This window comes from Megalobrama amblycephala, linkage group LG1, assembly GCF_018812025.1.
Source record: "Megalobrama amblycephala isolate DHTTF-2021 linkage group LG1, ASM1881202v1, whole genome shotgun sequence".
In the NCBI taxonomy this organism is placed as follows: Eukaryota; Metazoa; Chordata; class Actinopteri; order Cypriniformes; family Xenocyprididae; genus Megalobrama; species Megalobrama amblycephala.
In genome coordinates this window covers 64,722,399-64,794,487 of record NC_063044.1, presented here as the reverse complement: position 1 = coordinate 64,794,487, position 72,089 = coordinate 64,722,399, and the positions used below count along the sequence as shown (strand labels likewise).

The 72,089-nt window shown below is 38.8% G+C and overlaps 1 pseudogene; it reads right to left on the bottom strand.

The window, feature by feature from the left end:
* Window positions 1–22,555: 22,555 nt before the first annotated feature.
* LOC125272757 lies at window positions 22,556–55,061 on the bottom strand (annotated as a pseudogene).
* Window positions 55,062–72,089: the final 17,028 nt, after the last annotated feature.

Here is a 72,089-nt window from a genome sequence, read left to right as displayed (position 1 = left end):
AATGAAGTATTATTAGCCCTTTTAAATATTCTTTAGCATTTCTCCCTTGTGCTTGGGAGTTTGTTGTCATTTTCTCCGAGCTCATATATTAATATTTATTATTCTGTATAATGAGTGTGCTGTAGGTCTGTGTTTCATTGGTTGTTCTCTCCCTCTTCCCCCCTCTACACTCCCACTTTTCCAGAGCTTTACACGCCCATTTTTACAAAGATTTTCCAGCTCAGAGGTGTGAACGACCAGGCTAAAAGGGGGGGGGGGGGGGGGGGGGTTTCATGACCCTTTAAGATGTTTATGATTTAGAATGTATGTAAAACTGACATCTTAAAGACGTCTTTCAGATGTTTGTAAACAGCAGATGCATTCCAGATTAAGTGATCTTTAACATCTTGCAGACATATGTATGCTATCTGGGACATACATCTCAGAGACGTATATTTGATGTGTGTGTTTACATCTGGAAGACATATTTTTTAGAGAGTTTGGTTTGCTCATCTGCAATACACCCATAGAACGTTTCCTTTCAGATGTCAAATAGACGTTTAGAACATGTCTTTAAGAAGTGATATTTAACAGACATCTTGCAGATGTACATGTGCTATCTGGGAAAGGGAACATTTACATTTTTGGTACATCATTGTCGTGTACATCATTGTCATTTTTTACACAAAGTTTTTACCAAATTAATTTTGAGAGAATAGAATAGAATAATATGGTTGATTAATATATTTAGGCATTCTAAAAACAGGGCACCCAAGTTAAAAAGAAGTTCAACTTTAAAATCACCCCCTGAAATCAAAATTTAAATTTTTTGGTTTAAGTATGAATATGTTAGCCTTAAGGTTATGAATAAGCTGGTGTGTTCCAAAACAAAATTTGCATTTAGGAGATAAGTATGCAAAACTTACAGTCTCTCACTTCTGCTAAAATGGACTGCAGACTTAAACTTCTCATCAAATCTTCTGTCCAATCAAATGCTCTCTAGAATCTGCAGTCCCGCCCCCTGCAACACTACAAACAGACTCTGAAGCTGTGGCTGAAATCAGTCATTTCTTCACACATTTACTAGTTTCTATATGGTGAATGACACATAGTGCACTATGATTCAGAAAATGTAAATATACTTTCCACTGATGCAAATGAAGTCCATTTTCATGTTAGTGTCCTTTTTGCCGCAGCACAAGCACAGTCTGCTCTGGTCCAGAGACACAAGAGCGCAGAGAATTTATATATAAATAAAAAAAATATTTATTTATTTATGGTTTATTTGATAGGGACAGATAGCACCAACATAGATCATTATAGCAAAACAATCTGATGTCTGTATCACAGTGTATATAGCCGTAGCTAATTTGCAACACCTGTCCCTAGAAGGGCTTTTAACAGTCAAAATAACAATAAAATAAAATAAAATAAAAAAAGAAACAACAGTAAACACAATAAAATATCCAGAAACCAGTTCATACAATAATATAATGCTCAAATAATAAAACTCTATATCTTCCAAGCATACATAGTATAGTTACAGTATTAAAAATTAGTACAAGTCTTAGGTCTGGAAGAAAACATTTTAAAGTCAGGGATAGTTTTAATGTCAGATGGTAATAAATTCCAGAGCTTAGAGCTCCTAACAGAGAATTCTGTCTGACCAAAGCTAATCCTGCAGTATGGAATATATGTGCGAGTCGGCACAGAAAACGTTCCGATTGGAATTCTACAAACAATGCTATATTTTAAAGCAATATATGGAGATGAAAAGGTTAGAGATTGTGAGGAAAATTAGGTTTTAAGAGCTCAATGGCTCTGGCCGAACTGTGATCTAGGCGAAATATATTGGCTATTTTGAAAAAAGGAGAGGAGCTTCTAGATATATCCCGCCCTGTCTTCCTGTTTCATTGGAAATTACATCAACACAGTGAATATAGCTGCACCTTTAAAGGGTTAGTTCTGAATTATCTGAAATACGTCTATAGGACGTTTGCTGTCTAATTTCAAATAGGACGTTTAGAAATGTCTTTAAAGGGTCATGAAACCCCAGAACACATTTTTTTGAGCTGTGAACAGATATGTATAGGCTGCACATCATTGAAAACACTGAAGGTTCTCATTAATTTTATTTATAATTTGAAATTAGTTATTTTTGCATTTTTCAGAGCGATTTCTGTCGTCTGGTTTGAAAAGCAAAGTTGGAGCAACGTCACAAGATCTGACATCATCATGTATCACCGGCAAGATCCGGAGTGCTGGTTGGCTCCAAGTATGGGCTGGTCGAACATGCTGACGTCAACAGTTTCTACATTTATTCATGACTTAAAGCATATTCAATCTAATCACTGTGACAAGTATTCTCTGGACAAGAATACTTTTTGTGTGGGAAAAAAAAAACTATTTAAAAAAATATATATATATATGTATGGGCCGATTTCAAAACGCTTCAGAGGTTTTTTTTGTTTTGTTTTGTTTGGGTTTTTTTTTTACATTTTTTAATAATCACTCTTGTAGGGTCACTACGGAGCCCCAGATCATGCGCATGATTTATAAATCGAGGGAATGAAATAGTAAATCGTGTGCACGTTTTAGTAATTCATGTGCAGGATTTAGTAATTCGAGGGAACAAATTAATAAGCTGTGCGCACAATTTAGTAAATCGAGGGAACGAATTAGTAAATCGTGCACACAATTAATTTTTTTTTCTTGCATGTCATGTGCGGGGCTCCGTAGGTCACATGTCATGAAGATCACTGATTTCCCAGCATTTTTTGAACACTGATGAAAAGTTGATGACACAATGGAAGAAGACAGTTAAGTAGTTAAATAAGTTAATATTTTCTAACTTTTATAATTTCTTTTTTATGTTGTTGTTACCTTTGTCTGTCTGCGTTGATGCTGTCATTGAGCAAGAGAGAGTAGTTGTCGTGTGTGTGTATTACTTTATCATAGAAGTACTGGGATAAAAGTTTATAGTTCGCATATAAACACTGATGTCTACGATCAAAAAAAAGTAGTGAATGTGAATGATGTCTAGATGTTTTTCAATAAATTATGGCCATGGCATCTGAGGAATAATTCTCATTCCCTTTCAGTCGGTCACGTTCGACGTACGTCAGTAGTGACCGACGAATTGGGATATCGCTAGAGAGCCCTATCAGCTTCGAGTGAACTAAAACAAGCCAATGGAACTGGCGTGCGATATTTGCATAATGCGCATCGGAGGCGACAGGTGTATATAAATAGGAAGCAGATGCAATCGCACTCTGTCTTTCGCTTCGGAGCCAGCAGTTGGTGTCCAGCTTCAGACTTCACAAGAGTGAAACTAAACAGCCTTGGAGATTCAGCGTCTGTTTGTGTTGGCGTTAAGGCACAACAGCGAGGTCGCGAGCTTCCCGGGGAGCCTGAGCTAAGCTCTCAACTGCTGTTTTAACAGCAACTGAATTCCCATATAAAACGCAGTTGTATGTTGCGATTTGGGCCGGTTCCTCCCGGTGTGTTCGGGGAGTGGTGTACCCGAACACATCGCGTCACTCCCTGTGTGCTTCAGCACGAGAGAGCTGACTCTTCCCCTTCTCAAAGAGCTTCGCAGACAGACACTGCGTCTTTTTCAAGACGTCATTCTGTCTGTGCGTTTCTGGAGGCGGTCGTTTCCTATCCTCATTGACGGCCACAATCACTTTCTCTCATGTCTGCTTAGCGTGCTGAGACTGTGTTTGTGGGTGGTTCATATTCTCTTATGAGAATATGCCCACGTCGGCGCATTGTTTGTCTCGCCTTTCTCGTAAGGGCTTGAGCGTTCAGCGCGCCGTGTGCCGTCGAGCTGCCGGCTGACAGCGCGCGTTGCCATGGCAAACCCTGTCTGGCGCTCTAGATGCACGGTCGAGACTCGAGCGCCTTTAATGAGGTGGAGTCCCCTCACTTATTCCCCGATCTAGTTTATTTTTCTGAATCAGAAAAATACTACTTTGGTTAATAAGCCTGGGTGACCAGAGGATCACAGTGGGGCAATACCCGCCGAGTCATTCTCCGTGGGCCCCCCACTCCTCTAGTGCATCGCAAACATGCTGTGACTATGTCTGTGGGTGGTTCATGTTTAGTACAACATGGCCACGTCGGCGCCCAGTGCGCCGTGTGTCGTCCAGTTGGACGGCCACGTTCACTGTCCAGCATGGCTGGTAGCTTCTGCTTGGATTGCTGGTCCTTCTCATGAGGGACCTAGCGCCTTAGTCTGGGCTCCAGCAGAGGATCAGATGTCGACTGCTACATTGGAGAGAGTATTGTTGGGCTCTGAACATGAAGATGATGCTGAGCGTCCCACAGTTGTGATGTGCTCATGCTGAATCAGATTCAGACTTGACAACCATGCTTTCCCGGGCCCCTGGGGGCATTGTGCGACGCATACTCGCCTTGCCCCGCCCCTGTCTTTAGCCCGGACGTGCATGGAAAAACTTGGCAGTTTGTAGCCTCTTTGGTATCAAATATGGTACGCCAAAGGGGCCATAATCTGCATTACAAGTTTTTTCTCTCTCACTACTTTAGGGTGGGGTGGCAGTGCTACGGGCACACCACCTCTGCCCTGCATGGGTCTTGGCCCCTGGCAAGTCTGTGGTACGCCAAAGCACTCATTGCATGTGGGTAGTTCTGAGTCAGGGTTGAGCTACGCATGATCCAGGTCATAGCGCAGGCCCCTGGCCAGACAATGTCCACTGTGGTGGTCCGGAAACACCCCTGGCTAGTCTTGCTGGGATGTGTCGTTGTCAAAGTACACTTTCTCGACGCACTCATCTCACAAGCTGGCCTAAAACCCAGCCCGCTCCCCCCGCAGCCAACCCAGTTGGTTAGCAGGAGGCGGTCCTGGGGATATGGCGACCTGAAGCTGAAGTAAACAGTTCTTTCCCCGGAGGAGGGCCGGGTGGAGAATTCTGGTCTGTTCCGCCGCTGGCTCTCCGGAGTCCAGCGGCACCCACGAACTGTTATCTGATCCTCCAGGTCCCAAGAGGGTGTGGCTGGTAGTGTGCAAGGCCCCGCCTTGCCGCTCTCAGCCCTCTCTCACTTCACCATCCAGGTTCCAGTGTGGTGGTTCAGGCCGCACCCCATGTGCCGTCTCCCATTCACACTGCTACCTCGCAGAGTCTGACCACACTCCGGGCCGCTTCCATGCCGTCCGAGTCGGGTCCCCGTACTCTGCTGGCGGCTGTCAGCGTGCGAGGCCCTGCCTTGTCACGCGCAGTCCCCCTCACATCGCCAGCAGGTGGCAGTGTGATGGTGCAGGCCGCGCCCCGTGCGCCGTCTCCCATACGCACTGCTGCCTCGCAGAGTCTGACCACACTCCGGGCTGCTTCCATGCCGTCCGAGTCGGGTCCCCGTACTCTGCCTCGCTGCCCCACCCCGGTGCGTCTGTGGTGCCTTTGGTCCCGCTGGCTCGGTGTCTGGAAGCGTGGATAACGCTCCCCAGCCCGTCCAGCTGGCTCATTCGTACCATCAGACTCGGCTATGCGATTCAGTTCGCCCGGCGTCCCCTGGTTTTCAGGGGTGTCCACTACACTCAGGTGTCACTGGACAATGCACCTGTTCTCCAGGTGGAGATTGCTGTCCTCCTGGCGAAGGATGCAATCAAGCCGGTCCCTCCAGCCGATATGAAGTCGGGGTTTTACAGCCCCTACTTCATTGTACCAAAAAGGGCGGTGGGCTACGGCCAATCCTGGATCTGCGCGTCCTGAGCCGGTACCTTCACAAGTTGCCGTTCAAGATGCTCACACAGAAGCGCATTTTCGAATGCGTCCGTCCCCAGGATTGGTTTGCAGCGATCGACCTGAAGGACGCGTACTTTCATGTCTCGATTCTGCCTCCCCTCAGACCCTTCCTACGGTTTGCGTTCGAGGGTCGAGCATATCAGTACAAAGTCCTACCCTTCGGGCTGGCCCTGTCACCCCACGTCTTCAAGAAGGTTGCGGAAGCGGCCATTGTTCTCCTCAAGGAACAAGGCGTTCGTATTCTCAACTATCTCGACGACTGGTTGATCCTGGCCAGCTCGCGAGAGCAGTTGTGCGAACACAGGGACATGGTTCTAGCTCACCTCAGCCGGTTGGGTCTTCGGGTCAACTGGGACAAGAGCAAACTCACCCCCGGGCAGAGGATCTCTTATCTCGGTCTCAAGCTAGACTCGGTCGCCCGGACTGCGCGCCTCACCGAGGAGCGCGTCCAGTCGGTGTTGACCTGCCTGAGTACGCTCAAGCGCAGGACAGTGGCCCCACTGAAACTTTTTCAGAGGCTCCTGGGTCATATGGCATCTGCAGCCGCGGTCACGCCGCTCAGATTGCTCCATATGAGGCCGCTTCAACACTGGCTCCGCGGCCGGGTCCGTGTCCCCGTGACACCGAGCTGCCGTCGCACCCTCATCCGGTGGTCGGACCCCTCGTTCCTGCGGGCAGGAGTGCCCCTGGAACAGGTGTCCAGGCACGCTGTGGTCTCCACAGATGCCTCTGCCACCGGATGGGGGGCCACGTACAACGGGCATGCAGTGTCGGGTCTGTGGACGGGGCCTCAACTGCATTGGCATATCAATTGCCTGGAGTTGCTAGCAGTATGTCTTGCACTGGGCCGCTTCAAGAAGCTGCTGTCAGACAAGCACGTGCTGGTCCGCTCGGACAGCACTACATCAACCATCAAGGTGGTCTACATTCCCGTCGCATGTCGCAACTCGCCCGCCATCTCGTTATGGAGTCAGAAGCATCTGAGGTCGCTTCGTGCCATTCATGTCCCAGGTGCGCTCAACCGTGCAGCCGACGAGGTGTCACGGCAGCCTCCACTTGCGGGCGAGTGGCGGCTCCATCCCCAGGTGGTCCAGCTGATCTGGCAGCACTTCGGCGAGGCCCAGGTAGACCTGTTTGCCTCCCCAGAAACTGCCTACTGCCAGTGGTTCTATTCCCTGACCGGCGGCACGCTCGGCACGGATGCCCTGGCACACAGCTGGCCCCTGGGTCTGCGCAAATATGCGTTTCCCCCAGTGAGCCTTCTCGCACAGCTCCTGTGCAAGGTCAGGGAGGACGAGGAGCAGGTCTTGTTAGTGGCTCCGTATTGGCCCACTCGGACCTGGTTTTCGGACCTGATGCTCCTCACGACAGCCCCTCCTTGGCCGATTCCTCTGAGGAAGGACCTCCTGACTCAGAGACGGGGCACCCTATGGCACCCGCGTCCCGACCTGTGGAACCTCCACGTGTGGTCCCTGGACGGGATGCGGAGGTTCTGAGTGATCTCCCGCAAGCGGTCGTAGACACCATCACTTCCGCTAGAGCTCCTTCCACAAGGAGCCTCTATGCGCTGAAGTGGAACCTGTTCGTTGAATGGTGCTCCTCTCGCTGAGAGGACCCCCGATCATGCTCGGTCAGATCTGTGCCTTCCTTCCTGCAAGAGGGCTTGGAGCGAAGGCTGTCTCCCTCCACCCTCAAGGTGTATGTCGCCGCTATCGCTGCACATCACCATGCAGTTGAGGGTAAGTCCCTGGGGAAACACGATCTGATCGTCAGGTTCCTGAGGGGGGCGAGGAGACTGAATCCTTCTCGCCCTTCCTCCATACCCTCTTGGGATCTGACCCTGGTTCTTACATCTCTCCGGGGTCATCCCTTCGAGCCTCTGCAGTCAGTCGAGTTAAAAGTACTGTCTCTCTAGACCGTCCTCCTGGTTGCACTGGCTTCGCTTAAGAGGGTAGGGGATCTGCACGCATTTTCGGTCGACGAATCGTGCCTAGAATTCGGGCCCGGTGACTCTCACGTCATCCTGAGACCCCGGCCCGGATATGTGCCCAAGGTTCCTACCACTCCCTTCTGAGATCAGGTAGTGAACCTGCAAGCACTGCCCTCGGAGGAGGCAGACCCAGCCCTAGCTTTGCTCTGTCCCGTCCGCGCTCTGCCCCGTCCGCGCTCTGCGTGTGTACGTGGACAGAACGTGAAGCTTCAGGACCTCAGATCAGCTCTTCGTCTGTTACGGAGGCCAGCAGAAGGGAAAGGCTGTCTCCAAGCAGAGGATGGCCCACTGGATAGTGGATGCCATCGCCTTGGCGTACGATTCCCAAGGCGTGCCTTGTCCGCTTGGGTTGAGAGCCCACTCCACCAGAGGAGTGGCCTCTTCCTGGGCGTTGGCTCATGGTGCCTCGCTGACAGATATTGTAGAGCTGCGGGCTGGGCGACACCTAACACGTTCGCTAGATTCTATAGCCTACGTGTAGAGCCGGTATCTTCCCGTGTACTCGCTTCCACTAGCCGGTAGACGCTTTGAACCCGCTCTAAGTGTCGGCTTGCAATGCCATTCCCACCCCTGGGCCGGATACGTGCATCTATTGACTCCAGTCGTGTTCCCCACTTGGCGAACCCTGTCGAGTTCCTCCGCCTCCCCCTTCGGCTCGGAAGGGGTTTCGTAACTGTGGCGCTTTATTTGGGATCCCAATTCGTCAGTCACTACTGACGTACTTCGAACATGACCGACTGAAAGGGAACGTCTCGGTTACGTATGTAACCCTCGTTCCCTGAAGGAGGGAACGGAGACGTACGTCCCGTCGCCACAGTTTCTGTACCCTCGCTGTTGTGCGGACACCAGTTGTCTCCTCAGCGAAAAACAGAGTGCGATTCCATCTGCTTCCTATTTATATACACCTGTCGGAGGCGGTGCGCATTATGCAAATATCGCACGCCAATTCCATTGGCTTGTTTTAGTTCTCTCGAAGCTGATAGGGCTCTCTAGCGATATCCCAATTCGTCAGTCACTACTGACGTACGTCTCCGTTCCCTCCTTCAGGGAACGAGGGTTACATACGTAACCGAGACGTTTTTCTCAGTTATTTTGCTTTATTTCCAGATTCAATCATAGGATCGTTCTTATGGACTAAATCATGTACGCACATGCGCACTCTTCAAAAACGGTGCTTAAAATCTCTTGACAAACTAAAATATGTAAATGACATTTGTATATACTCGAAATAAAAGATATAAATTGTACTTAATGTCAGCTTGCTTATTTTGTTTAAGATAACGATTTATCAAGTTCACATTTTATAAAAACAAGAAACTATGCTTCTAACCACAGCTCGGGAGCTGTCGTTCCAACCACACAAGTTTGTGATGTTGTTTGCGAATGTTCGTTTGAACTATGGTTTCGGGAAACACCAAATCGTTGAACTATGTTAGTAAAGACGGAACTTGCGATTTTAGTTGGCTAACTGCTTTTGGGAAACGTACCCCAGTAATGAAACAAGTGATGTATTTATAAGTGAGTCATTGAATCATTCAAACATAATAATTCATTCAAATCATTTAAACATAGCCTGCGCAATTAATATTTCATCAGAACCTCTAATAAATTACATATTATTTTGTTAAGTTGGAGTTCAGAATCATGGGAGAAGCTAATTTTATTGTGGGGGTGGGTAGAAGGACTGTTAAATTAAAAATGAAGATTATTATTGCTGTCTTTTTTTGTCAATTCAGTTTTATTTCTATAGGTTTTGTAACATTCTAAAAGCTCTTTATTCCACAGATAGTATGGTAAGTACATGCAACAATACAAGAATAATAAAACATTGCATTGATATAAAAAGGAAACTTACTTTCGATACTTAAAGTACTTCTGTACTTTTACTTAAGTAAAAAAAAACTGTCTTTACAACTTTCACTTCTAACGGAGTAATATTTGACCAGTAGTATCTGTACTTTCACTCAAGTAATAAAGTTGTGTACTTTGTCCACCTCTGCAAATTTACAATAAGGTCCCATTAGGTAATGTTTGTTAATGATATTGTAAAAATACTGTTCATTGTTATTTCATGTCAGCTCAGGTCCATTAAATAATATTAACAGATACAACTTTTAACTTTTAATGATACATTAGTAAACAGCAAATGATTAACAAATGCTACTGCGACCTGCCGCTGCCAGAGAGAGCACCAACCCCTGCTGAAAAATAGTGTAAACAAATGTTTAAAAATAAATCGCCTATTAAGTCTTTAAGTAGCCTGTTAAGTATTAAGTATTTGATGCTGTAATGAACAACATAGCTAATACAAAAATCTGAATGGCTGTTTGAAAGATAGTACAGCAGACAAAATCTAAAAAGATTTTTGACAAAATCTAAAAAAAAAAAACTATAATTAATATATATATATATATATATATATATACACAGGTGCTGGTCATATAATTAGAATATCATCAAAAAGTTGATTTATTTCACTAATTCCATTCAGAATGTGAAATTTGTATATTATATTCATTCATTACACACAGACTGATATATTTCAAATGTTTATTTCTTTTAATTTTGATGATTATAACTGACAACTAAGGACAATCCCAAATTCAGTATCTCAGAAAATTAGAATATTGTGAAAAGGTTCAATATTGAAGACACCTGGTGCCACACTCTAATCAGCTAATTAACTCAAAACACCTGAAAAGGCCTTTAAATGGTCTCTCAGTCTAGTTCTGTAGGCTACACAATCATGGGAAGACTGCTGACTTGACAGCTGTCCAAAAGACGACCATTGACACCTTGCACAAGGAGGGCAAGACACAAAAGGTCATTGCAAAAGAGGCTGGCTGTTCACAGAGCTCTGTGTCCAAGCACATTAATAGAGAGGCAAAGGGAAGGAAAAGATGTGGTAGAAAAAAGTGTACAAGCAATAGGGATAACCGCACCCTGGAGAGGATTGTGAAACAAAACCCATTTAAAAATGTGGGGGAGATTCACAAAGAGTGGACTGCAGCTGGAGTCAGTGCTTCAAGAACCACTACGCACAGACGTATGCAAGACATGGGTTTCAGCTGTCGCATTCCTTGTGTCAAGTCACTCTTGAACAACAGACAGAGTCAGAAGCGTCTTGCCTGTGCTAAAGACAAAAAGGACTGGACTGCTGTTGAGTGGTCCAAAGTTATGTTCTCTGATGAAAGTAAATTTTGCATTTCCTTTGGAAATCAGGGTCCCAGAGTCTGGAGGAAGAGAGGAGAGGCACACAATCCACGTTGCTTGAGGTCCAGTGTAAAGTTTCCACCGTCAGTGATGGTTTGGGGTGCCATGTCATCTGCTGGTGTTGGTCCACTGTGTTTTCTGAGGTCCAAGGTCAACGCAGCCGTATACCAGGAAGTTTTAGAGCACTTCATGCTTCCTGCTGCTGACCAACTTTATGGAGATGCAGATTTAATTTTCCAACAGGACTTGGCACCTGCACACAGTGCCAAAGCCAGTACCTGGTTTAAAGGACCATGGTATCCCTGTTCTTAACTGGCCAGCAAACTCGCCTGACCTTAACCCCATAGAAAAACTACGGGGTATTGTGAAGAGGAAGATGCGACATGCCAGACCCAACAATGCAGAAGAGCTGAAGGCCACTATCAGAGCAACCTGGGCTCTCATAACACCTGAGCAGTGCCACAGACTGATCGACTCCATGCCATGCCAGGCAAAAGGAGCCCCAACTTATTATTGAGTGCTGTACATGCTCATACTTTTCATGTTCATACTTTTCAGTTGGCCAAAATTTCTAAAAATCCTTTCTTTGTATTGGTCTTAACTAATATTCTAATTTTCTGAGATAATGAATTTGGGATTTTCCTTAGTTGTCAGTTATAATCATCAAAATTAAAAGAAATAAATATTTGAAATGTATCAGTCTGTGTGTAATGAATGAATATAATATACAAGTTTCACTTTTTGAATGGAATTAGTGAAATAAATCAACTTTTTGATGATATTCTAATTATATGACCAGCACCTATATGTATATGTATCTGTGTGTATATATAATAAAATATAATTCCAATCTTTGTTATCAACATCATGAAGTGAATTAAATATTGCATTACATCATGTTTTCCCAGCCTGGGGTTGGTGATTAAGTTTGAGTTTAATGAAAAGCTATTTATTAAATCATGAAAATGTAAAGTTAAAATAAATAATTATAAAATAAAATCAAAACACTTAAGATTAAATATTTGTTTACCTGTTGGGGAAAAATTTGTGAATTCCTGCATTGTGTAAATATAAAATGTAAATATATGTATATGTAAATATACATATGAAGTATTTTAAATATGAAGTATTTTAAAATGTAATATAATCTAATTACAAGTACTCAATTTTTGGAAATTGATTACGTAATTCCAGATTATCCAGATTTCTTTTTCAAATACATGCTGTTCTCAGGGATGGGCAAAAATACATCAAAATGTATTTTAAAATAAAATACAAAATACCTTAATTTTAAATGTATCAAAATAAACTACAAAATACAGCAGCCAAACCATGTATCAAAATAAACTACTGTATTTTTGTATTTTGAAAATACTACAAAATACTTTTACAAGGGAGCATGAAATTTCTTTGCAAACCTTTCATCAGCTGGCCCATTTGATCTATCCCTTCACCATTACACTGACTTGATTAAGTAAACAATGTTTGATAGCAACAGTTTTTCTTTGCCCGAGTCATGCAATAAATCTGACATATGCAACCAGTTAAAGGCACAAATATGCAGGATTTTTAGATTAAAATATTCAAAAACCACTAAAACAATGTTATATTTTTTTGTTGACTTGTGTACTTACATTATCCCAAATGTTCCCAAGAAATTCTAAATAAGCAAGAGAAATAAGCTATTTTAACCAGGACACACACCGTGTCCTTGTGTCGCCTATCAATGACATCATTACCCTCGATTTCCCATTTTATTTTGTCAAAAACCATGGAAACATCAAAGACACTTTAGTACTGTATATTATGAGTTTTATTAGACAGGGAAGCAACAGTTTGGATACATTCATTGACAGAAAACTCATCATGTTATATCGCTTAACACATTAAGGGCCAGATTTACTAAACGGGGCAAATTACCGTGAGAGTGCAATTCCACAGATGTGTTGATGGGACTGGCAAGTTTTGCACGTGATCTGCTGACATGCAAATATAGGCCAACATAGTTTGGCAAACGATATGTTCGGATAAGGTCTTACTTTGGCATTTCAAAGAAATTAATAAACCTTCTACGCGCTCTCTGTTCTCTGCGGTGTCTCCTCCTAACAGCAACAATTGCAGCCATGTCACAAAATGTGTTCAGACATGCTTTTTTAGGGCATTAAATAATGGTGTAAATACCAATTGACGAGCGCAAACATTAGTAAATCGCATTGTGTGATTCATTTAAATACTCTCCTCCCATAAGTTTTGGATCTGAAAGGGAAACTCCTAAAAATGCATATGCAATAAGGTCAGCTGCAAACACAACTCGGTCCATGCGTTTTCAGCGCTAATTTTATACTGCGTGTCTTTAGTAAATCCCGACAGTAGTTTTTTAACATCAAAAGAGGCTGTTAGTAAATCTGGCCCTAAGTCTTTTTGTTTGAATCTCGTTTTCTTGATTTATCGTGAGTACCATGTTTTACCATGACTAATATTGATCTAGCTTACTGCAGTGTGCCTCATAGTAGCACTATACCAACTTTCAACACACAAATGTATCTAATATGATAAGCAGCGCTGCTTTACCCTATGTGCACATGACCGGAAGAAGTGGAAGCGGTGACTATGGCATAATAAAAGATCCGCTGCTGTCGAGCTGTGTGTCGCACTCGTCTCTCATTAGTAATCGCTCCAGTGGGTTTGTTACTGCTGTCATAGCACTCGGTTCTGCCCTGCTTCATACTACAGTAACGTTAATAATCTCTCCATAAACATGATTTCTGCCTAAGTCCTGTCCCAATTCTTTTCCACCGGCTATAGACGACAAGACAAAACATCCCATGATTCCGTGAAATCAAGGTATCATCGAGGTTTGCCTTTGTTTTGAATTAGCGATATTTAGAGGCAAAAATTTACATATTGTGGCTTTAACAGAACAAATATTCACATATCCTTGTGATCTCCCAGATGAAGGTTAGTTTTAAAGTAACCAAAAGTATAATGTTTGCAAATGACTCATAATTGTATCCTAATTTAGTTACTTGGTGTTTGGTAATGAAGGGCATACTTTGCATCAGCAACACTGACTCAATGACAAACAAGTCATTCATAAGAAGACAACTGATGGCACTTGTATTCATAGCAACTAGTTTTTAACCAATTAATCGTTTGATTGTTAATCATAAATATAGGGGGTTGCTGCTCTGTAATGTTTTCAAGAACATTATGTAAATTAGTATACTATTTATCCTAGGCTACCAAAATGAACACCAAAACTTAACATGAACTCTCTGCAAACTATAGAGTAGGCACCAATTTTATGATGTCATCATGTCGACTTCTTACAAAGTATTTTACAGTATTTTAAAAATACAAAAATACAAAACACTAAAGTATTTTGATACAAAATACAAAGCCATTTTCATCAACCCTATCAAATACAAATTACAAAATACTATTTTGTATTTGAAATACGTATTTGAAATACATGTATCATAAATACTGCCCATCCCTGGCTGTTCTTTTGAAATTTATATCATGAAAGAATTCTGAAAAACTGCATCACAGTTCCTACAAAATACTAAGCAGCACAACCGTTTTTAACTGTGAAAATAAGAAATGTTTATTGAGCAGCAAATCAGCATATTAGAATAATTTCTGAATGATCAAGTGACGCTGAAGCTGGAGAAGATGCTGAAAATTCAGATTTGCATCACAGAATAATGCATTTTAAAATATATGAAACTAGAAAGGTTTTAATTTGTAATACTATTTGAACTAGTGGTTTTCAGATTTTTGATCAAATAAATGCCGCCTCTGTGAGCATAAGAGACTTTTCAAAAACATTTTAATTTTGTTACAAAGTCAACTGGTACTCTGAACTATTCATGATTCCCTCAGCTTGGTGCCACCACCATGTTTCTCCATGGGTATGGTGTTCTTTTGCCGATGTTCATTGTTATTTTTCATTGTGCCAATGTTGCACACACAGAAGAGGCGGAGACTTCTGGTGGCACATATATTGTTTTATTGCTGTAAAAACACATAAACAGAGATAGGAATTAGTTATTTTCAACTGTTTATCAGTGACTGCCAGAGTGGCTTCTTCATATATAAATGAAGCTCTATGTCCTGAAACTCACTTTGCACAATCTTATGACACTACATCAAAAGAAAATAAGAATATATTGCTGTATACTGTCTGTAACACATTAACATTTCCATTACATCAGACAGACAATAATACTCAATACTCAATAAACATACACAAACGGTGTATAAGCACTTAGTTTCCTTTTTAGTATGCTATGTCTCTCTGTGTGCTCTGTTATAAACGATCTGTATCAGCAATTTATTTATTCCTAACCCATGACAGGTTTACAGAACACAAACGTAACAATAAACAAATATAAACTCTTTCATAACCAATTATTACAATTATATTGTAATACTAACAACATTAAGCAATATGATTATGTTGCTGTAATATCTCGCGGCCTCCACCAGCCCAGCGGAGTCGGCCGCCTCCCAGCCGCGATTGCGCAATCCATCGCGCGGGCGCCGCCGGCCGCATCTCAACCGTTAAATTTATCGAATTAATATACAAATTCATCAAACTAACACATATAACTAACGTATAACATTTTATGAACACAAACTGTGATGCCACATCACTCATCTTACCTGTAAAAACACATAAACAGAGATAGGAATTAGTTATTTTCAACTGTTTATCAGTGACTGCCAGAGTGGCTTCTTCATATATAAATTAAGCTCTATGTCCTGCGGCTCACGATCGCCCTCTAGCGTCACCCGCCAGCGTCTACAGGTCTACGTGATGTTCAAGTTGGCATCATTGCACAATACTATATACAAATATATTTTGATATACATTTAACACAAGAACCATATTTTACAAATGACAACTAATAATATTAATGATAAGCAATACATACATAACTACTTGAGTTCATACCACTACACCAAACATACCTTTTACAGTTTTGGCCAAAAGGTTCAATCTTGGTCTCATCAGACCATAACACATTTTTCCACATGGTTTTGGGAGACTGAATATATGTTTTTGGAAAATAGAGCTGGATGGGTTTTTTTTAGTCAATATAGGCTTGCATTTTGCCACCCTGCCCCACAGCCCAGAGAGATGGAGAATACGGGAGATAGTTGTCACATGTAGGAGGCAACCAGTACTTGCCTGAAAGAGCTGCAACTCTTTTAATATGTTGCTAGGTTTCTTAACAGCCTCCCTGACCTAGTTTTCTCTTTGTCTTCTAATAATGTCACTGTTGTGCCATACTTGATCCATTTGTTGATGACCGTCTTTGCTGTGATTCCATGGTATATCTAATGCCTTGGGAAAAAAAATTGTAGCCCTCACCTGAGCACTACCTTTCAACAATGAGATTACGCTGATGCTTCATGAGCTCTTTGTGGCCCGTGACTCTTCTAGCAGCACGCAACCAAGAAGAATCAGAAAAATCTTACAAAAACAGCTGAGATTTATTTTGAATCACTTCAGGTGAAAACAGTCATGCACTATTTCACATGAGCATGGTTAGTTAATTCTGAACATAGCCAATTACGGAAGGGTGTGCACACTTATACAGTTTGGTTATTTTTATCTTTTTTTCTTTGAAATGTGTCACTTTGGTTTTCAGTGGCGCTACATAGGTTATATTTTTTACATTAAAGGGTTAGTTCACCCAAAAATGAAAATTCTGTCATTTATTACTCACCCTCATGCTGTTCCACACCCGTAAGACCTTCGTTAATCTTCGGAACACAAATTAAGGTATTTTTGTTGAAATCCGATGGCTCCATGAGGCCTGCATAGGGAGCAATGACATTTCCTCTCTCAAGATCCATTAATGTACTAAAAACATATTTAAATCAGTTCATGTGAGTACAGTGGTTCAATATTAATATTATAAAGCGATGAGAATATTTTTGGTGCGCCACAAAAAATAAAAAATAAAAAAAAATAACGAATTATATAGTGAAGGCCGATTTCAAAACACTGCTTCAGGAAGCTTCGGAGCATAACGAATCAGCGTGACAAATCAGCTGTTCGGAGCGCCAAAGTCACGTGATTTCAGCAGTTTGGCGGTTTGACACGCGATCCGAATCATGATTCGACATGCTGATTCATAATGCTCCGAAGCTTCCTGAAGCAGTGTTTTGAAATCAGCCATCACTAAAGTCGTTATTTTGTTTTTTTGGTGCACCAAAAATATTCTCGTCGTTTTATAATATTAATATTGAACCACTGTACTTATATGAACTGATTTAAACATGTTTTTAGTACATTGATGGATCTTGAGAGAGGAAATGTCATTGCTGGCTATGGAGGCCTCACTGAGTCATCGGATTTCAACAAAAATATCTTAATTTCTGTTCCGAAGATTAACGAAGGTCTTACGGGTGTGGAACGGCATTAGGGTAAGTAATAAATGACAGAATTTTCATTTTTGGGTGAACTAACCCTTTAAGGATGCAAAAGTCCTGATATGATTTATCATAGTTTCATTTTTTACATCACAAAAACCAGCTGTTTTAACAGCTTCCAGAAATACTTGATTCTTTTGGGTCAATCAATTGTCAAATATTTCTGAATAATGACAAACCTAACTTAACTACAATACTGTGGTCATGCGTTGTCTTTCCACAGTCTGCAGAAGTAACTCAACTCAGACTCAAATACAGTTACCCCATCACCCCTTTGTATTTTTGTCTTTGTTCCCCACAGGTAGCAGAAGTCTTCTAGGTTGTGGGCACATTTTGACCCCGTCGAAGCCTTTCGCGTCAAAAGCAACGCAGCCCTGCGTTTCAACAAAGCACACGCTCAGCTACATGGCCGTGCACACTTTGGCAGTTTGAAAAGCCGTTTCCAGTGCCTCCGTGACATCGGCCCCATTCAGTCACCTGAGTTGGTGGCATGCACCATCAAAGCCTGCTGTGTCCTGCACAACATCTGCAAGAAGTTCTCTGTGCCGTTACCCTTGGATTTTAGCACAGAACCGCTCCATCCACCATCAGAGGTGGTGAACATCCTGGCAGAGCAGCCATTTGACTACATGGAAGACACTAAAGAGGAGATGATAGAAATGTTTTTTAATACTGCCGAAGATGGAAACGAATGAGATGTGACCAGCTGTGTGAAAGAACAGTTATGATAGCAAGAAGCCAGAAACCCTTAGTTTAAACCATGTACTGAATTCTATGAATGAAGTGAACACAGACAAATGCATGCTGTAATACTAGTTGATTCTTCATATACATAAGCTTTATTCAGCTAATCAATAATTGACAAGTTAATGCTAATACACTAATATTCGTTAACATGTGATATGAATAAAAACAAAATGTTTGTTTATGGAAGGCCATAAACCAAGCTGACACAATAATACAAGTCTGTTACAAAAAAAAATAATAATAATAATAATATTGCAGTGGTACCATAATTCAGTGATGTTATCTGTAATATCATGGTTCTTTGACAGAGCATCCTACTAATTAATTACCTTATTTATGTATACCAAAAAAGTGTCATGGAATTGCCATGGTCATGTCCAAAAAAATAATTATAGTACCATGTCCAAAGAAAGATGTTAATACCTGGTAATTTAATAATTTGTGAGGTAATTATGTCTGGAATCATATCACATTGTGCCTGGTTAGGACACGTTTACACGACACCACTTTCAACTAAAAAAAAGGGACACTTTTTATCCATTTGGGCCTTTCATTTATTTGCACGACAATGCATTTTGGTGGCCTGAAAACTTTAAAATGTGTTTCAAATTATACCATTATAGTTTCTGTGTAAACTACAGAAATGTGAACTTGGTGACATCATGCACATGTGTATTATGTGTTCATTCTGTAGGCGTGTACTGTTTGTTTATGAAGGGACATCACCAACTACTTGCCTGGCATGCAAAATAAAGTGTTTTTAAAAATTTCTGCAGATCCGTGTGAACAGGGATTGGTTTGACAATGCTGTCGTTCTGTACGCAAAACTTTTCAAAACTGCGAAGAAAAAATAATTTGTTTGTAGTACATTGTTGTCGTGTAAACGTACCCTTAGTCCATGACTTTTGCTTTGAGTATATTTAAGAATATAGTATTCTTAATTAGGACAGCTCAGTATTTGTACAATATTAACAGCAGATTGATTTAAATGTTAAGTGCTTAAATTTCAGTTCTTACTAAAGTGACTTGCAGTGCAAAAAAAAAAAAAAAATCACATTACTGGCAAACACCAAAACCCATAACTCGCATGATTTACCAAAGCACAACGTGTTCCCAGACAAACATCCTTTGGTGGTTCCAGAACAATGTTCCCATCAAACAACTCCATCGCTCTAAACTTTCATGGGCAAAATACAGTCATTTCAATACATGATCTGGAATTTTCCGTGCACATTTTGCAATGGGTTCAAGTTGGTCACATGAATTTGCAGCGTAAATTAACATACATTTTATGCCTAATTTGAAAGTGACTTAAATATGACTGAAATGGCTGACCGCTCCTTAACCCTAAAATCTGGTGTTTTTTTCTTTCTTTCTGTGGAATACAAGCGTATTAAGAAATTGAAGAATGAAGAATCTTTGGTAACACTTTACTTGAAGGGGTGTGCATAAGACTGACATGACACCTTCATAATCATGACATGACACGTGTCATGAATATGAAGGAGGTTTTATGAATGTTTATGACAACTGTCATTAAGTGTCATTCGCTCAATTATGTCATTTTTAATGCAAAGATGACATTGTTTGAGATGTCCGAGTTATGACAACTTGACATAAACCAATACATCGTAACCTGTCAGTGTGTTTGTCATGACAACTTGACATCATTTAGCTTTATCGGTTAACATTACATTAAACTGTCATGTCGTTGGTTTTGACATGAGGCCATTATAATAGTGTCATAAATATGTATCTTGAGCTCAAGTACAGTGGTACAAATTGAACTTGTCATTAAAATGTCATTAAGTGACAATACTCTGACAAATAATTTTATAACAGCGTCATGACTATTTTTCATTTCATGTTTTTTTTTGTTTTTGTTTTTTGTTTTTTTAAGTTTCCCCCAACAGAAGGTCAGATAATAGACAATTTCAAATTTCGTAAAAAAGATGACACTGTTATAAAATAATGGTAACACTTTATTTTAGGGTCTTTTAACTAGTTGCTTATTACTATTAGCATTCATATGGCTAAAATATTGACTGTTTATTAGTACTTATAAAGCACATATTAATGCCTTATTCTGCATGATCTTATTCTACATTCTTAATCCTACCCAATACCTAAACCTAACAATTAACTAAGCAGTAAATTAAGAGTTTATTGAGGGAAAAGTCATAGTTAATCGTTTATATATGTGTTCCCTATACTGAAGTGTTACCAAAATAATGTAATGTAATGTTAACCCATAAAGCTAAGTAGTTTTTTAAGTTTGATAATTAATCTGCTATGTCATGTTTATGACAGGTTATGATGTTTTGCTAATGTCACGTTGTCATGACAAAGACACTGACAGGTTATGATGTGTTGGTTTTTGTCAAGTTGTCGTAACAAAGACATCTCAAACAATGTCATCTTTGCATTAAAAATGACATAATTGAGCGAATTACATTTAATGACAGTTGTCATAAACATGCATAAAACCTCCTTCATATTCATGACACATGTCATGTCAAGATTATGAAGGTGTCATGTCAGTCTTATGCACACCCCTTCAAGTAAAGTGTTACCGAATCTTTTTCTGATCTTTTCATACAACAACGGCTCACAGTAACCATGACAAACAAACAAATCTTTCCTTCCCCTGCAGCTCTCAAATATCATTCTCTATTTCACATACAGATTTGAAATGATTTAAATCAGGGGTGCCCAATCTTGTTCCTGGAGATCTATCTTCCTGTGAAGTTCTTCTCCAAACTCTGATTAAACACACCATGGTCTGTGTCCAAAATCTCATACTTTGAGTAAGTACTTAAAACAGCTCAAAAAAAAGTATGTTCTATATAGTATTTTGTCGACTACTGTGAATTTGGAAGCAGTTCTTTTGTGACATACTGACATTGATTTCATTTTTTTTTTTTTTTTTTTTTGGGGAAATAAGTGCTACCTGACTAGGGAAAAAAAAAAAAAAAACTGAGAAAGAAGGCTGTTGTCTTCCCTTTTGCCAAATAGGTAAGAAAACACCCATAATGCACTGGGCATGCTGCTGTCCAAGGCCACTCCCACCAGTCTGCTATGGATACGTTTACCAGAGTCAAAACCACCTTGCTTTAGTAGGAAATACTTCTTAGCAAACTTTTTTTGTATTGTTACTGGGTGCAAGATGTCAAAGATTAAACATTTAGCAGAAGTTCGTTACTTTCAGTTGCCAGTGAAGGATCCAGCGCATTGTAAGCAGTGGCTAAAAAATACAAAGATTCATAAATATGGAGAGAATGCTGTGACAGAAAATCTGAAAAACCTCTTTGTAGTTAACATTTTAAATCTCATACTTTGAGTAGGTACTCATTTTGAATAAATAATTACTTCACAAACGCTAATAAAAAGTATGTTATATAAAGTATAAATGTGTGTAGTTCATCTGGGTACTATTTTATGAGTACTGTAAATTTGGACATTTCTTTTGTCATATACTGTTTATCTCCTAGCAGGGAAGTGTGTGATTTCGGATGCAGCCATAATCTTCAGGAACACTTGATAATTACATACGGGTGTTAGATAGGGCTAGGAACAGGAATGGGCAACCCTGATATAAATATATGACACATTTTTTTGTCTTTAGTTGAACTATTCCTTTAAAGCTTGTTAAGCAACAGACAGCTAAGAATACATGTCTCTGGCATAATGGAAAAATATAGTGGAAAAATACTTTAATTGTTGGTCATGGTTTTTAGCATCCATCTTAAAACAAATAAAATTAAACTGATATAGTCAGTTAAATTAAATAGACTCTCTTGTATATCAATTTTAGAATAGCAAATATCTAATTGTTTAAAAAGTAATGTGCAAAAAAGCAGTGCTAAGTACAGCTCAAGCAAAAATTGAACATAAAAAACAAGGCTATATACACATATATTTAGATGAATAAAGACTGGCAGTAAAGTTTAAATGGTCCCACTTTATATTATGTGGCCTTAACTACTATGTACTTACATCAAAAAATAAGTACAATGTACTTATTGGGTTCATATTGATTTGCAAAACACATTTGCAGCTATTGAGGTGGAGTACGGGTAAGGTTAAGGAAAGCTTTGGTGGTATGGGTAGGTTTAAGGGTAGGGGTAAGGGTTAAGGGATGGGTCAACAGTGTAATTATAAATGTAATTACAGAAATTAATTACAGATGTAATTACATGCAGGTGTTTTTTAAAATATAAGTACAATGTAAAAACATGTATGTACACAATAAGTGCATTGTATCAAATGATTAATTTAAATGTAAATACATAGTAGTTAAGGCCACTTAATATAAAGTGGGACCGTTTAAATGGTAAACTCTTAGGCCTGGTTTCACAAACAAAGCTTAGATTAAGCCAGGATTAGGACTTAGTTTATTTCGGATATTTAAGTAGCTTTTATAAATGTGCCTTAGAAAAAAGAAAAAAAACATTACTGGTGTGTATCTTAAGACAAAACAATGGCACTGAGATATTTTAAAATATGCCTTCTCAGCCTTGTCTGTGAAACCGGGGGTTAGTGCTTTATAGCTTAAGCACAGAATACTACTATTTTTCAGTCCTGTTAGCAGTGGAGTATTATTATTAATATTATTATTATTATTTTAAATAAATTAATTATAATAACAAATGTACATATGGTGTGAAATATTTCATTTAATGTTTTGAAAGTCATGCTGAAAATATACCACTGTGGTTTTCAAGATTGTGCTAACAAATTCCATGACTGTTTTTGATTGTACGTTGTTATTATTATAAGAACACTATTTTGCTAACCATATGTGAATAATGTTACATTTTAAGATGTTCTTTTAATTTTGCTCATATTTTACTTCCATTTTCATATTGTCTTAATGCTATTGCATTGACATAGATCATGTCTGAGTTTTCATAGAGAGGCTCTGACTTAGCCACGCCTTTGGGTTGCAGAGAATCCATGATGCACTGGTGCAGGAACACGTACTGAGACTGTAAGAGACAGAGAGGAGAAGCATAAGACACTTGAAGATGGTGAAAGTTGTCTGCCATACAGGGATACACATCTCTTAGTCTTAATTTCCAAGTGATAATATTAAACCTTATACCAAAGTGTTTTTTAATGACCTTCAAACTCATAATCAAAAGAAGCATGCCTTGAGAACCTGGTTAGAGTAACTGCTGCTACACTTGTAGAAAAATATGTACTATATTACTGCATTTTGCTATGAATTCTAGGAGCTGCTGTCAAGTTGGAAAACTTAAACCGCTGGACAAACTGGGTTTTCAATAAAACTGGTCTGAGGGAGGGTGCTACCTGACTAGAAAAAAAACCTGAAAGCTGTGGTCTTCCCTTTTGCCAAATAGGTAGGAAAACTTCCCATAATGCACTGGGCATGTTGCTGTCCAGGCCACTCCCACCAGTCTGCTATGGATACATTTACCAGAGTCAAAACCACCTTGCTTTAGTAGGAAATACTGCTTAGCAAACTTTTAGTCATACTAGTTATGATTTGTATTGTTCCTGGGTGCAAGGAAATCTGAAAAAACCTCTGTGTTTGTAGTTAACATTTCAAAATGGATGACCACGAACACAACACAGTTTTATGCCAAACATCATGTACAGGTAAGAAAGCTGTTGCCATAGTTTTCCATTTTTCTGCTTAAAGAGTACACATAGTCCGATACAATTTTCGGTGATAAACTTACCCTTACAATAACTGCTCTGTTAATAAACCTCTATGAATCTGACTGTCTGTGGGCAAAAATGTGGAAGTTTGCTGTGTGTGAGGGAAGTGGACTTTCACTGATGAATAAACGTGAATTTCTCAGTCCATGTAACATGAAGAATGAGTAAACATTGTTCATTTACATATACTATCGATATTGTAACCATACAAAGCGAGTTGCTAATCGGCAAAGTTGCACTTTAATTGTAGGGTTTTACCTGAATTGCTTGTCTTGACCTATTTGTTTCTGTATTTTTCATATAGTTATATTTGTTTTATTGCTATTTAAAGGGGTCATGAATTGAGAAATCAACTTTTCCTTGAGCTTTTGATATAAGAGGTCAACGTACTATAAGAATATCCAGTAAGTTTCAGAACTGAAAACTTCCTTGTTAGTCTAATAAAAAGCTTTTATTGAGACCAGACTCATCCTGGAATGTGCCCATCTATGACCTAGATAGATAAAACACTGCCTCTGCAGAAGAAATCAACACCTACTTTATCATTTCAACATTAGACCCGCCCACTGGCAGGTTGGTGAGATGACGAGGAGAGAAGAGTGATACAGGTCTAAAAATAATATTACCTTTCAAAGGATCCTAATGCGAGGAATATGGTTATTTATTTTCAACGTGTATGTCTTATTTATTTGTATTCGGTACATTTCACTATGGATTCTTTGGTAATTCAATTGCATTTCGGTGCAGGCTTTGCAAACAGAATTATAAATTATATATAGAAAGCGATAAAAGAACACTCCCTTAAAAATAGCTGGAGCTGTCAATCAAACAGCGCACGTTTATCAGTGACTGAGTTCTGGACTCACGCCAAAACTCCTGTTTTATTCAACGAATCACGTTTGCATTGTTAGTTATGATGGAAGCATTTGTTAGTGTACAGAAATTGAGTTGCAATGATGAGATCACTGCTTTCATGCACTCAACAACATGTCTGTGATCGGCTACAATGTTCATCACTGCAACCTTTCATGCCATGATCTAAATATAATGCCACAGATCTAAATGTAATGTTATGATAAACACTTTTCATGATTAGTTAACCTTGAGAGCTGTAATAGAAAAAAAAAAAAAAAAAAAAACGTGCTAAAAGTTTTCGAGATAGTAATACTTAGCTACATACATACATATTTCATATGCAAAGATGTTAGCCGATCACAGCAGTGGGCATTTACACTAAAGTCTCTCAGCAGACGCTCCTTAAAACAACAGTTTAAATAGGGCTAAAAGGGCTAAAATCAGGGTAGGAAAAAATATTTTTTTTCTAGATTGACAATTTTTGATGTAAAAAGCATACTAACATCATGAGTGCACCCTCAGTAAACATTATAAAACAACACAGTTCATGACCCCTTTAAAGTGTTTTCATTTCATGTTGCTTAGTTTTTTGTAAATTGTGTTATACAAGCAGCTGAACTTATTGGCATGAGTGCTGCAAAGGCCACTTTTGATCAATTTAAAACGAAAAAGCCAAAATTTGATATCCCAAAACATGCTAAATATTAATACATTAACATTTTTGGTGACACTTTATTTTAGGGTCTTTTAGTTGTTTATTAGCATGCATATTATTAGAATATTGGCTATTAATTAGAACTTATTAAGCACATTTTAATACCTTATTCTACATGACTGTATTCTACATTCTTAATCCTACCCAATACCTAAACTTAACAACTACCTTACTAACTATTAATAAGCAGTACATTCAGGGAGTTTATTAAGGGAAAAGTTGTAGTACTGTATATAGTTTATATGTGTTCCCTGTACTAAAGTATTACCACATTTTTAAAGTTCAAGTAGCTAGTTAAGTAGTTTAAATAATTGTAGCATTATTTCATGATATATTCCAGTTAAAAATATACATTCCTTTTTTCTTTTAAGGTAAAATTCTGGTGATCACAGCTGCCATTTTTAACAATTGTTTTTCAGACTCTATAAATGGCTTTGATTATTTTTTATTTTTTTTACTTTTTTTTATAGGTGTTTGAATCCTCTAGGAGAATGTTAGCCATAATTGAAATATATTCAACATTATCATAATAATCACCATAATAATAATAACACTCAGATCCAATTCATGCCAGATTGCCAATAAACCTCGTAATGCAAGGAATGTTAGCATCATGGACTAAAACGGTGTTACCTCAGTTTGCACCATAAGTGGCCGGCAGAATCTCATTTGCTGGACAAACGCTGCAATGCCCACTGCCTTTTCTCTGTCCAGCTGCTGCAGCAGAACGTCCAGTGCGATCAGCGTACCTGTCCGGCCCACTCCAGCACTAGATTATGGAGTGGATGAAGATGAGTATAAACATTTGCTTTAATCAAGTGGTTTGTTTAATAATGTTGTGCTGTCAGCTATCTGAATCAGTGTGACTCATGATTGGTGTCAAGTTAATGTTTGAGTTGGGTTTTAAAGTGTGTAGTGTTCACCTGCAGTGTACGACTGTTGGCCCTGCGGAGAAGGAACTCTCTATGTGTTGACGGACGAGTCCTCTGAATTGGATTAGCTCCTCTGTGCCAGAGGGAACACCATGATCCGGCCACGCTGTGAAGTGGAAGTGCTTCACTGTTCGTGTTTCAGAGGTGCTTTTCTATCATGTACAAAAATAGACAGAAACAGATTGTGTCTTCAGGTTATAGCTGCCCATGGATGCTTTCTGTTTATATTCATAAGTTAAAGGGCTCATATCAAAAGGTAAATGTGATTTCACCAAGTACAACATGTTCCTAAATCAACATGTTGATGCTGGAACAACACTCCAATCAACCAAGTCAGATTTGAGGGACAATTCTACAGTTTATGCCAAGTTTAGGCTTACACCCAGGGTTAGTTGCTTCTAAATTAGTGTTATTCACCTCTCATTTCCCTCTGATTTTAGGTATAAGTTATGAGTATGGTTAGGTTGGACTAAATTTTTGGGCTAGAATGTTGTCTAGGATCAACAAATTATGTTAATCCAGGAAAATGTCTTACTTGGCAAAGTTACAGTGACCCATATCACAGGGAATGAGATTTTTCTTTATCTTTTGAAATAAAATAGTTTAATATAATTTAAAAACATAACCCTTGGAACTTAAAACTTCCTCACAAATCACCATTTTAAGGCTGAAAGAGCTTGTGAAACCTTGAGAAGTTTGTGAAAATCGCATACATCCACATTTACATATCAACGATGCCTGTTTGGTGAACAGAAACTTGTCCTACCCAGTCACACTAAGTAATAATGAGAAAAAAGAATGAGCGTCTAATTTTTTAGCAGCACAGTTTAGCATGGACTGTATTAAAATCTGTCAGAACAGTGTTGGGGGTGGCAACATTACAAGTAACCCAAGTTACATAAACAGATTACTTTTTAAAATAACTTAAAAAAATTATTTTCATGATTTGTTATGACAACATTTTTTCTTAATATTTTGAGTAAAATAACATAATATTTTGAGTTTCTGTTGATTAAACCAATCGCCTTCATTGTATTAACTCACAATTTTAATTTCAATGAACTCAAAATTTTAAGGCAACCAGGTAACTTACTTTTTTAAGTTCGTTTTTACAGTACATTACTTTTAAATTTATAATAAAATATGTGAGTTGCATTTTCAAACAAGTAACGCATGGTTTTTCCATTTATTGACTGACACCTGTTCTGTCCCCATGTTGAGAGAAATCGTGAGTAAGAAGCAGAGGCGTGTGTGCCATATAAACATTGTGGTTCAGTATTCTTCAAAATGAATAAAAAAAATGTTAAATGCAAACTCAGAATTTGACGTAATACCGGCAATAAATTAAATAACAGTAACACTTTACCAGGTTTCATTTGTTAACATTAGTTAACATGAATTAAGAATAAACAATACTTCTACAGCATTTATTAATCTTAATGTTAATTTCAATGCACTGTGAACTAATATGAACATTTTTATTAACATTAACAAAGATGAATAAATACTGTGAGCACTGTATTGCTCACTGTTAGTTCATGTTAGTTAATACATTTGTCACAATCTGTCTAGTTTCAGTTTCAGTTTATATGGACTCTCAGTTTGTTTTCATTGATCACATGTTCTGTTTCCCGCCATCATCATTAGTTCATTTGCATCACCTGTGTCCCATTAATTAACCCTGTTATGTTTGCTATTTAGTTCCTCCTGTTCACTCAGTTTTTGTCCGTTCACTATTTGACTATGTTGTGTTACACCTATCTGCCTGTTCTCCTGTGGATTATCTTATTAAACTAGTTTTTGGATAAATTCTCCTCGTCTGTGTTACCTTCCTGCAACCAGCTGTAACAACATTAACTAATGTTAACAAATGAGACCTTATTGACATAGAAGTAAAGTAAAAGCAACACCTGTGTCTACACCGGACGCGACTGTTGACACGTCGCAACGCGCTACAACAGTAGAAGCTGTCTATACACTAGACGCGACAAAGCAACTGTTGCAAATCCATTTGTTCTTCCTATGAGAAGTATCGCGAGTGCTTGGAGTATGTCATAAATAGAACGAGGCATCAGTAGACACGTTGTAATGTAACGTAACATAAAAAGTAACTAACACAATTAGTTACCTTTTTAGGGATTAACACAATATTGTAATGCATTACTTTTAAAAGTAACTTTCCCCACCACTGATGAAGAATGAGGTTAATTAAAAATAGGAGAATTCTCAAGAAGAATTTGGATTAAAAAAAAAAATGTAAATACAAATGTTTTTGGCCCTTCAGAAAACACTAATAATTATAATCATTGCAGAAAACATCTACTTTCAAGCAGTCTGGCGTGTTGCACTTTTTAATTTTATTGTCACAAAAAAAGAGTGAAAGAAATAGCTTACATTTTTAACACTAAATTCTCGCAGAGTCCAACTTGGAGCTTTATTCTCTGATTTCACTGTCACAACCAGGTTTCCATAGACACACGGCGTGGTAGTCCAGTGGCCAGTACTGCTCACACTTGATCTGGAGGAAGTTCAATCAGAAAAATTAAATCAGAGTTAAAATAAATAAACTGCAACCAGATACATATGTTTAGAATTAGACCACTCTGTATAAAACACTGTATTATTACAATAATAGATACGCAAACATTGCGTTAAACATAATGCATCAAGAATGTAGCATAATTCTGTTCACTACATGATGTACAGTTTCATAAACTGTTTTAAAAAAAATAGAAATCAGTGATCGCTGTGTACTACATTAAGCAGTATTCTGAACATTGCCTTACCCTTCCACTCTCAGTGCAGTTTGTTACCATGACGATGGCCTGTGACCTTTTCTCCCAGACCATTCTCCAGAAGTCATTGACAGTGGATGGCAAGCGGACCTTGAGCAGCGATGTACTGATTGCTTGCATTGTCGTATCCCTGATATGCACATAAACATCAGTCTACCAGGGGCATTTTACAGCTGATGTTAACTAGTATATATTGTACAACTTACAGGCATGTAGTTGGCATTGATATAATCAGAATCATCCTCATCATTTACTGTGAGCTGCACTCTAGAGGAGTCATCTAAAGAGAGAGAGAGAAGGATAAAATGACTTTTTCCAAGACGGGAAAACTATGTGGTAATGTTGTGTGTGTGTGTGTGGTCCTGGTATGCTGGTAAGTTAGTAATGCCAGTAATTTTTTTACCTTACGGGGATTTTTTTTTTTTGAGGATAACAGCTCATAAATCATATTAAATGATGTTCTTTTGCAAATATAAAAATGCAGAAAGTTTTGTCTTTAGGGTTAGGGGATAGAATATACCATTTGTACAGTATAAAAATCATTATGTCTATGGAAAATCCCCATAAAACATGTGTGTACTTCTTTATATGATCTATGAAGGAACAAATTTGTATAATGTCATGGGTATTACACTGTTATTACAATGTAACCGTGGTTTATGAGGGCATTTCCTGATTCCTTGTAATTAAAATAGCTTTAAAAAACATATTAAACATTAACGTTTTATTAAAAATGCAGAAAGTTTTCTGTGATGGGTAGTATTAGTGTAAGGGGATAGAAAATACGGTTTGTACAGTATAAAAACCATTACGCCTATGGAATGTCCAAATGTGTGTGTGTGTGTGTGTGTGTGTGTGTGTGTGTGTGTGTGTGTGTGTGTGTGTGTGTGTGTGTGTGTGTGTAAAGACTCACAAGGTAAAACATTTGTAAATCGGTTTTTGTCCTTGTTTTTAGGCAGATAAGCCGCAACACTAGACTGTTCGATACCAACTGAACACAAGTCCTGTTAAAAACACAATCAATAAAAACATACTCAACAAAAACTGTAAACATTCAAAATTAACTTAATGATTCTGACATATAAGCATTGAGACGTTTTCAGTGTTTGAATACTTTGTTCAAACTAAGCAGAGATAAAAAATTACAAAAAATTGAACTCTTACATCATGTCTACACCGGATGCGACCAGAGTCATGCCATGACAGCTAGAAGTTGTCTACACTGGACACGACAAAGAGACTGTTGCAAATCCATTTGTCCTTTCTATGAGAAGTATCGCGAGTGCTTAGTATGTCATAAATAGAACGAGGCATCAGTTTACTGTCGGGCATTTGTCGTGTCGCACCACATCGCCGCTCGTATCCGATGTAGACGTGATATATTTCATGTTTGCTCAACCCTACCTCATATTCCTGACTGAAACCTCTATTCTCATCACGACTCATGTTTTGAAAATGTTCAGGAAATTTATCTGCAGGAATCCGTCTGGAAAACATTTCACAATTGTTTGTTGTTATACTAAAATTACATCATATACAGTTGCCCCAAAAAACATGTGGACACTTAAGGCACACTTAAAAAAATGTTTGAATGAAATTGCATTAGATAATAAAATATTCAACACATACAGTTTTGGAGACCATTTACGTCCATTGTATTTAGAAAAAAAAAAAAATCTTAAAATATCTTCTTACTGTATATGTTCCACTATACAGGTTTAGAATAACATGAGGGTAAACGATGACAGAAAAATTTACATTTTAGGGAGAACTATCCCTTTAAGTGTGACTTAAGTGTTCAAATGCTACTTCTTTAATTTTCAATATAATAGCGTCATACATACTTGTAGCTTTTATTAGTCACTTTTGACACCACTAGAGGTTTGGGGCTTCTAAAGATGAGAAAAGACATTAGAGACACAACTAATACAACTTCTGTTGCATTTTATTATAAAAGAAACCCATAATCCTAGATAAATAGATAAATAAAAATCATACTTATTTTGCTTTGCAGAACCATAGCGAAGCCACCAATAGACTGCAGCACAAATAAGGATGACCAACAGGAAAAACACAAGAACACCTGCTATAACGCCTGCAGAACAAAGAAAGAAACAAACACTGAGCACCTCAATACATTGGTCAGCTATGTGACAGCTTAATATCTCAAAGATTTAAAGGAATATTGCAGGTTAAATACAAGGTTAAGCTCTATGCAACTGAAGCTTGAGGGGGTTTAAAGGCAGAAATTATTTATCTACTACAGTTTGTTAATATGGAGACCCATCATTGGAATGACCAAATGCAGATGGCCAAGGAACAATTTCCTTTTGTAATACAATTTATTTGTCAAACTCTTGCAGGAATGTTTGATCTTGCTTCTAACCTAAATATAACTTTGTGAGGCTGTTTGACTCATGGTTATGGAAACCCATTTCCTCCATAATTAAAAAAAAAAAAAAAAAAAAAATGTGCTCTGGTAAATCATTATGAGATAAAAAGTCAAAATTATGGATGTAAAAAGTCAAAATTATGACATAAATTGAAACTATGACATAGGTCAATTAGAAAGTGGAACTGAATATCATTTCAACTTTTAATCTCATTCTGATTTATGTAATTGCAATTTATCACATAATTCTGACTGATGTCATAATGATGTCATAATTTTGACATTTTGTCATAATTATAGCTTTTAAGTCAATTTGAATGTTTTAAATCATGTCATAATTTTGATTATGATCATAATTTTGGTTTTGTCCATTTGGACTTTATATCATTTTGACTTTTTATCTCATAATTTTTCATATTATGTCATAATTATGGCTTTTTAATCTCATAATTTTGATTGTCATAATTAACTTTTTAAGACTTAAATCATAATTTTGACTTTAATCATAATTTCAACTAAGTATGTTATAATTTCAACTTTTTCCCCCGGTTTCACAGACAAGGCTTAAGATTAAAATGCATGTTTGAGCTGTTTTAACTGAAAGTAACTTATACTGACAAATCTTAAAATATGTCAATGCCTATTTTTTCCTAGTGAACATTTATAAAAGCTACTTAAATGCCCTAATTGAACTAAGGCCTAATCCTGACTGTGAAACCGTCCGTTTGTATCATAATTGTGAATTAGTATGTCATCATTTTGAATTTTTATGGCATAATTTTATAGGGAACAGCCAACCCAGTCTCATTAGAAAAAAGTACCTGTGGGAACGTTTTCGTGAGTCGCAAAATACGTACCAATACGTACATATCACTGCAGTTTCAATGTGAAATGGCACTAAAAGCATGTTAATTTTTTTTGCCTGAACAGACAAATGTGAATATATGGTACGTTAAAAATAACGTACATGTACGTTTTTATGTAAATGAGTTCCACAGGGGGGAAAAGAGTGGGCCACACTGTGTGTGTCCCCTCTGATGTCAGTAGCCAATCGCAGCACTTGAATGGAGAAGCGCTAAATTGCAATATCCTCCTCATCGGAAAGGGATAAAGGTATCCTTTCAAGAGACACTCCTTTTGTTCTGAGCCCCGGTCAACGAGCTGCGACCTCATCATGCAACCATTCTGAGTCTGTCCTGTAAGGATAGACATAAAGGTACATTCTTGTTCTGAGTCTTAGCCTCAAGAGACACAGATCAACAACTTCTGGGTGTCAACTCTGTGAGGAGTGAGACATTAACAGATATACCAAGTTCTGAGTCTGTCCTGTAATGGGAGAGACACTAGATACAACACCGTTCTGGGTCTCCGGTTCATCCAGTGAGACACTAACAGATACATTTGCTGTTCTGTGTCTTCCATCAGGTGAGACATAACAGATATGCTGTTCTGAATCTGTCCTTTAATGGGAGAGACACTAACAGATACAACACCATTCTGAGCCTGGTTCTCCAGGAGACAATAACAGGTCCCATGATCTGAGTCTACACTTGTGAGGTAGCAACAGAGGAAAGAGACATTAACAAACACTACGCGTTCAGAGTTTTCGTCCAGCGGGACAATAACCACTCCAGAGAGACAAAAGCGGATTGACCAAGTTCTGAGTGTCTGGCCCAGAGAGGCAGAAGACACACAGAGACATTAGCAACAAGGTTAATCTCAGGAGAGCAAACGTTCACTTCAAAGTTCCTTCGTCTGCATGTTTCAGATTGTTAAGGATCTTCTGCACCTAAGTCAGGACCTCATCTGCATGTTCCAGATTTTAGGACCCTTTGGTGCATCCAGGAGCATCCCAAAGAGCTTCGTGTTCAAGGCTGTTGAAATGGATTTCATCTCCTTTCCCCACTGCATTGTCACCCAGCATAAGACATCACCGTCACCAGACTGCTCACTCGACCACATGGAATGCAAATATCACTTAACCAAACCTCTTTCCAGAGCATTGTTGTATATGATCAGTATGTGATTTTCTAATTTACTAATTTACTATTATTAATTATTAGAGGTAATATAACTCATGCTAGTTTATAACAAATATTCTTTCATTAATTTGTTTGATCCATAAAAAGTTTCTTCACCTTATTATTTTAAGAGAAACAACAGGTTATCTGTCCATAAGATCAAGTAAATCTCCCTTAGCCACAACCAACTTAATCACTTGTATTTTATGTATCTTATGCACGTTATTCATTTATCATTCATGGTATTCATTTAGTAGTTGTGTTAGTAATTCTTGTTTATCTTTTTGTTAATAAAATTTACTTTATTACACTTATGTCTTGTGCTGATAATACAGAAGAGGCTCTACAAGTTAGGAATCTCACCAATCTTTCAGATAAATCAGCTGACCAACTCCCTCCACTTTACATTAATTCAAAATGATTGAACAGCCTCCTGTTGGTGTTCTCATACTCATACTGCCAAGGTAAAAGACCTGAACTCGTGCCCTGATCTAGGAGAAGGGGGAAGTGGTCATCTGATGTACTCATAACCAAGAGATGTGCAATTCAAAAATCATGAAGTACAAATGAACTTAACGTCCTTAAATGGTCGAAAGTAAAATCACTTTTTTTTTCTTATGTGGTGGAAATGGGCTTTCGTACAGGGTGGTTTATCATAAGGCTCAATGCATTTTATTGAGTCACTGTTAAATATTGTATCAAGGAGACTATAGATGGTTGATTAGGCCTATGATATAAACAATATAAACAATAAGGAAAAGAATGACTTATAATCTGTCCACATGTACAACTTATCTTGAAGGATAAAGAACCTAGAACCTAGAGAAAGACCTCTACTGATTTATATACCATCATAAAAACTTTATGGTGAAGTTCAGTCAAAAGAGAGATAAAACAGTTTATTTCCTTTTTTATATATAAATAAACTGCCAAAGAGGAGTTTAAAGTCTTCTTCAGCACTGCAATCACAAATGTCAAGAAGTGGTTTGACTTCTTGGTCTCATACTGTCAACTCATACTGACTTCTTGGTTAATGTTAATATTAGGCTATTGCTATTTTAGTTTGGCAGATTCTGAGATAAACCTGCTCACCTGATCCCAATTCTGCTGATATCCACATATCATTAGATTGTTGAGAACTCACATAATTAAAGTTTATGATTCTTAACGCAGTAATCTGTGTTAACAAATTGAAATGAGCACCTTTAAAGGAATAGTTCACTTGAAAATTAAAATGAATGTTCCAAACACATAATTTTCCTCTCCTGGCCACATTTCTATGAAAAAGAAAGTAAATGAAGACTGTAAGAAGACATCATAAATGTGGTTCATATTACTTGCTATCAACCAAACAACATGCTATATTTTACAGAAAATAATTATAGCTGTAAATGCATGTTTTTTTTTTTTTTAATATAGGCACAGTGTAAAAATACACAATAGGTGTGTATACACAATAAGTGCATTATATCAAATTATTAATTTAAATGTTAGTACATAGTAGTTAAAGACACCTAATATAAAGTGGGACTCCAAGTCTTCTAAACTCACATGATAGCAATTGTGTGAAGAATTCAATTCGTTATTCATGAGAGCTCATGAGAGTCAAAATGATTTCATAAGGGATTGAAACATGAGGGTGAGTAATAATGACAGAACTTTCATTTTTGGATGAACTATTCCTTAAAGTTGTATTTAACCTGTAATATGTCTGAAGATTTAAGATTATCTTTTATTAAACATATATAGACCTTAATTTACCTGCTGGATCAGTTTGACAGTTTAATGATTCCATTTTACTCTTCTTGGCTCCAGAGAATGATGTTGCTGTCACATTGTACCAATGGGCAACTTGCAGGTTTTTAAACTCTTGTCTTGGTGATTCTTTTGAACTACGGTTGAAACTTTGACTACCAATGTTCACCTGCACCACATCCATAACTCCATATGGATGATCCCAAATTACAGCCAGACCATATCCCCCAGAAAAATATTTACACTGAAGATTAAGCACACTATTTGGATCTAGTTTGAAAGAGAAACAGAAGGATAGTAAAACAAAGGTATTATAATGAATATCATCTTTTCAGCAGCACAGTCCAAAACAGAGCATGTTAACTCACCTAACATCAGGAGATGTGAGCACTGTAGTAGTCCCTCTGAGTCCAAATCATACCACAGTGAAACATTGTAGATTGCTCCAGGATAAAGCTCTTGCAGATTCACCCTGTTGTCCACTACAGGGTCATTTTTACTATTGCCAGTGCTGTTTTCAGCTGTTACACGTGTGCTACCATTCACTTGAGCAACTATCGAAGAGTTGGTGACTGTCCAGTTAAAGGACTCACAGGGAATGGCTGCAGAAACACAAGAACATATGAATGCTACTTCAAACTTTCAATTCTTAATCTTGGGGTCTTAAATGGTTTTGTAAAAAATGCATTAACATTAACAATGATCAATATATTTAGTTCATGTTAGCTCAGGGCCATTAATAAATAAAAACAGATAACCTTTAATTTTAAAGGGTTAGTTCACACAAATATTAAAATTCTGTCATTACTCACCTTCATGTCGTTCCAAACCCATAAGACTTTTGTTCATCTTCAGAACACAAATGAAGTTATTTTGAGTGATTTCTGAGTGATTTCTGTCCCACCATGGACAGCTACATAACAACCAATTTGATGCTTCAAAAAGTTCATAAAGAGATCTTAAAACTAACTAATCCATATGAACTGAGCAGTTTAGTTCAAATCTTCTGAAGAGATCCTTTATATGATGAACAGACTTCATTTAGGCTCTTATTCACACATAAACATTCATCAACTGGTAACACTTTAGAATACTGGTCCTTCATTAATGAATAAATTCACAGGAACAAATGAGTAATGCATTATTAACACTCTAGTAACTACTATTAACTAACAAGAAACTCTGATTAGCGAATTATTAAGTAATAGTGCTCAGCTGAAGGTGGTAGTTCACTATTATCTAATCAGTAACTACTATTTTTTTTTCATACCTCCCAGACAGAGAGAACTACTATATACAGGTTTTTGGTATAGTTATTCCTTTTGATGGATTTGGTAACACTTAAGTAATTACTAGTGGGTTACCCTGTTCTTCACTTTAGAATACTGATCCAAATAATTAGTAGTTCCTTTAGAATGATTCAGTAACATTTGAGTAACTACTATCCAAAACCTTATAAAAACCTTAAAGGTTTAAAATTACTTTAGTTACTAGAGAGTTATCATGTTTCTCACTTTAGAATACTGTTCCAAATCATTAATAATTCCTTGTGAAGGATTTGGTAATACTTCAGTCATTACTAGTGGGTTACCATGACCTTCACTTTAGAATTAATTATACATTATGCATTATTCATGTTAATTACGAATCTGTATATAGTAGTTCTTAGTAGTTCTCTGGGAGATCTGAAAAAAGAAATTGTAGTTACGGATTAGCTAATAGTGAACTACCACCTTCAACTGAGGACTATTACTAATTCGTTAATCAGAGTTTGTTGTTAGTTAATAGTAGTTACAAGTGTTAATAATGTGTAGTTATTCATTAATGATGAAACAATATTCTAAAGTGTTACCCATCAACTCACATATCAGTTGTGTTAAACGAAAGCTCAAGCATGTTCGCTTGACGTATGAGAACCAATGAGGTTCATTCTTGTGTGTTCCGCAACACGTCTGAGCTTCCACAAGATGTTTGATCTGAATCTGTTCATCATATAACATTATGACCACATTACACGGTAAGATGGCGCCATGTGTGTTGACTGGCCGTCATTTCTGTCACGGTACACACAGAAACAAGAAGGTTTGGGATCCAAGTGCAGGAGATATTTATTGGGGAAATCTAAGAAACGTAAATCCAAAGGCAGGCAAGGGTCGAAATCCAGTAAAACAGTCCATACAAAACAGGCACAAGAAAAACAAGAAAACCAGAGAAACAGAAGTACACGCAACATTAACAACGAACCACAACCAAAGACAGAAACAACTCAGTATAAATAGACAGACACTAATAACATAATACAATCCAGCTGGGTGCAATGAAGTGATGACGAGTCCAGGCAGTGTGTTATGGGATATGTAGTGTATGTAATGGGTGGAAATACGAGTCCGGGATGGAGTGCCCTCTAGTGGCTGATAGGGCACTCTCACTGGTGATCATGACATTACCCCCCCCTCAAAGGAGCGGCTACCAGACGCTCCACCAGACAAAACAAAAACTCAGGAGGGAGGTGGACAGGAGGAGGATCAGGGGGAGGGATGGCGGGCCAGATCCAGGGTGCCCGACTGATAGCCAGGGCAGTGCTGGAGGAACTGACCAGGCTGGTTCCAGCGGTTCTGGAGTCCTGGCTGAGTGCCAGGGTGGCGCTGGAGGAACTGACCAGGCTGGTTCCAGCGGTTCTGGAGTCCTGGCTGAATGCCAGGGTGGCGCTGGAGGAACTGACCAGGCGGGCACTGGCAGGTCTGGATTCCTGGCTGAGTGCCAGGGCGGTGCTGGAGGAACAGACCAGCAGGTCTCAACGGTTCTGGTAGCCTGGGCAGAGGCGGCAGGGCAGAAGGCTTGGGCGGCGGCGGCAGGGCAGACAGCCTGGGCGGCGGGGGCAGGGCCGACCAAGGGTGCTCTGTGGCCGTATCAGGGAGAGCGGGCAGCTCGGTGACGACCTCCGTGGCCGTATCAGGGAGAGCGGCCAGCTCGGTGGCGGCCTCCATGGCAGTATCAGGGGGCTGGGGCTGCTCTGGGACGGCAGCGGGCTCGGGCTGCTCTGGGACGGCCGCGGGCTCGGGCTGCCCTGAGTCCATCACAGGACTGACAGGGAAAGCATGCGGGGCTGGAGTTGACTTACTGGCTGGAGCGGACTCACTGGCTGGAGCGGACTCACTGGCTGGAGCGGGCTCTGGAGCGGACTCACTGGCTGGAGCAGGCTCACTGGCTGGAACGGGCTCTGGAGTGGACTCACTGGCTGGAGCGGGCCTTGGAGTGGACACACTGGCTGGATCGGCTCTGGAGTGGACTCACTGGCTGGAGCGGGCTCTGGAGTGGACTCACTGGCTGGAGCGGGCTCTGGAGTGGACTCACTGGCTGGAGCGGACCTTGGAGTGGACACACAGGGTGGAGAGGGTTCTGGAGCAGACACACGGGCTGGAGCGGGAACAGGAGGTCTCCGAATCGGCTTATTCTTACGTAGGTATAGGTAATTAGCAAAGTTCCAAAAATTCAACTTCTCTACCAGCTCCATCTCCCACTGCGGTAGAGGGTCGTTCAGACAGCCGTTGCAAGTCTCCTTGAGGACCGCATCAGGGAGGCTAAACTTCTCTGCCCGTGACCAGAACCTTTGGATAAATGGCCGTATCCTCATACCCTTCTGCCGCAGCACCGCCAAATCCTGGGGACTGCCCCGAGCTTCCCGTGCCTTGGCCGGGGACCAGACTCCCTCGCTGCTGGATCCTTGCATTATGGTGGTTCGTTCTGTCACGGTACACACAGAAACAAGGTTTGGGATCCAAGTGCAGGAGATATTTATTGGGGAAATCCAAGAAACGTAAATCCAAAGGCAGGCAAGGGTCGAAATCCAGTAAAACAGTCCATACAAAACAGGCACAAGAAAAACAAGAAAACCAGAGAAACAGAAGTACACGCAACATTAACAACGAACCACAACCAAAGACAGAAACAACTCAGTATAAATAGACAGACACTAATAACATAATACAATCCAGCTGGGTGCAATGAAGTGATGACGAGTCCAGGCAGTGCGTTATGGGATATGTAGTGTATGTAATGGGTGGAAATACGAGTCCGGGATGGAGTGCCCTCTAGTGGCTGATAGGGCACTCTCACTGGTGATCATGACAGTTTCGTGTTGTCTATTTTAATATTTTTGTTTTATTTGTAGGCCTATGTCTTATTAACTAATACTAACTACTCTCTCTGGACTTATGAATGCAAAACTTTGCTTCACATTCATGCAGTGATGGATGATCTCACTCAGAGTGGAAAGTGTTGTTTTCACCTGCGATTCATGCAGTCTATGCCAGTGGAACCTTGGCTCGGGCCTAGAGTGGGAGTACCGGCGAAATCGGCGTTGGAAGCGTGGCAGACGGGTGGGTTTCGCTGTGAAAGTTAAAGCATCATGGATGTAGGAGAGACACCTGTTGACTTCGGGAAACATTTCGAGTGAGAGACTATCCTGTTTGCGTCTAGTTTTCCCGAACGTTTGGATACCATCTTTGCGGGCTGTGACTCAGCGACACAAAGTTTCGAGAGGAGTAAATATTAACAATTTGCATTATATCGAGTCGGCTGTGGTCTCGGTTGGAGCATAACTGTCTTCGCTGGAGTCTGGTACAGTAAATATGGTACTGGTTAATGCAAGATCACTCTTAAACAAAACATTTATTTTAAATTACTTTTTTACATTTGGATTTTCTGTTTATTTCTAAAACATGGCTTAATGTTGGCAAGACACATGCCCTGATTGAACTTTCTCCATATGACTGTACATTTTTTAGCACCCCTAGAACTACTGGCTGGGGTGGCAGACTTGCATGTGTTTTTAAGAAGGGATTTAAATGCCGTCTTTTGTCAAAGGTGAATTGTCAGAGCTTTGAGGCTCAAGGTATGATGTATGATGGCTAGAAATCTGTTCTGTGTGTGTTGGTCTAGGTCTACAGACCACCAAAATATAACAAGGATTTCATTCAGCAGTTTTCAGAGTTTTTATCACATATTGTGCCAAGTTGTGATAACATTTGAATTCTTGGGGACTTCAATATTCATGTGTGTTGTCCAAATAAGCCTATGGTTTCTGAGTTTTTACAGCTGGTGGACTCTTTTAATTTCACACAGTTTATTTCAAATCCAATCCATGAGCAAGGCCATATTTTGGACTTGGTCTTGTCTCTGGGACTTCCTATTTGTAATGTTGATGTTTTAAATCATGGTCTGTCTGATCACATGCCTGTAATTTTTAATGTTATTATGCTATGCAAACCAGTTTTGCCACAGTCAGGTGTGTTTTGTTCTCGTCTTATTACTTCATCCACGGCTATAGAATTTTATGAGGTATATAACTCCTCTTCATTTGTGAATGTGATTGAGTCTCCTTCACCTTCTGTGGGCCCAGATGAGCTGTTGATATTGTTCAATTCTGTTTGCTCTGATATCTTAGATGTAGTGGCCCCATATAAAGTTAGGAAACCTAAACTTAATCCAGCTCCATGGCTTAACAACTATACTTGTTCTCTGAGGCAGGAATGCAGGAAGGCTGAACGGAAATGGAGAAAGGATAAGCTTTTACTTCAGTTTATGAGGCAGTGTTTTTCAGACTACCAGGCTGCTGCGAGAACTGCAAGGCAAAATTATTTCTCGAGTGTCATTGCACAGAAATATAATGCCCCTGCAGCCCTTTTTTCAACAATTAATAGACTTCTCAATCCGACTGGATGTTCTACCCTGACCCCTTCATTGAAGGCATGTGAAATGTTTCGGACATTTTTTGTGGAAGAAGTAGAAAAGATTAGAACTAGTCTGCCTACATCTTCAGATGAGTCTGTGATGTCACTAGCTTGTGTAAGGAGTTTTGAGTTCTTTGAGCAAGTGTCTCTGGTGCAAGTTATGGACATCATTATACGTTTGAAGCCATTTGGTGGTTGCAATGTGGTTCCTTTACGTCTTCATAAGGAGATAGTTGATGGTGTTGGGCCGAGAATTACTTGCATTATTAACAGTAGTCTTCATAATGGAGTTGTTCCAACAGGCCTTAAGCAGACGGTTATTCAGCCACTTCTTAAAAAGCCTAATTTAGACCCTCTAGAACTGAAGAATTACCGGCCTATCTCAAAACTACCATGCCTATCAAAGATTTTAGAGAAGGTGGTTTATTCCCAGCTAATGTCATTTTTAAGTAGGTATGAGATCTTAGACAAATTTCAGTCCGGTTTTAGGGCAGGTCACAGCACTGAGTCTGCACTTTTAAGAATTTGTTAATGACCTCCAAATAATCACAGATTACACAGGTAATGTAGCTGCTCTGATTTTATTGGACTTAAAGGTGCTAAAGAGGATGTTTTGTCTTATACATTTTTGCAATATTACTTGAAACTGTCTTTACTAACTGATAAAAGACTATTTATTAGGTGCACTGAAAGTAATAATATTAATATACATCATCTGTGCACGAGGTAGGGCCTTAAAAACATCAGATGATCGCGTAAACGATTGGCCCTTTGGCTTGTCAATCACTGCCGTGACGTTCCTTGTGAGAGGCGTGCGTGGATTGGCCCTCTGGCTTGTCAATCACTGCCGTGACGTTCCTTGTGAGAGGAGCGCGGCTGCGCACTCCAGTAACTTTCCACACTCCACAGGCACCGCATGCAGTGTTTTTGTCAGGAGACAGGAGAAACAACTGCAGATTATGAGTTACCTGCGGTGAGTCCGACATAATGAATCCACAAACACGACACAGCGAATGCCGGTGGTAAACACTCGTGTTCCAATACGAGTGTTTACTAGTTTTGGGAGGCGTTCTCTTGAAATGAGCTGTGAAGGAGGGGGGCTGTTCTTACGCATGTGCTCATTTCAAAAACTCAGTAACAGTCTTTGGATTCTCAGTCGACGAAAAAATCCTCTCTATCACCTTTAAGTGCAGCTTTTGACACAGTAGACCATGTGATTCTTATAAAGCGGTTATCCCTTTTAATTGGAATTCGTGGGATGGTTTTAGAGTGTCTTATCTGTCAAATAGATCATTCTCTGTAAAGTATGGTAACTTTGTTTCAACGGCAGCGCCTGTTACTTGTGGGGTCTCCCAGGGTTCTGTTATTGGCCCTATTTTATTTTCCTTGTATATGTTGCCCCTGGGCTCAATTTTTTAAAAGTACGGCATGTCATTGAGCTGGATGACTCAACATCTACTTCAGTTGAACCAGAGTAAAACTGCGATTATGTTTTTTGGCCCTGCCAGAGGATGTTTAGATATGTCCACGTATTTAGGTTTGTCACAGACTGACTGTGACCTAGGACTTTTATTTTGAAGGGACTGAGCATGGGTATATGTACAACAAACTCTTTCCACCATTACACATACATACAAACTAAATGCCGGCAAACTATACCATCCTTATGTAGTTGTATGTTTGTGCCCTAATTTGGGTGTTGTGACATCCCATTTATCATCCCAAGTTGTTAGTTTTGTTTTTTTCTGTTAAATATTGTTATTTGTTTAAATGCTTAATGTTCAGTGATGCATCCTGTTCCAATAATGTTACACAGAAAAGAATACCAAAAATACTTTACACGATAGGTGTTTATTTCATTTCCTTTAGTTATCAAGTTAACTTCAATGCATTTCAAACAGCTAGACATACCTTCTGGTGCACCTGTCCACATGGGAAGTAGCCATTTTTAAGCTAACATTTGCTCATGGCAGATTTCTCCATCTGGTTCTGACCTCATAGGGGAGGGAGAGAACCGTGGATGTAAGTGTTTTCTTATATGTCTTGTCTTTATTGATTTGAGCAGTTTAAACTGTAATATATGCAAATGATGTATGTTGTAGAGCCGAACTATATTGAAGGAATTATGGTTTTATTTTGTCATCTGCTTGTAACTTAAAAGTGTTCCCCGTAAAATGGTATGTTCCAAATATAGGAGGAGCCAAAGCTTTAAAAGGCAGCCATTTTAGGGAAATGGAGTAGTGATGGCGAAAGGAAGCTTTGTGAAGCACCGAGGCTTTCCTCTCAAGTGTATCGTAAAAAGTTTCATTACTCGAAGCTTTTCAACACAGTGCACACTAACGACATCTTGTGGTCAAAAGGTGGAAAAAACTGCCTTTGCTTCCCAGACGACGCAGCTATTTTTGGAGTTTCATGTAATAAATCAGTTTGTGCTATGAAAAGCGTATAAAACAATGTAAATTATTATTATACATTAAAAAAAGTCTTTCACGTGTCATTTCACTTACACAATTTGAATAAATGAGTCTGAATAAAATTTGGGGGGACAAATAGGCAAGCTTTGGCATATATTATAAAAATAAATGATTGTCATAGAATGAAGTATGAACTGGGAATAAATACAAACTGAATACATGTAAATATTTACTCCTATTATGGCATGTTTTTTGCTAAAAAGCAAATGACACTTCACATCTGCGCAAGGGTTCACGTTATGTGAATCAGAATACGAAGCAGTCACGTGGTTGTGTGCGAAAACGAAGCTTCGGACATCACTGATCACGTGGTTATAGCAAAACGAATCAAGCTCCGATACAGTGCTTCAGTGTGAGATGTTTCATATTTTTGATACAAGCTTCGAAGCCTCGGTGTCAAACGTCACATCACTAGAATGGAGGATAGAGAGGTTGAATTACACATGTTTTGTGGGCCTGGACATTGGCATAGCCAAACTTACATTTATTGATATATTATAAATAAGTTTGATTTATCTCCTTTTGTTTTTTTTTCTTTGTTGTTTTGTTTTTGACTATTGCTACTGTGCACAACTGGGAGAACTACTTGTTTGCACTTTTTGGTTTAAAACCACTCTGAACTGTGCATTTTTGTCCCCTGCTATTTTTTTTTTACACCTCTGGCCGCTGGTACATCCTAACAAGGTTCATGGTCGGATTATTGCCAGGACCAAATAAGGAACTTAGGTGTGGTGTTTGACCCAGAGCTGAAATTTGACAAGCAGATTAATGCTGTGGTAAAGAGTTTTTTTCCAGATTAGGTCTATTGCTCGACTAAACCCTATTCCATTAAGAAAAGACTTATAGAAGGTTATTAATGCCTTTGTTTTGTCTCGTCTGGACTATTGCAATGTGTTGTATGTGGAGTCCTGCCAGACCACTATTTCACGTTTGCAATTAGTTCAGAATGCAGCAGCTGCTAGTGGGTGCTATCTCTATATCTCTCCTATTTTAGCTTCTTTAAAGTTGCTACCAGTGAACTACAGGATAAAATATAAAACTTAAAATATAAAATTTAAAGCAGTGCATGGGATGGCCCCTGCTTACGTGTCTGAGCTCATTGCTGTTTGTCAAGCACAGGTCTCTAAGATCCAATAATAAGTTATTGCTTACTGTCCCTCGTAATCATTTAAAGTTAAAGGGGGATCAGGCCTTTGTTGTTGCGGGGCCGAGGCTCTGGAATAGTATTCCTCAGGAACTTAGAGAGGTCTCATCTTTAAATGCTTTTAAAGTTGAAGTCAAAAACTACTTCTTGTCTTTAGCCTTTGAGAGGGTGGGCTAGTCTTTGTTGTTTAGTAGGATGTTTGTTGTTTCAAGTTGTGTGTTTTAATGAAGTGTTTCTTGATTGTAAAGTGCTCTATAAATAAAGTGAATGAATGAATGAATATATATATATATATATATATATATATATATATATATATATATATATATAATTTGAAGCATCAAAGTGCTAGCTGCATAGCTCTCTTTGGAGGCACACAATGCTCAGATTTCATCAAAAAGATCTTAATTTGTGTTCCAAAGATAACTGAAAGTCTTATGGGTTTGGAACGACATGAAGGTGAGTAATTAATGACAGAATTTTCATTTTTGGATGAACTATCCCTTTAATATTGTATTAGTAAAAGTTTAAATGAACAATAAATGTATTATTAAACCTTATTGTAAAGTGTTACCAAAGTATTATATGAAGAGATCAAGCATTCAAAACCACACAAGTCATTTCTTTCCATGACTGGCAAGCTTCACTCATTTATAACTCATATATTTGCTTTTCAAATAAGTGGCTCAATCAGAGTAATGCTATCAAAACTTACTTGTGATGCTCTTGAAGCTGTACCCATTACTTCTGACACCATTCACCACAGTGAAGAGAGTAAAACTGTGTATCGTCCCTGGTGTAAGCTGTGAGTAAATATGTATAATCTCATCACCCATAACAGATCCAGTGAAATTGTTCTCAGTTCCATGACTATCACTCAAGGTGTAGTCGTAGATGTTGTTTTTGTTTAACTTATTCCATTTGATCGTCAACTGTGTCAGTGATCGATCGACTCTGACTTCAGTTACATCAGATAGAGCTGTAAAGAGATACATTTTCCACAAGAATTGATAATTATTATAAATACTCTAGAACATACAGTAAATTCCTCTCAAATTCATCACTGATAATTTAGTATGTGACAGGGTTGTGCACCATTCAGAACTGAGTTGAGAATCTGAATTTGAACTGGATGAAGGATTGCAATATTTAATCATTAAAACTGAATGAAATTGAAAGAAATTCACAAAACTGTTGTAAAATCAATATGTATGTAATTATTTGGAAATTTTGTCTTGGACTAATTAAATGTGTTGAATGTCTTTGAACTGCAATTCATTAAATTTATCTATCTGTTATTTAAATTTAAAATCATGTGTCATAGCTAATTCAAATGCCAACTCATTCACTGAAAGCAAGCTGATTCTTTCATTCTCACCCTGCTATGTGGTCCATTATTAGTATGATCCAAAGAATAGGAGAATATGGATTCAGAAATGAGGGCTACTGACTTGTGGTGTGACTGTAGTTGAATCCAGTACTTCTCATATCAAAAAACTCTATGTACACAGTGAAGATGTAGTTTGTTGCAGGAATCAAACCTGATATATGACACATAATCGTATTCCCTTCTGCAGTGATAATAATGTTTTCACATGAATTTTTGCTGCATTTAAGAGTATAGTTGTATGTTTTTTTGTCCCATTTTAAGATCACGTCAGTGTCATTTTGCTCAGCCAATTCCACCTTTTCAACATTAGATGGCACTGAAACAAAAGCAGATATTGTGAAATATGTCAGGTAAGTTAAACGCACAAATCTAAATAGAATCAAGAATCTTTTAATAAAAAGTGCAATAACACAACCAAGACCAAACAAAGAACTGAGGAAACTGTGTATGTTTACACAACAATGGTGTACTAAAAATGGAAAAGTTTCTTCTTTGTACAGATGACAACGTTATCAAAATGATATTCGTTCACACGGATCCACGAAAAGGACGACAAATGCTGTATTATGCCTTACAGGCCAGTAACTGGCAAGGTCAGTTTGTAAAGAAATACTATGTTCTTACGCACAAACACATTCATTTACAGAATACTTGCACCAAACACGCATGCCTATAGACTAAACGCATAATATGCGTGTGCGTGGTGTCACCGTTTTCACAGATTTGCATTTTTGTAGTTTACACTGAGACGATAAGAGTATTGTTCTCAAAAACTTGCTCTTTAAAACACATTTTCAAAATTTTGCATTTTCAGGCCACCAAAATGCCATTGCCATGTAAATGGCAAAAATGCATAAAAAGTTTAGTTTGAAATTGAAATGGTGTCGTGTAAACATACCCTAATGGCTTAAATACACAGGAAGTGTTAATTAATCAGAACAGAAACAGGTGCGGGATTAATAAGAAACGAATGACCAAGGAACACAGGCAAAACAGGAGCAGGGAAAATTAAACCAAAACACAAACTAAACGAAACTAAACAGACAAAAGCATAATCCTGAAAAGATATGTATGTTATACAACAAGCCCATTATTTATAAATAATCAGAGGGATTAACGCATTAATGGACCTCTTAACTCATACGGCAATAACCAGCATATTTTGAATTGGTCACACCTTAGATTAGGGTCCAGTTCTCACTATTAACTAACTGTTAAATAAGAATTTTGCCTCAATACATTTATGTTTACTGCTTATTACCATAATAGATGGTAAGGTAGTTGTTAAGGGATGTAGAATATGGTCATGCAGAATGAGGCATTAATATGTGCTTTATAAGTACTAATATACAGCCAATATCCTAGTATTATGTGTTCTAATAAGCAAAGATAATAGTGAGAATTGGACCCTAAACTAAAGTGTTACCTTTGAAATTATTACTGCATGACAATTGGGAACCTCTGACAGAAGAGGGCAAGATTTCATCAAAGCAGCAGATGTGACATTCTCAACCACTCTAAACCAACAAAGCGCACGCCAGTGTATGTTGACTGAAATTATGTACTGAGACTTACCGGTTACTCTGGCAAATTTGTATCCACTGCTCTTGAAATCTTTAAACACAGTGGAGAGTGTAAAGGAGTATTCAGTCCCTGAAGACAAAGACTCAACCTTATATTCCACTAAAGAATCAGGTTGTGTAGCTATAGTCTCTATTTTATCCCCGTATACCAGCTCATAAGTGTAATCGTTCCTGTTGTTGACTCTTTCCCATTGCAATGTCATCTCAATCTCATTCCGATCAATGACCAAAACACTCCCAACATTAGATGGAACTGAAGAGGAAAGAGAAAGAATTTTTATATTGTCTTTAACACCTGTTACTATCCACCTGTCCATCAATTCATCTACCATTCAATTCCTGACTGACCAGTTAATAGTAGTTAAAAGTAGTTAGAAACCACATCTACAAATGTCTAAATGTCTTTGCATTACATAAAAATACCAAGAAATTAGCATTATATTTTATTTTAAAGAAATACTGAACAAGCTCATTTTTTATATCAGATATTACAGTCAACAATAGAACCATGTGTTTGTGAAACATTAGTGGATCATGTTGATAGTTACTAAACCTGGTTACTCTCGTAGGGCACCTGTATGAGGTTAGTGCTGAAAAAAGCTCTAGCATTTGGGTGAATTCTAAATGGCATTTTTGAACTCTTGAAGGGCACTTCAGGATGGGGACGCCATTAGTAAGGGTGTTCCAAAGTGAATCCTTCTACAAAGGGCATTTCCACAAATTCTTTAGTGAAGGGTACATGCAACAGTCACATCAAGGATGGTGAATTTATGGTCATGTGACCTAGGGTGGTGAATCCTCTCAATTAATTTTAAAGCTATATGGCAGGAGAGTTTGAGTAAACATAAACAGAATCATTTAAGTTCCTTTTGTTTTGTTTGGGATATATTACAAGCATTTATTCATTCATTTCATTTGAAGTTTAAATAAGTAGGAAATGTGTATAATATTAGATTTGTAAGGTAAATGTGACTACCCAGGTGAAAAAAAGTACATTTCAATGCGCTCTACACTAATTTTGTACTTAATATACTAAACATTCTTCTTTAGTACTTCTTAAGATAATCTTAAGAACATCTAAGTGTACTCAACTGTGCTATTTTGAGACAGCATGAAATATGAACTAAAATGTGCTTTTAATATACTATCTCTGTATTTAAAAAATATATTTAGTTACCACTTGTACACTATGGGTTCAAATGTACTATAAGTAGAAGCTAAATACATTTTTTTAAATACAGAGATAGTATATTAAAAGCACATTTTAGTTCATATTTCATGCTGTCTCAAAATAGCACAGTTGAGTACACTAAGATGTTCTTAAGATTATCTTAAGAAGTACTAGAGAAGAATTTTTAGTATATTAAGTGCAAAATTAATGCATGAAAATAGTGCACTTTAAGTACATTATAGAAGTGTACTTTTTTCACATGAGTACATGCAGGGCCTAAAGAAGAACTTTTTTGTCAGTTACACTGTCAGTCAAGTGAACAATAAAGTGCTCACAAATAAGCAGTACTTGTACAGTACAGTCTTTTTAATCAATACTATATATTCCTTATGTAACTATAAATTCTTTGATTTTGCATTCAAAAAGGGAAAAAAATCATTACATTTATTTTAAGATACTTTACACTAAAGAAAATATGGAATATGGTAAGGAAGTATATAAAATAAATACAGTAAAAAAAAAAAAAACAACAAAAAAAAAACAATGCAATTAAGTATGTTTCCTTACTATGATATTTATAGATTTAATAGGAGATACCATAAAGTACAGTTACTGAAAGTAAAATATATTAATGACCATATAATCTGTCTTATGAAATTCTATATAATATATTTTCAACAATACATGTATATGTACCACATACTCTTTCTTTCTTTCTTTCTTTCTTTCTTTCTTTCTTAATACAAATCACCTTAGAATTTACACTGACATTTTCCAGAATTCCCTGTGTGAAATAAAAAGGCATTTAATTCAAATAATTGTGTTTAGGGATAGGCACATCGATACCGCAGTGTCAATATATTGATAAGCTATTTATTTGGTATCTATTAATTTAAAAAAACATATTAAAATTATTTTAATACAAAACATCGGTTTCTGCATCACTTTCAAATGTTTTCAGTACTTTTTCTAATATTTATGGCAAAACACCCCAGACATATTTAGCTGGCCTATGTCACATGACTATGAGAAACAAGCGTGCAGTGAAAAATTAGAAAACCAGAAACAATCAGTATTGTATCATTATTGTATCGTTATAATTGCAACAAAAAACATCTGTACAATATCGCCCTTCCCTGATTGTGTTTCTTCTTATTGTTGTTATCAGTTATGTACATCATAAACCAAATGGCTTAAAAAACATACTAAACAGTGTTTTTTTGAAATTCAAAAAATGCAGACAGTTTCCTGTGATGGGTAGGGGTAGTGTAGGGGGATAGAATGTACAGTTTGTACAGTATAAAAACCATTACGTCTATAAACCACATATACGTACGTACGTACGTACGTACGTGTGTGTGTGTGTGTGTGTGTGTGTGTGTGTGTGTGTGTGTGTGTGTGTGTGTGTGTGTGAACATCTGTTGGTATTTGCTTTGGCTTGTGGAAAGGCTACTTGTAATAACCTTTGATTCATCATATGGCTTTCCATTTTACTATCTGCATTGTTATAGCATTATTATGGTGGTTATGACTTCTGAAGGTAAAACGATTTCAGTTCTTTAGTAGGTTGGTATTTCAGTTAATGATGTATACGTTTTTGCAGTTAAATTTTATAGATGTTTTCTTATTAATGGGCCTGTTAACTCAACGATAACAACCAGCATATTTTGAATTATTGCTGACATTTATAGGGCCAGTTTTTGGGCCAGTTGCCACAGTGCTGCACTGCCACTAAAACATGCATGTGCATCGATTTTTATACTTTGCAAAATTAAACTGTTTTCTGTGATGCATTTTACAATGAAGTTGCAAATTCAGCTGATTTGTCACAAAGATAATGTTATCTAATTTGCTAACATATGTTTTGTCAAAACTGCAAAATTGATCTAGTCTTGGAAGCAGAGATGGGACCAAGTCACACATGTGCAAGTCTCAAGTAAGTCTCAAGTCTTAACCTTCAAGTCTCAAGTAAGTCCCAAGTATTTTTTTCTTGGGCAAGTCAAGTCAAGTCAAGTCAAGTCACAAGCTATGTCAAGTCAAGTCAAGTCAAGTCCTGTAGTAGGTCAAGTCAAGTCCAAGTCAAGTCACCTTATTATTGTAATTTTACCTGCAGAATCTGATCTTAATAAAGTGAAAAGACAAGATATAAGTAACTGTCAGTAAATTAAAACAATTTGGATTTGCATTGTAAATACTCATGTTCAGTAAAATACATCATGGAATCAAACAAAATTGTAACTTTATAAAATTATTTATTTTTCACTTCTGCCAACAGTGTTTGAAATTTTTAAATTTTCAACATTGAGTCCATAAAACAAATAACAGCTTAACATCCAACAGACTCCTCCCTGAACACCTCCCTCTCTCTCTCTCAAAAACAGTTTACATACAACATTAAACTTTGTTACATTTCTCCTCTCTCTCTCACAACAGCTTTACTGACATGAAAGGAGCTTTTGTTGTAGTATTGTTGTTCAGAAAATGTACATTATTTGGCACTGTATTTGGCATATCACGGTTTCGATTTTAGTTCATTGTTAAAATACAACTTAGAGACCATTTAAGCTTTGCAGGCCTATGTTTTAAATTTTCGGTTTATGATGAAACGGTGGTGGCGGCACAGGGTCACTAGGAAAAACTGAATGAATGTTTAGCTGACATGTGCTAAAGTTGTAATATCAGCTGCAGAGGCGCACCGACACTAAGTGGGGGCCCCAGGCAAAATTATAAATGAGGCCTTTCTAAAAGATTTTATAGTTAAAATATCTTTGTTACCTAGTGACGTAATTATACAACATATAACACAGTCAAAACACATAACAGAACAAATTGTTTTTAATTTACAAAATTCGTCAACAAATCTTACTAAATAAATAATGTCAACTAAATAAATGTATTGATATTTATTTATATTAATGCGAGCTGGATACACTAGGCAGGGCTCAATCCTTAGCTCAACGCTAAGGATTTTTTCTACTGGCTCGGTCGGGCCAGTGGTTCAAATTTTTACTTGCCCCACAACAAAAAAATTTATAAAAGTAAAAGACAAGAAAATGGGCCTATAAAATAAGTATATTTATTGTTTCCGTTGTCTTTGTTACATTTAACCTAAATAAATAGGGTTATGACACCAAAAGCTACAAGATTAACTTATATTATAAATATTGTTAGACAAATAAACAGTAAGTAATCAAAGAGTAACAAATAATCAAATTACGAGTAATAGCACAAATAAATACAACTGAACAAACATATAAATTAAATAAATGGTGCTTTTCAAGTTTTTCATGTAGGTTTAAACAGGAGATTTTCAGGTACAGAAATTGTAATCTAATGTATAACTATAGAATTATAGAATAGATTAAGATTTATTAAAGTTAATCGGTCAAGAGCAGTTACAGATGCATAAAAATGTTTTAATGTTGAAAATATAAAACGTTAAATAGCCTACTGTTATTTGAAATTATAAAAAAAAATTAAGACACTTCAAATGTGAAATTAAACCCGCCAGTAGGTGGCAGTGAATCACTGTTAATGAGCGAATCATTGAGATTCAACCGATTCATTCAAGCGGCTGATTCACTCAGGAAGTGTTGCTCAGAGACGCAAAACAATTCTGTGGACTTTGGAACTATTTTCGTTGGTGAAATACAGCGAAACAGGTGTCTAAAATGTAAGTCACTTGATATTACGTTCTTGTTCATTAAACTGTACGCTGAATAAAATCAATATCACTTTTGTAATCATGATATTTGGAGAAAAACGGCACTCTTTGTTTAATCTTCATGCTTCTTCATGCTTTCTTTTTCGCTTTTGCCTGCCAGACGTATAACGTCATGTCCTCTTCATGTTCAATAAATTGAATTAGGCATTTTAATGTAAGTAAGCGCTGCGCCAGTTTGAATGCGGCGGCAAAAGCATAAACAGCGTAACGAGAGAGGGGTCCCGATGCAGAGATGTCGCTGCGTCACTGCGTGTTATATTAGTTGCGTCCCAAATGACGCACTATACACTATGCACTTATACACTATGTACTCATCCATGTAGTGCGTGAATTATATAAGGTTATTTTGTCATTTAACAACGGAGTCCGATCCTCCCTCCCCCTCCACTACGTAATTAAAGCTGCGACAGTTGAGTGCACAAAGTGTCCAACATTCCACACTTCCTTTTTTCCGTTAATTTAGTGCATCATCCGGGTATTTAAAGTGTACTTTTTCTTTTTGGAATTTTCAGTGTGAACGCACTACTCGTACTATTTATACTTAAAAACGTCATAGAATAGTGCACAAGTACGCGAATTGGGACGCACCTAATAATTTGATATTAACATTTCATATCATAACAAAAACCCTTCAACCGGACCGAACGAGAGTCTCGAGGCCTGCCGCTGCTCTGAGTGAGTGACAGGAGGCGTGTCTGTGTTCAGCTGCGGTGTACGTGAACGCGCTGTTGGAGAGAAGAGAGAGAAAGCGCTGCCGGTGTATGGATGCCTGTATGCAGTATATGCAAAGCCAAAGCGCAATGAAATAAAGCAACTTATGATTTCGGGGGTTTACATAGGCTATTGTCCAGTTTCATATGCTCATTACATTCGGGGCTGAAGCCCTGGCAAAATCGGCTGGCGCCGTCCCTGGTCATGACAACGCTGTTCTCAGCCTCCGCTCCAGCTGAGTAATCAATCAACTTTATTTTTTAAAATAATTTATATATTTTATATTCAAACTGAAAACATGATGTGATTAACACTCAAGTCATTCAAGTCATCGTGTCTCAAGTCAAGTCAAGTCCCGAGTCTTTAACTTCCAAGTCCGAGTCAAGTCTCAAGTATTTTATTTTTTGTCAAGTCAAGTCACAAGTCATAAAAATAGCGACTCGAGTGGACTCGAGTCCAAGTCACCAAGTCACAAGTCCCCATGTCTGCTTGGAAGCACCAAGAATGTGTTGATTTCGATTGAATTTATAGAACAATTACATTATAGTTTTGTTGCAAATTAACAAATTATTTTTAATTCACAGAAAATATTTTTGTTAAGAAAACTTAACTGAAAAAAATATTTCAAGCAAATATAAATCTATATTGCTAAAACTAAAAAATCATTGTTTTGTGGTGGGAACAGTTAAATTATTGACAGGGCAAGTAAAAATTCAGCAATGTAACACATTGTATACAGAATTGCATCCTAATTCAGAATCTGAGAGAAATGTCAGAGGCAGTTGTTTTGTCTGTCACACCTCTTTCTTTCTTAATCCTCTTTCTTTCTTAAAGTGCGACATACCAGATGTACTGAGACTCACCGGTTATATTGGAGAAGCTGAATCCACTGCTCTTCACTCCTTCAAACACAGTGTAGAGTGTAAAGAAAATTTCAGTCCCTGAAGAAAGACCTGTGACCTTATATACCATAAAGGTGCCAGATGTTGTAGGTACAAGCTCATTTTTATCATTGTATTCCAGCTCATAAGTGTAAGCATTGACAGTGCTGACTTTTTCCCATTCTAATGTCATCTCAGTCTCTTTGCGGTCGATGACATAAACACTCCCAACATTAGATGGAACTGAAGAGGAAAGAGACAGAAATTTTACATTTTTCCAATACCTGTAGTAAGTAGTTGGAAATCACATCTACAAGTTGTTTGGTGTCAAAGTTGACGTAGGGTAGCGGGCGATAGGAGAGAGAGAGAGAGAGAGAGTGTGTGTGTGTGTGTGTGTGTGTGTGTGTGTGTGCGTACTTGTTTATATTACATTGTGGGGAGATTTGGTATAAAATATAAACCTGAGTTCACCTACATTGTGGGGACCAGCCAGCGGTCCCCACAATGTAAATGGATTTATAAATATACTAAATGATGTTTTTGTGAGAAAGTAAAAGTGTGCACAGTTTCCTGTGATGGTTAGGTTTAGGGTTAGAGGTAGTGTAGGGGGATAGAAAATACAGTTTGTACAGTATAAAATGCATTACGCCTATGGAAAGTCCCCACAATTCACAGAAACACAATATGTGTGTGTGTGTGTGTGTGTGTGTGTGTAATCTACATATATTTTAAAGAAAGTCTAAACAAGCACATCTTTCACAGTAGATAATGGAACCACTTTGTATTTGTAAAACATTAGTGGATCATGTTAATAGTTAACACGATTAACTTTTTTGGATTTAACAGAATCCAGTAAAACCTAAAATGTTGCATTTATCATTTATTAAATTAAACTTTAGCTTAAAGGGGAATTTGAATTTTATATTACCACAATTCTACAGAGTTGATCTACAGAGAAAGCATTTTATATATTGCAAAACCTCAATAACTCACTTACCAGTTACACTAGAGAAATGAAATCCACTGCTCTGATTGTCCTCAAACACAGTGTAGAGTATAAAGGAGTATTGAGTTCCAGGAGACAGAGATGGGACTTTATGAGTTACTACATCATCATCTTCTGTTACAGTGATCGGATTGCCCTGGACACCATCTCTCGTCAGTATATAACTGTAATTTCTGTTGCCATCAACTATATCCCAACGGAAAGTTAATTCAATCTCTGTTCGATTAATTACTACAACACTCCCAACATTAGGGAGAACTGTTTGTCCCTGCATGGAGAAGAAATGACATTGATTAAATAATCAATTATTCAATAAAGAAGCTAAATTCCAAAACAGTCATTTTGCTATTAAATTCTAGACATTCCAGCCTACTACATTTTTACTTTTTTTCCATTTCCCTTTTTTATACAAAATGTTTTATCAAGCTCTATTTTTTGGATATGAACTAAATGAGGATATGAACTAATTTAAAATTCTTAATCCATAATATGAATAATATGTAGGCTGAGGATTATTCAATTAATTTTGATGGAATTTTACTATACAATTGAAATTCATAAATCCTAAAAACAGGCTGATTTTTTTTTTTTTTTTTTTTTTTTTTTTTTTTTTTTTTGTGAGTGAATTCATCACAACATCACCCTTCATGACTCAAGGTCAGCCAGGAATCTTGGATGTTTGTCTAGGTTCTTATCAGTACTAGTTTTTTAGCCATTCTGCAAGTCTTCAATGAATCCGCATTACACATTACACCTCTCTTTGAATCTCTTTACCAGCTGCCAAGCTTCAGCAAAGGCTGTGGTTGCTTCTCAATTGGAAGACTGCATCCTAGTACGGTTGTGACCATCCTAAACCAGTGCTTCTGAGGGTTCTAGAGTCCTCCTCAGCATTGAACACAAGAATGAGACGGTCTAGTAGTGTGCATGGCTACATCAGAAATGTTTCTGTCACACTGTATTTTAGATGGCTTTACTACTATGTACTAACATTAAATACCCACAAAGACATTTACTGAATTTACTGTTTAACTACATGTTAAAATTCCCACATTTATTGCTAATGAGTTTGTGGTATGGTTGGGTTTAGGAAGTTAGGACTAGGATTAGGGGTTAGTTTTTGGGTTAAGGGTTTGGGTTGATTAAATACAAGTATTAAATGTAATTACAAAACACCGACATGTACATTTTTAATAATTATATTGTATCAAATGGTTTATACATAGTAGTTACTCCACGTAATATAACGTGTGACCAAATCATTTATCATCAAGTGCTGTCATCAAGTGCCATTGAGGGCATCTCAATTTGAAGGATCCTTGGAACGCAGACTTCGTTTTTACGTCTTTCATTCAGCAATATTTGAAGGATGCAACAAGTGTAGCCTTCATGTCCTCTAATTACCCACAATTCTTTGCACATTCCAGTTCACAAAAAAAAAAAAAAAAAAAAAAAAAAAAAGCAGAAAATTAATTGGCACTGAGCTCCAATTTCATTATGTAATACAGGGCAAAATGTTCAGAGATTAAAGAATGATATTTTCTATTGTTTTGTTGTAAATGACACTGTAATGAAAAATCACTCCCTAATTTTACTATATTCAAACTGGCTCTACAAGTCTTTTTTTAAAAAAAATCTTGCCTAGTTGAATCTTGTATAACTTAAAAAAATTAACTTGAAATTGGTAAAATGAGTTAAATTAATGGAAAAACATATGCTGTCATGACTTATTGATCATATCATTTTTACAGTACAAAGTTTGGGTTGATTACTACAAGAAAGTCAGTTAATAAAGATTTTTATTGTATTGTATTGGAACAACAATATGGCGGCTCTATATTCTCACGTACTAAATAAAATAGCCAATCGCCAATTGACCATTTTCCCGGCCCTGACAAAACGTTGCAAAGCATTTTTTAAAAGAAAATGGTGGTGCAACACCCTGTTCTGATGAAGCAAGAGTTGCAACTATGGCAGCTGAGAAGGCCATTCTTTGTGTTCTTTTTGAAGAATTTTCTGAGCCTGATGAAATCGGTATAAAAATGTGTTTAATGCTGCAAAATACACTCGATGTTACAGTCACTGCCCTTGCCGTCCAAAATAAAAGAGAACATCAATTAAGAAAGCACTTAATTACCATTGTGTATGAAATTTGGTATAAAAATAAACTTGCCTTGCAATGAAGCTAAAAATATAAACAACTATCATCATGTTGATATGCTATATTTAAAAAAAAAGAAAAAAGAAAAAAAAAAGAAGGGTAACAAGTAGTAACAAGTAGAGGAAACCAGATACAATCCATGGATTAAGAGAAAAAAATGTCTTGTTGTGCCTTTGGATGTCAGAATCAGTATGCAAAAGATGTTCTTCATTTTTATAGAATAGCGTGGTCGAGGACACCCCTTTGAAGCTAAACGCATATGTGATTGCAAGCCATTAAACAGACAGACTGGACTGATGAAACCTGCAATGGTAAGTCTACTATTAAACCATGAATTTGATGTAAACAACAGGTCTACATAATATTTACATAGGGGAATTAATGTATTAGCCCTACAGTTACAGTATGAAATAATATTTAAACCTATAGCATTTTACATAGGTAACATTTAAACCTGTAACATTTTATTGCACAATTCTGACTTTTTCTCACAATTGCAAGTTTATATCACAATTCTGAGAAAAAAGAAATTGCAGGATATGAACTCTCAATTCTGAGGAAAAAAGACAGAATAACAAGTTTAGCTGCTGTAACATGATCTCGCAATTCAGATTTTTCTTCACAGAATTGTAAGATATAGACTTGTAATTGCAAGAACAAAGTCTTTATGTGAGAGGAAGCTCATCGTGAACTCGCTCAGGATTGTTTGCCGAGGCTGTGGATTACAGGCAATAATGCTATAAATAATATTCAGTTTCTTGCACATACTGATAGTTTTGCTTGTTTTGTCTGCACTTTATTTTTTATTTCAAAGTAACTGCACCTATTGACTTTCATTATATGAATCACAGAGGACCGTGGTTGAGTAAATGCAAACATGTAAACAGCACATTTTCATTTTGGGGTGAACTAACCCTTTTAAGATTCATGTCAGATGTTTTTGACATTTTGTTATTTCCCCATTTAAAGAGTCGGTCTTGTATTCCTGAAATATGGCCGCCTACTGAATTGAATTTCCTTAAAAGGGACTTTGATTGTGGCTTGAATATGGAACTGTTGGTGGATCTACACACTATTAATTTAGAAATTCCAGAAGTATGTGGCCAGTGAGTGAACAACAAAAAGGGACAAAATTACTCTTCCTAACTCTCATATTCAGTGTATGATGGTGCAATTATCTTCCTGACTACAAAAGAACAGCTAAAGACACAACTTTTCCATTAGCATTTGGCTAACAACTGATAATGCGCTCAATATTATAAGGTTCAGTTTATGTTAGTCGATGCCTGAACTAACATTAACTAACAATACATTAGTGACAGTATGTATTCATTTTTCTTAACATTAGTTAATAAAAATACAACTGTTCATTGTTCATGTTAGCTCAGGTCCATTAAATAATATTGATTTTGGTTTTGTACATTATGGTAATCTAATATACTAATGTTAACAAATGAAAGCTTATTGTAAAGTGTTACCTAAATATCACTATTACTCAAATCTTCAAAATTAACTCTTTACCGTAGCTCATTTAGGTAATTTACTATATTTTTTACAATTAAACTGATCCAGATGGATGTTTTAAATGTTTACTTGGGGCAGATGCAAATGTAATGAAAATGAAATTGTAATATTGCAGGACATACATGTAAACTCAAACACAAAAACCATTGTGTGAATGAAGTATAATGTTTCATGACACTGAGTGAAACAAATGCACACAGTGTAATAAATAAACTACAGTAAAATATATTTGCATGATATATAGCTTATCATAATATGTTAGCTTACTTCAACTATATTAAACATCTTTTTCCATTGACATTTTAAGAATGTGTTCTGTGTAAAAAGTAAATGTCAACCACCTTTCTGGACATGTGTCCACTAAAACAATATAATTATAGTGAAATTCTCTTTTACAAGTTACCGTAACATGGAAGTATTTTTCAAAACAGCACATGGATTGATAGGAAAGCTGCTGACACAACAAACAAGGAAACAGGGCATGACTAAAATCTGGCAGCTTGTCTAAAATACAAAGTACTAAAAGGTTTTGTCACATGCTACAGGATAATAAAAAGTGGAGGTATATGAATTATTTAGAACATTGTGTAGAATTATGTACACACTCAAATTAAATACTCTTTACAAACTCGGTTTATTCTTTCATCCAGCATCCTGAGATGCTTTATTTTTAGTATTGAAAGAATCCCATATGCTGGACTTCACTATGAGAAACTGTTTCAGAAGAGCCAACGAAAAAATATATTACAGCAACATATTTTTTTTTTTTTTTTTTTTTTTTCAGTTCTTTTCTGTTTAAAATCTTAGTATTTTTTAAAGGGTAACAATACTTTATTTTAAGGTGACGTAGTTACACGTTTCATGTACTTCCTATAAAAATACAGTAATGCATAATTACAAGTAACTAACTTTAAACCAAACCCATCTCTAACTGTAACTATATAGTAAGTACATGTAGTTAATACTTAGTACTTACTTGAGTTAGTAATATAACATTACCTTAAAATAAAGTGTAACTTTAGAAGATCATTAGAATGAATGGCCTGATTGAAAGTTACAGCACATCCAGTATAGTCACAGTCATAAAATGTTTGTATTCTCTTTTAAATGCCCTCTGCTCCGAAGAGCAAAATGGCCGACAACACAGTCATGACCATTACAGTAAGATCTTATTATAACTGAACGATAACAGATTCTGAATTCCTGGCTATCATTTATCTTCAGGAATTTGGACTGGGATGATATTACAGGAGTGAAACATTAGACCCATCAATACAAAATTTTCATCTCAACACATGCCATTTAGATGAGTACAAAAACATAAAAAAAATGTATTTACAATAAAATAAAAAATACTGTGTGGATAAAATGTATCAAAATACAAATACAGTATTTTGTATCTTGAAAATAATCACACAATTTATGTAAAATTGGCCATTCAGAGAATTTTTACTATTAGGCTGAAATTTATCTCCACCTATTCTTAATGCAAAGAACATTTTTACAACTGCTTAGAAATGTTTCTTTATCCCCCGGCTTCACAGACAAGGCTTTAGCCTAGTCCCAGACTAAAATGCATGTTTGAGCTGTTTTAACTGAAAGCAACTTGCACTGACATATCTTAAAATATGTTAGTGCCACTGTTTTGTCTCAAGATAATGTAAACAAGTAATGTTTTTTTTTTTCTAAAGCATATTAATAAAACCTACTTAAATGCCCTAACTGAACTAAGGCCTGATCTAATCTAAGCCCTGTCTGTGAAACCAGGCCTATATTTCACCTACTGCTTTCCTTCCTCTGCCAGGTATGAAATAAGAAATTACACACACACACACACACACACACACACACACACACACACACACACACACACACACACACACACAGGTTTTCTGAACGATAGCTAGTGAACTTTCTAATGATATTTAGACTAGTTCGTAGCTGGCTGCTTACTAATTATTTCTTCACTGTTGACACGCATTGCATTGACTGCTGAGATATATCATAGTTACATAAATATTTTAATGAAAATTAAATAATAGTTATAGGGCCCCTATTATGCTTTTTCAAATATTTCCTTTTATGCAGTGTGTAATATAGCTGCTTGTAAAAGCTCTGCAAAGTTTTAAAGATCAAAGTGCACGACAATCTCACAAAAGAATCAATTTTGAACTGATTAAATGAGTTGTCAGCAATTCCAATCTCACCTCCTGTTACATACCTACGTAAAAATGAAATTAATTTGCTCGCAAACAACGTCTACTTTGCCCTGCCCTCAAATACTGTAGTTATAGCTGAATCCTGGAAGAGTTTGGTTTGTGTTGTCGTCAAGCATGTAATTCAAAAGGACATAAATTGATGTGAAAAACTCTGTTAGAAAGAAGCTCCAGAAAACTGAATCTTGAAAACAAATAATTTTAAACACTTGAAAATTCAAGTGTTTTTTGACCTTGGATGAATTAGTAACATTTAGGGCCCTATCATACACCTGGTGCAACGCGGCGCTAGGCGCAACGCATGTTTTTTGCTAGTTTCAGCCTGACGCAGTTATCATTTTCACATCCTGCGCCATGTTGTTTAAACAGCAAATGCATTTGTGCCCATTTGTGCGCCCATGGGCATGCTGGTCTGAAAACGAGGTGTGATCAGGCGCATTGTTGGCGCATTGCTATTTTGAGGCAACTGAAATAGACTGCGCCATTGACCAATCAAACCTGGAAGATGAGACTCTGATTGGTTTATTAAATGTTACGCCCCAAAACATACCCATTACTCGTTAAGAGAATAGGGACAACCCTTTTAGAGCATGCGCCGGGCACACAGACCATTTTTTCCATCATTAAACTAGCAAAAGTGGATTCAGACATGCCCTAAGTGCACTTTCTAATTATGTACATGTATATGCTTTTGCTGTTGTTGGACCTAAATTATGGAATAGTCTTCCGGCCTACATAAGAACTGCGCCAACTATATCAATTTTTAAATCTTCTCTTAAAGGGTTAGTTCACTCAAAAATTAAAATTCTGTCATTAATTACTCACCCTCATGCCGTTCCACACCCGTAAGACCTTCGTTAATCTTCGGAACGCAAATTAAGATATTTTTGTTGAAATCCGATGGCTCTGTGAGGCCTGCATAGGGTGCAATTGTCACGTAACTCATGAAGACGAGATAGATCCAAATGCAGCAATGGTGTTTATTGAGGGCAAATCCATAAGGCGTAATCCAGAGTACAGGTAGTGATGGCCGATTTCGAAACACTGCTTCATGAAGCTCCGAAGCTTCATGAATCTTTTTGTTTCGAATCAGTGATTCGGAGCGTGTATCAAACTGCCAAAGTCACGTGATTTTAGTAAACGAGGCTTCATTACGTCATCACTGTTTCGAAACAGTTCGAAATTTCAATGGTTCACCGATAGAGGGCGATGATAAAGTGAGCCCATGAATCATGCAGATTCACTGAGAACTATTGAACAAGTGTCTAGGGCTTTACCCTATGGTTTTACCTGATTTCCGATCAGTTTTATACAGTTTTAGATGTTTTAATTATACATTCGAATAATTGAAATGAATAATGGTAGTTATTAATCTCTTATTGGCCTGTTTAGCTTGAGCCATGGAACAGAGAAACAAGCCTTTAAAATTGATAAAAGTACACAAATTATACAGACACTCTATATTTAATCTTATTAGATGATTAGTTAATTCCATTTAATTGATTTTACTTTCAATAAAACTTTTGCAATACATTTGTTAAAGGGTATTTTTAATGCATGTTTGGCCTGAGTTTTGTTGCATTTGCACTGCTCTGACCACTAGGGGTCACCGTGGAGACGGGTGTCAGATTGTTTCGAAGCCTCGAATCATTACGGCACATTTGATTCAGCTGCTTCAGTGTTTCATGAAGCCTCGATCTGCCCATCACTAAGTACAGGCAGGGGTCAGAATCCAAAACAACAGTCCAAACATAAAACAAGAAACAAGAAACTACAAACCAAAACGGGAGAACATGAAAACCAGGGATCAGACTCGAGGGTGACATTCAACAATGAACCACAAGAACAGACAGAAACAACTCAGACTAAATACACAGACACTAATGACAAAATAAACAACAGCTGGGTGCAATGATGAATAGTGATTAGTCCGGGGAGTGTGTATGGGAAATGTAGTCCATGAAATGGGTGAAACAGAGAGTCCGGGAAGGAGTGCCCTCTAGTGGCTGAAGGGCACTCTCACAGGTGATCGTGACATTACCCCCCCTTAAAGGAGCGGCTACCAGACGCTCCATCCGAAAAAACAAAAACACAAACAACTCAGGAGGGAGGTGGACTGGAGGAGGATCAGGGGGAGGGATGGTGGGCCAGATCCCGGGTGCTCCACTGAACGCCAGGGCGGTGCTGGAGGAACTGACCAGGCGGATACTGGCAGGACTGGAGTCCTGGCTGATTGCCAGGGCAGCGCTGGAGGAACCGACCAGGCTGGTACCAGCGGGTCTGGAGTCCTGGCTGATTGCCAGGGTGGTGCCGGAGGAACTGACCAGGCCGATTCCAACGGTTCAGACGGCCTGGGCAGTGGCGGCAGGGCAGAAGACTTGGATGACGGCGGCAGGACAGAAGGTCTGGGCGGTGGCGGCAAGACAGAAGGTCTGGGCGGCGGAGGCAGGGCAGAAGGTCTGGGTGGCGGCGGCGACAGGGCAGACCAAGGCTGCTCCGTGACCATCTCAGGAAGAATGGCCTGCTCTGGGGCGGCAGCGGGCTCGGGCTGCTCTGGGACGGCAGCGGGCTCGGGCTGCTCTGGGACGGCAGCGGGCTCGGGCTGCTCTGGGACGGCAGCGGGCTCGGGCTGCTCTGGGCAAGGCGCTTCGGTGGCGCCGGCAGGGCAAGGCGCTTCGGTGGCGCCGGCAGGGCAAGGCGCTTCGGTGGCGCCGGCAGGGCAAGGCGCTTGGAGAACCCACGAACAACCACTAGAGTGGTTTCCAGGCCTTGTAGGACGGAGGAAGCCCTTTTCCTCCTTCTCCTCCGCTTATGAGGGTGAGGCGGTGGCTCACCCAAAATGGACTCACTGGCTGGAGCGGACTCACTGGCTGGAGCGGGCTCTGGAGTGGACTCCCTGGCTGGAGCGAGCTCTGGAGTGGACTCACTGGCTGGAACGGACTCACTGGCTGGAGCGGGCTCTGGAGTGGACTCACTAACTGGAGCGGGCTCTGGAGTGGACTCACTGGCTGGAGCGGGCTCTGGAACGGACTCACTGGCTGGAGCGGGCTCTGGAGTGGACTCACTAACTGGAGCGGGCTCTGGAGTGGACTCACTGGCTGGAGTGGGCTCTGGAACGGACTCACTGGCTGGAGCGGGCTCTGGAGTGGACTCACTGGCTGGAGCGGGCTCTGGAGTGGACTCACTGGCTGGAGCGGGCTCTGGAGTGGACTCACTGGCTGGAGCGGGCTCTGGAGCGGACTCACTGACCGGAGCGGCCTCCGGGCCCTGACGTCCGAAGGAAACCTTCTTCCCTCTCCTCCTCCTCGCTTTACCGGGGTGAAGCTGAGGCTCAGTGCCCACCTCCCGGTGACTTCAGAGACGGATTCATGGTCAGGAGCATGCACACTGCCTGGTTGACTTGGTGAGGCCCAATCTACCCGGTGGCGAAGATAGGCGGCGAATCTCCAGAAATCCAAGTCCAGTAGCCCCTCCATCTCACACCGAGGTTGAGGATCGTCAATGCAGCCATTAAAGATATCCTTCAGCGCCGCATCGTTGTACCTCAGCCCCACCGCCATCGTCCAAAAGACCTTGGCAAAGCATCCTACCTCTTCTCCCTCCTGGCGTAACGCCATCACTGCCCCAAGCAGAGCCACACGCTCCCTGCATGTGCCTGACAAAATAGTCCTCATGCTGCTGGATCTTAACTGGTGGTTCATTCTGTCACGTAACTCATGAAGACGAGATAGATCCAAATGCAGCAATGGTGTTTATTGAGGGCAAATCCATAAGGCGTAATCCAGAGTACAGGCAGGGGTCAGAATCCAAAACAACAGTCCAAACATAAAACAAGAAACAAGAAACTACAAACCAAAACGGGAGAACATGAAAACCAGGGATCAGACTCGAGGGTGACATTCAACAATGAACCACAAGAACAGACAGAAACAACTCAGACTAAATACACAGACACTAATGACAAAATAAACAACAGCTGGGTGCAATGATGAATAGTGATTAGTCCAGGGAGTGTGTATGGGAAATGTAGTCCATGAAATGGGTGAAACAGAGAGTCCGGGAAGGAGTGCCCTCTAGTGGCTGAAGGGCACTCTCACAGGTGATCGTGACAGCAATGACATTTCCTCTCTCAAGATCCATAAAGGTACTAAAAATATATTTAAATCAGTTCATGTGAGTACAGTGGTTCAATATTAATATTATAAAGCGACGAGAATATTTTTGGTGCGCCAAAAAAACAAAATAACGAATTTAGTGATGGCCGTTTTCAAAACGGTGTTATGATTCCTCTGTGTCGAATCATGATTCGGATCACGTGTCAAACCGCTAAACTGCTGAAATCACGTGACTTTGGCGCTCCAAACCGCTGATTCGACACGCTGATTCATAACACTCCGAAGCTTCCTGAAGGTGTGTTTTGAAATCGGCCATCACTATAGTCGTTATTTTGGCACACCAAAAATATTCTCGTCGCTTTATAATATTAATATTGAACCACTGTACTCACATGAACCGATTTAAATATGTTTTTAGTACATTAATGGATCTTCAGAGAGGAAATGTCACTGCTGGCTATAGAGGCCTCACTAAGCCATCGGATTTCAACAAAAATATCTTAATTTGTGTTCCAAAGATTAACGAAGGTCTTACGGGTGTGGGACGGCATGAGGGTGAGTAATAAATGACAGAATTTTTATTTTTGGGTGAACTAACCCTTTAAAACATATTTATTTTCATTGGTGTATAATATTCCGTGATTCGCTGTTTTTATGAGTTCTTATATCTAGCACCTTACTCATTTTTACATTACTGATTACTGTTTCCCGTTTATATGATTTAATTGTTGTGTTCTTTTAATACTCTGTGCAGCACTTTGGTTGTTTTTAAATGTGCTATTTAAATAAACATTGTATTGTATTGTATTGTATAAGTATACATAGTATTGTATTGTTAAGTATCAGTATAATCAGCCATCACATCCTCGCCTCACCTTACTCACAGAAATTCTGGACTCGATTCGGTTCCAGGTTTAATTCCAAGAATTTATTCCAAACTAATATCTCCAATTCTAACTGATTACTGAGTTGTGTGTGACAGATTACATGTGATTATAAGGGACTGTTTAAACCAGTGTGGGCCAGTAGCAATCATTACAAATACTGAAACTTGAACTGATAATGAAAAGTTGAATTGTGAAAATAACACGTCAAATTGTGAAAAATGTGATTCATTGTGGTGCCTCAATGGGTAGTACTGTTGCCTCTTAACAAGAAGTTCTCAGACTGGGATGCTACAAAGGACAAGAGGTTTGGAAAATGGATGGAATGGATAAATATTCATTGTTCATGAAGTCATAATTTCATTCCATAGTGCTAAATGTAATACAAAAAGATGAACACATTTCAACTTAATTGATAGTATAAATTATAAAAAGTGAACAAATAACATCTGTCAGGTAAAGAATATAATTTTTAGCAAGACAATACAAATATATAACCCTAATTTATCAAATAACAGTCAAGTTACTAACACTGCGTGAACAATTGATGTCTGTATAGCGAATTAGTTGATTATTTGCACTGCTGTTGAATTGAATGAGGCCCTTCTGAAGATTCAATTCCTTGGGATGGAATTGACTCCAAAATTTGGACTCATCTCATTCCCCCAAGAAACTTTGCGTTCATTTGCACAAAAATGTTGTGTTCTTGTATTTCTTGGGGGAACGCAAAACATTTGAGAGAGAGAACAAAACAGCTTTGCCAAATAATTTCCTCCCATCTCATATTTTTTTTTCTTCACCATGTCCTTTTAGGGGCTATATATATGTATATATATTTTGCTGGTATCGGCCACAGGTGTATTTGTCTTGAAAATAAAACCTCTTTGTCATGCAAGGCTACGGGTTTACAATCTAAGCCAAAAATCAAGAATCTCAGGGACTTACAGTACATATAACAGTTGTATGTATATAGAGTAAGAGTGACTTACCAAAGCAGAAAGCACACACAGCAATACTAAAGTCAAAACTCGTTCCATGATGAACCCGGTGTGTGGTCAGAGTAAACAGCACTATTGTCACACTAGCTTTTCCTATTTAACCACTGCATTCAAAAATCTTTTAACGAAATAACTAGTCAAGCTTGTTGGCATGACAGCTTTAGTAAGTATTTAGTCTATAAACTCTTGGTTTCTGACACTTCTCTCAGCATCTGTTCCCTCTCTGACCCGTTTTATTGCCACTTCTTTTTCTCATGACGGTAAAAAAATGTACATCAACCTTTGTCCTGTCTTTAACCAAGTTCTTCCTTATTTTAAAACACACACCTATGGTTCATTATTAGATTATCTTCCTCTTTCACTTATTTAGCTTTAAAATTTTATTATTATTTTATTTTCTTTACTTTGGGATATGCTTGTATACCGAAATGAACCAAAAGTAATGCAAAAAAATGAGTAAAATTGAGTTGTGATCATTTAGTATTTATAGTTTTTCCTTTGGATGAATGTGGTTCACCCTGTGGGCTGGCAAGTTATCAAAAGAATCTAGAATCTTCTTAAATGATCAAACTCTGACAAACACCCCATTATTCTTGCCTTTATTAAAATGACAATAGATAAATGTTAATTCTTTAGTTTCATTGCTGAGTTGGGTGTGTCTTGATATCTGATAATGTGCACATCATGTTATAGAGGTTTTGTGTAAAGGGAGAATTTATATCTGACCTATATAGCTGGATGAATTTAGTACTCCGGTGACGGAGCCCTCAGGTGGTGATCGGAGGGAGCCACAGAGGCCGCATTCGTGACAGAGCCCCCCCCGCGAGCGGCTCCTGAAGCAAGGAGGTGGCCGGGGCCTTCCACGTGGACGGGGGGCAGGTTTCTCAGGATGAGTTTGATGAAAGTCATTGACGAGGGTCGGGTCCAGAATGTCCTCTGCGTTGACCCATGACTGTTCCTCTGGGCCATACCCCTCCCAGTCCACCAGATACGGCAGAGTCCTACCCCGGCGTCTGGAATCCAGAAGTTCTCGCACTTGGTAGATCTCCTCGCCTTCGATGATAATGGGAGGGGGTCTATGGTCACCGGCCTCGTCCTGGTTCTCCTCTCCTCTCGGACCACCTGCGGGCTTAAGCAGAGAAACATGGAAAGTGGGCGAGATACGGTAACTAGAGGGGAGAGCCAAACGATATGAGACTGGAGTAAATTGTCTGAGTATTTTGAAGGGACCCACGTACCTGGGGCTGAGCTTTCTGCAAGGTAGCCGGAGACATAGATCCCGAGTCGATAGCCAAACCCATTGGCCCGGGTGATAATCAGGGTGATGGCGGCGTGAACGATCTGCTTGTTCCTTCTGACGTCTGATAGCCCTTTGCAGGTGTACATGGGCTTCATTCCACACATTCTCACTCCTCTGTAGCCAATCATTGACTGAAGGCAGATCCGAGGGTTCTCCTAACCAGGGAAACAGAGGGGGTTGGAATCCCAGGACACATTGGAAAGGAGTCAGTTCTGTGGAAGGCTTGCGAAGCGAGTTTTGAGCGTATTCAGCCCAGAACAGAAAGCGACTCCAGTCCGTCTGGTTGCGATGATAGTATGATCTGAGATAATGGCTGAGTTCTTGATTGAGGCGTTCCACCTGTCCATTGGCCTGGTGGTGGTAACCCGTAGTTAGGCTGACGTTAATATTGAGTTTCTGGACGAATGAGTTCCAAACTCGGGAGGTAAACTGGGGACCGCGGTCAGAGATAATGTCTTCAGGGAGACCATAAAAACGAAATACACAGTTACAAAGATGCTCGGCTGTCTCAAAGGCTGTGGGTAACTTTGGTAGGATGAAACGGCAGGCCTTAGAGAATCGGTCAACCGCCGTGAGTATGGTAGTGTTACCCTGAGAGTTGGGCAGGTCTGTTACAAAGTCTATGGTGATGTGGGACCAGGGTCGTTGAGGGATGGGTAATGGTTGAAGCAGACCAGCTGGGGCTTGATGGGACGACTTGGTGGTTTGGCAGATGGTGCAATCTCGTATGAAGGAAATGATGTCAGACTGTAGAGAAGGCCACCAAAAGCGATTGTTGATGAGTTGGATGGTGGCAGTGATTCCTGGGTGGTCAGCGCTAGGAGAGTCATGTACCAGCTGGATTGTCCTCCTGCGAAGTGCTGCAGGGACGTAAGTGCGATCTGGAGGACAGTTGGGTGGAGATGGTTCTGAGCGTTGGGCGTCGGCGATCTCGGCCATGATGTCCCATTGTATAGGGGCCAGGATGAGCGTGGAAGGGAGGATGGGTTCACTAGTGGATGAAGCTTGGGTGAATTCATGTTGTCGGGAAAGAGCATCGGCTTTAACATTCTTGGAACCTGGTCTGTAAGTCACGGTGAACTGGAACCTGGTGAAGAAGAGCACCCATCTTGCCTGTCGGGGATTGAGTCTCTTGGCTGAACGTAGGTATTCCAAGTTGCGATGGTCTGTTAGCACCAGGAAAGGATGTTTGCTTCCCTCCAGCCAGTGGCGCCATTGTTCAAAGGCCGCCTTCATAGCTAATAGTTCGCGATCTCCTACGTCGTAGTTCTGTTCTGCAGGGGTGAGTTTTTGGGAATAGAAGGCGCATGGGAAGAGCTTAGGGGGGTTGCCATGTCTTTGAGACAGTACTGCTCTGATGCCAGTGTTGGAAGCATCAACCTCAACGACAAACTCCCTCTCAGGGTCGGGATGATGCAGGATGGGGGCTGTGGTAAAGTGTTCCTTTAACTCTTGAAACGATCGTTCGGCAGCTGGGGACCATGATAGACGACTTCCCCCCTTCTTAAGCATCGTGGTTAGTGGTGATGCGATGGTGCTGAAATTTCTTATGAAGCGCCTGTAGAAGTTTGCGAACCCCAGGAACCGTTGTAACTCCTTAACCTGAGGATGGCTGTGGCCATCGTAGAACGGCTTGCACTTTGGTGTCATCCATGGCGACACCCTCAGAACTGATAATGTAACCCAGGAATGCAATGGATGTCTGATGAAACTCATACTTCTCGGCCTTGGCATAGAGCTGATGAGTAATGAGTCATTTAAGGACGGTGCGGACATGGGTGATGTGATCTTCTAGGGATGTGGAGTAAATGAGAATGTCATCAATGTAAACAATGACCCCGTTATAGAGCAAATCACGGAAGATGTCGTTGACAAAGGCTTGGAAAATGGACAGACTATTGACCTGCCCGAACGGCATGACCCGGTATTTGTAGTGCCCTGTCGTCGTGGAAAAGGCAGTTTTCCATTCGTCCCCCTCACGGATGCGAATGAGATTGTATGCACTTCGTAGGTCAAGTTTCATGAAAAACTTAGCAGAGCGTAGCTGTTCCAGAGGGAACAAGGGACGAGAAGCAGTGGATAGCGGAACTTGACTGTGATTTCGTTGAGACCCCGGTAGTCAATGCAAGGTTGCAGACCGCCATCTTTTTTCTTCACAAAGAAGAAACCCGCAGAAGCAGGGGATGTGGACGGTTGGATGAACCCCTTGGCCAGTTCCTCTTCAATGTAGCTCTTCATGGCCTCAGATTCAGGTTGCAAAAAGGGAAAAATTCTGCCTTTGGGTGGTGTAGTGCCAGGGAGGAGCTCTATGGCGCAGTCACTAGATCGATGAGGCAAGACTTCAAGACTTTGCGTTGCGTGTGTGTGTGAGTGTGTTTTATAGTCCACCGGAAGGGGATCAGGTGCGCACGTGATCAGCGCCAGGCAGTGGGTAATGGGAAATGAAATCTGGATTAATTTAGTACTCCGGTGACGGAGCCCTCAGGTGGTGATCGGAGGGAGCCACAGAGGCCGCATTCGTGACACAGTGTATGTGGAAAATGTGATGCTGAATTACATAGCTGAATAATTTTATTATCTCTGCAATTATAAACAAACAAACAACAAGCAGTGAACACAAAGCAGTGAACTTGTTTACAGAAAGTTTCAAGATAGGATGTATGTGTCTGCTGTTTATCAAAGTATTTTAATTGGAGAGAAAATCGTTTTGCTTTTTGTATTGCAGACATGATGTATATTTGTAAAAATCAGTGCAACAGGTTCTTCCTCTCAAAAAAAAAAAAAAAAAAAAAAAAAAAATATGATCAACACAACGCTTGTTTTGTCAACTGGCACTTTCCAAGTATAGAGTACAAATTGGTGTTCCATTTCATTTTAAAGCTAGGCAGGTGCAAACAAAAACTTTGTGTTGATATTAGTTAAAAAAGTATTATTTAACATAAAAATATCATGACAAATGTCTTGTTTTAAAAGATAATCTGTAATAATAATAATTAGGGGCCAAGCACCGAAGGTGCTTAGGCACCTATTGTTATTGTTGGCGTTCCGTACGCTTATTATTATTCTTCCGCTTCTTCTTCCGCTCTTGAAGTCTATGGCAGCCCATAGAACCGCTTGCGGGAAAGTTGTGAAATTTGGCACACAGTTAGAGGACAGTCTGACCTTTGTCCATAGCAAATTTGGAGTCTCTAACTCAATCCCTCTAGCGCCACCAGCTGTCCAAAGTTGCACTTATGTTTATGTTAATAACTTTTGAACCATAAGGGCTAGAAACAAAATTCCTTTTTCCTCTGATTCCTTGGGTCAAGTCGAATCGATTGCACCATATGACGTCATTTTCCGTCATGAAAATTTTTCCGCCATTTTGCATTTTCTGAAAAACGTACTTTTTCACGAAAATTGAACCAGATCATCTTCAGACCATGCCGACAAAAAGTTATGGAATTCAAGTTGATTCCTCAAACCGTTTTCGAAAAACACGCAAACGAATTGTACGTAGTGCTTGCGAAAATAGACATAAGGCTGTATCTCCGCAACGCTTTATCGTATTCAGACCAAACTTGGTACATGTCATCACATGCATGACCTGAGGCATCATGCAGTGTTTCGGTGCAGTGCCACCTAGTGGTGCGGAGATATGAAAAATTGATATTTTTGCTTATAACTTCTGATGGGTTTGTCCAAAAATCAAAAATGTGGACTCGTTGGATTCGGGGCATCATGTCAAGTCGAATGATACCCAATTTTCCCATATCAGACATTTTGGCTGTCGGCCATTTTGAATTTTGTG